Below are 69,540 nucleotides of genomic sequence, written 5' to 3'. Positions count from 1 at the left end.
TCTGGGATGGAATTTCTTGTCCTTCTGGGGGGAAAAAAAAAAAAGGCAGAATTCCCACCTTTTCTGAAGTGTTGGATTGGGAAATGTGTTGAGGAGCTAGTTTTTGGGTCATCTTGCTTTTTAACTTTCACTGCTTAAACATGGCTTTTGGGAGGAGGGATATCTAAATGTGATGTCTTGGACAGACAGCAAAAATTGACTGGAGATAAAAAGGCTGAAAATAAATTAGTTGAGCCTTTTTTTTTTTATGTTTTTTTTTGTGTGTGGTGGTTTTTTTTTATTATTTTAAACTGCACCTCCTGGTCTCATCAGCCACGATGCACTTTGTGTCAGATTAAATAGGTTTGCTGGGGGTTGTTGGAAGAGTGAAACCATGTGGGTTTTTCTGGCTTCTGGCAAACCCAGCTTTAAAATCTTGAGTCATCAAGGAACAAGTTTGGTTTTTGGCATGGTTTTTTTTTTTTACAGTTGCATCATATGCACATCATGGAATGCTTGTGGCAATATGCTTTGCTTCAGCTGTCTCTGTGCATGTCCTCGTTTTAATTACCAGCGTTTTGTGCCAAGTGGCAGAAATAATTAACATTTATTTGTCCTGCTTTATTTTACAGCCCTTCAAGGGATGTTTGGCAGGGGAAGTCAGCTGAGTCTGGCTGTATCTTATAGTTTGTTTTTTTTTTCTTTTTGGCAGAAAGCTGTGACCAAGTGCTTTAATGTAGTTTTGGTTGAGTTTCTTTCTCCAGCAAAAAGCAAGCTGTTTTGGAGAAACGGGGAGTAAACCATAAACTTGCACAAGTTAAAGGTATTGTTTTGGGTTTTTTTCCAAAGGAGATAGTAATGACTTTTTTTTTTTCTCCTTAAACCCTTGGGCCATGTTTAGGTTGTTACTGCTGCACTTCTTTCTTTTTTTTTTTACTGATGCCTTTTTCCACAGTAGCCCTTAATTGTGCATGGAGTAAAGGATACACTCAAATCTAGTTGGATGTGCTTTCACCTTTGCATGCAAGTACAGCAGTAAGGAACTCGCCCTTCCTGCCTCGTTACTGGTGTGAAACCAGTTGTGTGTTTCTGGGGAGGGAGACTCTTTAAGTCCGCTTACGTACAAGTGGCATCGGTAAATCCGCTTCGCGATTTAACACTGACAAGTCGTGTTTCACGCCTTAGAATCACGAAAAGGAGCAAGACAGCACACCAAGACATATGTTTGTGGGATGATGGCATTCCCAGGGCACGGAACGAATCCCTGCTTGGGAAAACAGAGGAGATCCAGGGTGCTGAGAGGGGCTGCGATTGCTCTGTCGAGGTGGGAGCGCAGGTGTCCAGCAGTCAGGCCAAAAGGGGGAGATGAATCAGGATTCGTTCCCCCAAAACCTCACCGGGGTCGCACAGTTGCTCTCCAGGAGGGCAGCACGTAGGAAGGTGCCCTTGGAGCGCGTGATCCTTAACTGCATCGCTTGGCATCTCTTGTGGGGTGCGTGCTGCTGGGGAGGGAGGGGGACAGCAGCGCCTGGCACCCACCCCAGGCTCCTCTGCAGCCTGAAAAGTGTGGCTGGTGTCAGCCCCTCGGCGAGCTTTGGGCAGCTGGGAATTCCCTCGAGGAGATCCGTGTCCTTGTGTCTCCCTTCAACCATGTCTTGGTTTGACACGAGCAGTGCCGTCCTTCTGCTTCTCCTGAAAGGACCAAGAGAGAATGGAAATGTCTTTTTGTGTGTGATCATATCAGAAACGGCCAGTTGAATCCAGTGGCCGTTTGCCCTTCTAAGAGGTTAGAAGAGCACGTGTCTGTCTCTTCTCCGGGGACCCCGGTTGCGTCCGCGGTGTACGACACCCGTGACGCTCTCGTCGGCGTGTGTCAGCACGGAAGTGTACAAATATGAAGGGTTTTTTTTAATTAAGGGAAAACGAAGCTGTGAACAGCGGTAGAAATATTGTATTTGTATGCATTTTTAATATCCTGATTGCCTTAAACTGTAGATGTAGAACTTTTCTTAGCTTGCTGTTTGAAAATAACCCATGTTTGTAACTGAATAACTGTGTAACCTCCATACAGTGTTAATGCAAATGATATGTATGCATCTGTTAGATATTGTCACTTTATTTGATGTTAAAATAATTCCGGTTTTGAATTACAAATGGAATAATAACCTTCATAGCATAAGCTCAGTTATTTCTTTTATATTATTTAGATGCCATATACAAATAGGGCCAACGCTCCAAGAGGGGAGAGGAAATATATTTTTACCCAAACGCTTTGGTCTTGGCGTGGCCTTTGTGACTTGTTTTGCCATTCCCGTTTTGTGCCGGTGCGACAGGAGGGGATGAGGAAACGCCACGTTTCCCCAGAGGGGCTTCTGTGCCTTGGAGATGCTTCTGTAGGTTTGTGGTGGTGGTTGTCAGTCGCTTTTTGTGGTGAGCTTGTTCTCCAAATGGCTCAGTGTCTCCAGGAGGTCCAAGCCTCTCTGGCGTAGGTGGTTTAGATGACACCTCCCCAGTGCACTCTTCCCTTCACGCCTTGCTTTGTTGAAAACATTGTTCTTTCTTTTTTGGTTTCCTCTCTCACTTTCTCATTTCAATTCTGAACCTCTGTTTCTTTTGTTGTCTGTTTTCTCTCTTTTTTTCCTCTAGCTTCTTCTTTATGTAACCGTCATCTTGCCAAAAGCCCCCACACCCTCTCTCCCAGTGGGCAGTAGGGCACTGGAAGAGCCTGCAGCCATGGGCACCCCTGCCAGCAGAAGAGCCATCTCATTCTTCCATCACGTCCACCCTTCTCTCCTTCCCTTTTTGTTTTCCACCCGTGCGTCTGAGGGTGTGCTGTGCTGTCTGTCTCTGCGCGGGATCTGTCTGCTCCCGGCGCGTCTCCAGCAGAATCGCGGCTACCAAAAATGACGGAGGGAACGGCTGGAGGAGAGAGCGTGGCCACAATGGGAGACGCTGCTCTGGGTTAGGTGTGTTGGTTTTCTTCTCCCTCCCCGTTTTCTTTCCTTTTGCCGTAATACGCACGTGTTGCTGATGACACATGGAACGACCGACCGTGGATGAGGGTGAGTGTGCGTAGCTGGAGGACTTCATTTCTGCCTCTAAAGATCAAGCCTGGCTGCTTTGGACACCACAAGGGCATCCTGTGCTCCTCTCATGTGCTGAAAATAAGTCCTCAGACCAAGGTGAAGCTTATTTTGAGAGTGAGGTGCCATGGAGCGGAGATGGCCAACGTTGCATTGATGGAGCTTGTTCTGGATGGTCGAGGTCTCGTCATTTTCCGGCTGATGTGCCTCTGTGTGAGCACAGTAGGTATCTCTTGGACAACCAAGCTGCACTGACTTGTACTTAGATTGAGGGCTTCGTTTTATTCTCCTGAAGCCAAATGAGTGATTATTTTTTTAGCTATCTTGAACGTGGGGTAGTTGTTTAACTTGTTTACTTTGGAATGTAATTCCATCAAAAAGCTGGAAAAAATGCCAAAGTCTTGTTTGAAGGTAAAAAACAAAGCTTGTAAACTTGGTGTGTAGTGACCTCTAGCTGGTTTGGGATGGATGGAAGGAGACAGCCTGATCCTCTTCAGATGTTTCTCATGTGGGGTGATGGCGCTTTCTTTTTTTTTTTAACCGAATACTAGTGATTTATGCTTATCTGTGAAGCTTAATCAAGGAATCCACATCCTTTAACCTGCTGTGGAAAAGGTACTATTCAAAGGTCTAGGTCTAGCCTCTTCCAATCTGTGTGTGAGGTGCCAGCTGCCAACGGTCCCTGCTGGAATCTGCTGGCCTTTTTTCAGAAGCACAGTGTTTTTCAACTCTTTTCCACGACAGGATCACTAGAAGCTCCTTCCAGCCAGGCGACTATTCTTCTGAAGTTGCACAAGAACTCGTTATCCTGGAGACGTTCGCGATGCACTATGAGTGACTCGACAGATAGAATCAGAAAGATGATGGAATATTGGCCGTGTGCGCGTGCTGTCACGATTTACCTGGTTTGGCAATGGAGTTTGTCCCCTTTTTTTTCTGTCATTCCTTAGGCTTTTTTTTCCCCTTTCGTTTAAAAACCGTAGTATGGGATGACCTGGTGGCAAGAGGAGTCTACCCTGTAAGATCCCATTGCTGTGCTCTAGCCTCTCTCTTGAAATAGTTGGTCACTTAGAACATTGACGTCGCTGTTGTGGATGGGCACGGAGCTGTTCTGCTCGGCTCGATGTCATGTCAGGTCACCACGTTGTGCTCGTGACAGTGGCTCAGAACTCAGGCTCAGTCATGGGTGTCTGGGCAAGTAAGAATGAAAAAAAACCAACCAACTAGGAGATGGTGGGGTTTTTGTTTCAGTCCTGGGCCTAAGGAGAGGCTATCAAGTGCTACCAACCCCATCATCTTAGACATATAGCTGTGCCCTGTGACTCTGAGAAATCTTGTGTTGGACAGTAGTGAGTCATGGCCACATCGGGTTGGCAGCACTGAAGAAGTATCCTGATGGCCTCTGTTCTGCTGGGTCAGCCCTGGGCTTTTCAAGCAGCTCTTGAGACCTCTGCTCTTTGGGTGTTTCTTCTGCCCTTCACAAGTGCTGGGCTGTACCGGAGGAGATAGCTGTTGAGCAGCTGGAGGGGCTCGGGGCTAGATGACCCACCAGTAGTGCTCCTGTGTCAAGAAGGTTTGAAAAGCAGCAAAACCCTTCTGTTGGTTGACTTCTAAACTCAAAGTAGAAGTGTTTGAAAAGCTTTACAGAAAGAGCAGCAGATGGGTACAAACCAAATGCCGACCCTCACGTGAACTACCTTTATTTTGCAGCTCTGTAGAGTTTTGCTGTGCTGGTGCCTTGAGCTCGGGACTTCGTGTCTCCAGAAGGATGTAGCGGAGTTAGAGAAGGGCACTAATGATAAATGGGATGGAGCAGCAGCCTGCCAGGTGAGACCACAAAGGCTCGGAAGCCTCAGTTTGGAGAGGGAAAGGCTGACATGAGAGGGTGGATCAGCCCCCACTGCAAGCTGGAGGTTGCAGCAGATGTCCTCTAGAGGTCCCTTCCAGCCTAAATTTATTTGTGATTCTCTTATAAAGTCCACTAAGTTGTGATGGTGGTGGACAGTTACCTAATCGGCACGACTAAAACCAGAGGGGCACTTGGTGAGAAGGACACCAGCTCAAAACACAGAGTGACTTTCTTACAGAGCAGGTAGTGGACTTCTGGAATGTGTTGTCCCAGGTTTTTGAGGCAGATGGTATCAGCAGAACATTTTGTTTGGTTTTTTTTGAAGGATTTTTGGGTTTTTTTGGTCTTTTCAAAGGTCAATTTATGGCGAACAGAGCTATAAGGAATTTTCATGGGGGGAAAAAACCAGAAGGAAACATCTGCCCTCAATAAGAGTTGGCTGTGGATACTGGGGCGGAGGGAGAGGAACAGAGAGCAGAAAGCACGTGGGGACACTGCAAGTGGTGTTTGCAGGGAGATGTGTGTCGGAGAAGGGGATGTGTCAGGGAAGGGGACAGGGGCTGAGCTGCAGGAGCGTTGCTGAGCCTTTCCCACGCCTCGGTGCTGGGGGAAGGGACATGGTGACGTGCCCTTGGGCTCGCTTCCTCCACGGCCTGCAGCTGTTAGGGGAAGAGATGTCGGCGTGGGGAGGGGACAGCAGTGGGAAACCTGTTGCTGGAAAGCCCAGAGAGGTTTTTTTTGTCCCTCAGTGTCACCAAACGTCCCCAGCAGAGCTGTGAAAGCTGCTCCGTCCACAGGAGCGAGTGGTGGCGAAGTTGAAAATGGTCCTTGTGGCCTTAACCCTCCTGTTGCTGCTGGAGACTCAAAATGAACTTCAAGAGGAAATTCCCAAAACGCAGAGCTAGGAACAGCTTCCAGGTTGCATGTGCCCCATGGCAGAAGCAGTGAGGTGCAGGACTGTGCTGCTGTGGGCTGGGTGGCAGCGTGCCTGCCAGAGGGCACGGAGGGATGGAGCTACCAGCTGTGGGAGCAATGAGCATCTCCCCATGTTTGGTACCTGCAGGTCTCGTGTAAGAGACAAATACTTGATGAATGGTTGCCCAGGCTGAGTAGGGTGGAGGAGGTGTATCTGTATCTCTCTGAGGCAGAGGAAATTGCAGAGGGGTTACTGCTATGAACCTTTCTGGGGCGTTAAGGGAAGATGGGGCGTTGAGGAGTTGTGAAGGTGAGCTGGGATTATTGCTAGAAGGCATGGAGTAGCAGTGTTCTGCTCAAACACAACCGGTTTCCCTTCCAGCTGACCCATGTGCTCTGCTGGGCTCCTGCCTTTGCTGTTCGGGGTGCCCGCCAGAGCAGGCAGACCCTGCGCTCAGCATCTTGGGCAGCTCCGTGGCATGGAGACTAAAAATGAACTTGAAGATGAAAATTCCAAAACGCAAAGCTAGGAACAGCCTCCAGGTTGGATGTGCCCCATGGCAGAAGCAGTGAGGTGCACTGCTTCATTTCTAGCAATTGGGATGCTGCGAAGCTTGTGGGAAAGCTCCGTGAATACAAGGAGTCATGGGCATCAGGGGTGGTTCTGCTGTGGGTAACAGGGAGCCCTGGCAGTGCTCCGGGACAGTTCTGGGCTCTGCCAGTGGGAACGGCATAGCGGTCAGCCTGCTAGTGGTGGGCAGTGGCACGGTTAGGGGTCACATTTGTACTGCCTCATCACTTGGGGTTTTTTGTGGGCAAGAAATATGGGAAGTGGGAAATGTTTTTTTTCTCAGGCACTGCTGGTTATTTCCAAATCAGCTGGACCTTGCTCCATGGGGGAGCGCATCTTGGTGGGACGTGCCTCATTGTCTAAGGCAAGCCTGTCTTTGGGCACCGTCTTTTTAGTGGCAAAACACTAAATCTGTGCACCAGCCCAGGCAGCAGTGCAGACCTGTGTTCCCTGGGCTCCTCACTGGCCCCAGCTGGCTGGGACCCAGGTGGCCATGGCATCAGCAGCAGGAGGAGACCTGCAAAGCTGAAGACCACTTTGCGACGTTGCCACAGTCCCCTGTGGAGACCCGTGTGCCAGCGTCAGGCTGACCAGTCTCCAAGGCACAAAGCTTCCACGGCCAAGTCGATGCCAGGCTGCGATGGGTAACCTGGTACACCAGGTCTGGTTATTATGTGGCCCATGGTTTACAGCAGAATTGGGCACCTGCATCTGGGACACGAGTGGGTTTGCAAGTTCATCCTCTGTACCCTGCTGCATCCATCTGCATCCGTGGTGGAACCAGGCTCTTGCGTGGAGCAAAGGTGCCACAGGTAGGACTGGGTGCTGCCTTAGTGGGTGTGCTCCACGCGTCGTGGTGGGTTGCAAAGGTGTGTTGAGAACTGGTGTGTCCACAGCAGAGGTAGAGAGGAAAAAAACAGACAAGTTCAAGAGGCGTTTTTGCAGTTGCAGACGCTGGGTTTTTCTTTCTGCAAAAGGCAACAGGATGCTGCTGGGCAACGCAGCCACAGAGCAGGGCCAGGAGGGCCTGAGGGTTTGCGTGAGGACAGCCCGGCAGTTGGGCTGTGGTGTGGCCAGCTTTGTGTGGCACAGGGAGGGAGGGTTTTTTGGGCAGCAGAGACCCTTCCCAGCGTTGCACTTAATACAGGGAGAGCCCAAAGTCACGCTGTCTTCATGGAGCGCCGTCCTGAAGGCAGTTGATTCGGTAAAGTGAACTCCGTGGTGCTCACAAGCTGCTTCTCACTTGAGAGCTGCCCCCCTGCTGCCAAGAACCAAGTTGTTGCTTTTCCCCAAAGCAACAGCCACCACCAAAGGGGCTCCCCTCTGGTGCACCTGGGGCTGCAGAGCTCTGGGAGCCGGGATGGGCGACGCCTGGTGTTGTGGCAGCGCAGCCCTGGCTCTTGCCCTGTCGCTTTTGAGGAGGACAAGTCTTATCCTCTCGCCAAGTGACTCGATGCAGCACGTCTGGTAGAGAAGAACTGCTCCACCAGCACCTCGGTCTCTCTCCTTCAGCCCAACTTTCCCCTTACCTGTTCCAGCCAGACCCCTGCCCGCTGGCACAAGCCAACACCTTCCTTGTCCCAACCCTGTGCCAACCCCTCTCCTTGTGTGCCTCTGCAAATGGCTTTGGGCCCTGGAGACGTTCAAGGCCAGGTTGGACGAGGCCCTGAGCAACCTGATCTAGTTGGAGATGTCCCTGTTCCTTGCAGGGGGGTTGGACTAGATGACCTTTGAAGGTCCCTTCCAGCCCTAACCATCCTATGATTCTATCCTCACGCGGGGCTGCGTGCTGATGCTGCCCAACGGAAGGAAGGAGTGAAGCCCGAGGAAGGTGAGGCTTAGGTTTAGTGCCTTGGGATGACAACGCCGTGGCACGTCTGTCCCCGTCTTCTCTTCCTCCCCCGGATATTGTCTCATGCCATTAGAAGTCAACTAAATTAAGCTGTAGACCCTCAAAACTCTGTGTATCATTGGGAGAGTTGGAAGAGCCTTGGCTCACTCTTAGGAGTGCGTACGCAGCCGGAGCTCTTCGCAACTGCTCCCTCCAGGATACGCTGGATTATTGGAACTGCTGCTCGCACGCAGCGGGCACAGGCACGCACCAAGACTCCCTTCTGTGCAGAACCCGCCGGTGCCTGGCGTGGCACTCATGGGGTGTGAAAACTACCTGGCTCTCATCTTTCCCGTGCTAATGTCGTTGTATCTGGGGTTGGAACCAGGGCAGTTATTTTGTTTGGAGCTGTTGGGCTGCCTAATTGAACCTGCACAGATGTGAGCGCTGCAGCGGGTTCAAGGAGCGAGCACCAGCATCGCTGAGCCCCGCAGCGACGGGGTTTTGCTACGGGTGTGCGGAGCGATGCCCCGAGACTGCGCTGCAGCCTGGTGGGGGGAGACTCAGCAGAGGGACTGGTGGTGCCGTGAGGATGACGGAAAGGGAAGGAGGGTGCTTGCCCTTCTGAGAAATGCGGCCTTGGGAAGTGGTTTCCAGGAAAAGGGCTGAAAGCCAGAAGTTTGTCACGGTGCACTGGGCACAGCAAAAAGGGTGGCATCTCGGAAGATGTGAGGCAGGAGGGGGTGGCTGCTCCCCAGGTGCAGGAAATGCAAGGCAGCTGGGAAGAAGGCGAGATGACAGAATCTGCCATCTGTGAGCTTCGGGGAAAAAAGCAGAAATTAAGTCTGTACCAACCTTTCCATCATCAGGTGTGGTTTTGAGTGGAAGGGACATCAGGCAGGCAGGAACCTACAGCCAGCCTGGGTGGGGGAACCTTGACTTTTCACCGCGGCGTTCGGAGTATCAAAAGGGAGCTGGTGACAAGACAGGTGAGATGCAGCCGTGTCCCAGCCCTGCACTGAGTGGTCCATCCTCAGCCTGGAAGGGGAACAGCCTGGTGCTGGGGGGAGGGAGCAAGGAGCACCTGGAGCTGGGGCCAAAGCTGGAATCGCCCTAGAGACATTGAGTTTCTGTTGTGTATAACTCCCCTGGCCACCCCTAAAGCCATGTCCTCACAAGTCTGGCACGGAGCAGCTCCCTTCCTGCCTCCAGGCAAAACTGATCCTTGACCCAGGTGAAAAGCAGGAAACAAGACCAGGAATCCAGGACAACTTTCTTTATTGCTACCAGAAGGCTTTCATCAGTACAATGGCTCCAAGTACGATACCTTCCTCAGGGCTGTGGAGAGAGCTTACAATTGGGACAGGTCATTCTGAGAAACAGAGGGGTAACATGGAAGAGACAAGTTTTGAAAGGTTTTGCTCTTGGTTAGAAGTGACATGAAGACAAAACTTAAGGGTTTGGGGTCTTTTGGTTTGGTTTCGTGGCTGGTAATGACGCACCTTTCAAACCTCAGGCGTGCGCAGCCGCCCCAGCAGCTCAGCCAGCAGCGCTGCTCGCATGCTGAGCATCTTAACTGGTGGGGAAATAACAGACTGTGCAGAATGGAAGGTGCCCACCTGAGACAGTCAGACGTTGGGGAAAGTCCACGCTGAGTGCAATGTTTCTTGGTGCAAACAAACAAAAAAAACCCACCGTTTTTTAAGTGATGCAAAACACGTTAACTGCTGTCTGTGTTGGAAAACACCAACTGTTTGAAGTCTCCGTGTGCGGCAGAGAGCACAGTGGCCCCTGCCTCGTGTTCTTCTAGAGTATGTTCATGCTCCTGTGGTGACTACTTAAGTGTGGAGCAGTTTGCAAAGCAGTTTTGGTTTTTTTTTTTCCTGACTAACCTTTTATTTAAATCCAGTTCTTAAATATTCTCACATTTAAACACCAAAGTGCTAACGAAACAAAAAAAAGGTCTTTTTCTTTAGAGAGGAAAAAGGAAGCTGGGGTGAAGGTCAGGTAGGACAGAACATCATGCATGAGACTTGCTGAGAATTAAAAGAAGAGCAAGCAGAAGGAGAGCAAGGAGCAGATGGAAATGGGATCAGAGAGGCAGTTAGTTGGCTGGGAAACCTGGAACAACTCTGCACAACTGGTGCAAGCTTCTCGGATGTGGAGAATGGGTTACAATACACAGGAGCAGAAAAACAGTGGAGCTGACAACACTAGAAAGAAACAATTTTTTTGCTACTTTTTTTTGTTTGGTTTTTGGGTCTTTTTTTTTTAGATTTTTATACTTTTTTTGTGTGTTTTTAAGTGCTTAAGTAGTGGAACTATAATTAGCCGCACAAGAAAAAAATTCAAAAAAGGGTTGGGATTTTTTTTTTTTCTGTTTTTTTTTTTTTTTTGACTCCCTTCAGTTCAGCCTGACAAGGTATGGCCCCTTCTCCCCCCACTGAAACCCGGGATGGTGGGTCCTGCACGGTTTCTGGAGTAGCTGCGGTGGAGCAGGTGGTGTTCGCTCACAGCTACATGACAGACACCGGCTGTAGAGGTGGACAAGGGGAAACGTTGCCCTCTTGCCTCGAGACATCAGCGCCGCAAACAGAGCCCATGTTTTCCAGAGCCACCACCTCTGGAGCAACGTCTTCGTTGTAGAGACGCTTGATACCATCGTAGAAGTCGTCCACTTCCATCTCTTCCACTTTGCGCTTGGCAGAGGCTTGCTTGCAACCGCTGGCAGCTGGCAGACGCTGGTAGAGCGCGGCTGTACCTGTGACGGGCACTTCTGGCCTGCCGTTGTCCTTGGAGAAACCTGGCCCTGGGACAGAGGAGGGCTGGCATTGGAACGCTCCTCTGTTACAGGTCACCAGGGTATGCTGGAGGGGACTGTAGACATATACAGAATTGGGCAGCAGAGAAGGCTGCAGAGTGGAAAGGTGATGCGCCACAAGCTCCCGGCAGTGGATCAGCTGCGAGCTATCCATCTGGAGTGGGAAAACAAGGAATTATCAGTGTTGAGGGGTTGCTGCCATGGAGAGGAGAGGCTGTCAACCTGGGCAGGGCCAGGGCTCCGAACCGTGCCCCGCACTTCACGATGATATGCTGGATGCCGGAGAAACTAGGGATAAAAGGACCAAAAAAAAACCCCAACCAACCCAACACGATGACTTGATAAGATACGGACCTCTGCTCTTTGTCACACTGCATGGGAGTAGTGAGGAGAAAAAACCTTTCCAATATGAAAAGGTCTCGCTGCATCTTTTAATGGCTCGAGTGTTTGTTTTTCCAGTACTTTTTAGATCACCCAGTACACTTGGAATGAACGGCTGAGCAGCTAACTGGGATTTTCTCCCCAGTGTGTTATTTGCTCTCTGGTGCAGAGAGAGCCCGTGTACATCAGGGCACGTAACTCCTCCCTTTTGTCACCTACTGGATGCTGTCAAGATGGAGACTTTGCACAACTGGCCCAACAAGCCATCCCTTCAGGCTGAAGCACAACCATCCTCGCCAAAGCGTAACTGCAGGCAGAGATGAGCAGGTAGGGATCCCAAAGCCCCGGCCGGCTCGGATCACCGGATCCAAGCTGAGGGAGATGCAGCCTTCTGTGGCCCCACGGTCCCTCCCTGCTGCGACTGCCGTGCCAGCACCCCCCTCACCTGTGCCTTCTGGAGCAGCTCGATGATGAGAGCCAGCCAGTCGGGGAGCAGCTTCTCCAGCTCCAGGCTGACGATGGCCAGCGCCAGCATGGAGCCCTTGAACTGCAGCAGCTGGTAACAGGCCATGCAGTGCAGCAGCTGCTTGGTGAGCGCCGCCACGTGCTGAGAGGGGCTCAGCTTGGGCAGGATGGTCAGTAGCTGAGGCCTGTTGGACACGGCAACTGCGTGGAACTGGGAGGGGAAACAAGCACATGAGGCAGCTGGTGTCACTGACGGGCAACCTCACAGGCAAAGCCAGGTCAGACCTCAAGAATGGCATGCGACACGTCTTCGATGCACGAGGATTCTCCAGCTTAACCTTCCAGGCAATTTCCACGCCACAGAAGGAGACCACTGCGTCGAACCCACCGGCACCGTGGTGCAGCCGTGCTGGCAGGGCCTGCCATCACTCACACCGTCTGCCTGCGGACCAGGCTTCTCATGCCTCTGCAATCCCCTTCCACCCTGTGCTCCCAGCACCACAAGTTTGGCAGTTGAGGTGCCCTAGACAAGAATTCCTTCTTGAGCAAGCAGAGAGGATGAAATCCAACACAGAACCCTCAGGGCACTTTTTCCTTCCCTTTGTCTTATCCCATAATCTGGTTCCCTGGCCGTGCCTTTCTGCCTGGCCTTCAGCTTTGAGCAAAAACCACTGGCAGTTACGATTTAGGGGCAAGGTTTTCAGGAGCCGTGAGTCTTAGTGTGTGGTTTAACGTGCCTTAAGGCAGGTCAGATGGCAGGGCCACGTTTTGGAAATTGCACCCAAAGCGTCACAGGTCTCTGAAATTCTCTGGAAAGGCTTTTTCTTACAGAAACTACCTGTACAGAGGAATTACGAACGCATCTTGAGGTCTTCGCTCCCCCACAGGTAGTTTGTTTTGTCTAAGTAACTTATTTACACTGACAGACACCAGAAAGAATGTAAATAGCCCGTTACTTACAATATGGAGGAAATCCAGTGGCGTTGCCATGTGAAGATCCCAGTTCAGTTTATCCAGGATAATCTTCTCCATTCTGCGAATTTCAGCTGGAGAACAACCACAAAAGCTATCCCGAGCCAACACCTTGAGTACTGGAATCCTCTGTCAAAACCACCGCGAAAAAGAAATGAGAGAACCAGTCATTGTAGAAATCCCACAAAATGCTTCATTCCTGTCCTGGCAAGCGTCGGCCACCACGTGCAGGCAACGGCAGGACTGGAAGAGTAGATATTCAGATGATGCTAAGGGAGTAAGAACCAAAGAATTACCTCATCTTCCTCAATGGTCTTTGCAGCAAGGAAGAAGCAGCTGATTGCAATACAGTTCAAGTACTTTGGACGGGCCTAGGGTAGAGAAAAGTCTCCGTGTGAGTGTGATGCAAAAATTCCACAGAATTATTTCTGGTCACACATCCTGAGCCGCAGGGTCTCCGCTGCCCATGCAACTCCCTCCAACCACACCACAGCGGTGGCGAGCGGTGCCAAGCCAAAATCCCTACTCCGTGGCGTAAGGCAGAGCAGGGATCTGCCAGCCCCAGGATGGTAACTGGCACCAGCTGCTGAGCAGCACTGGAGTGGAAAGGGCTTGTGTTCAGGCAGCGCGGTAAAAATAGGAAAGAGAAAACCAGAAGGGCCAGATTGTCCCTTGGCAAAAAACCCAGTGCCACTCCACCTGCTTCAGCGGAGCTCTGTGGTTAGTGCTGCCTGGGGACACCCACGGAATGGGAAGGAGGAGCAGAGAACTTCACAACGCTGTCCTTGTCTAGGGAAGTCTGAGACACCCATAAAAAAATCACCACTCACGTCGTTTCCCACTGCAGTTCTCAAAACTGTGGCCCAGGTGTTATCGAGGGAGAGCTGGGCCTTCTAAGTAAGTGCAATTTAGAGGGGAAAGGGTGATTTTTTTTTTTTTTAATTTATTTTTTCATGTGTATCAGAAACTCTTTTATGGTCCTCAGCTGGTGGGGGGAGGGGGGAGGCAGCCTGCGTGGGCTGTAAGTATTCCGATAGTCCCAGTAAGGGACCAGTCTAAGCCCACACTCAGAATGTGGCATGTCTTCTGGAGTTTTTGCTTCATCTTTGTCCATAGAACCATCTGACAAAGGGCTTCGCTTCCACCATCGGTGTAAAAACCCCAGGATGTGTCCACCTGCCTCCTTAGTGGCTGGGGACTAGGAAACGTGGAGGCACTGCTGCTAAACGGTGTCGCAGCCCAGTAAGCAGACAGCTGTGGAGCTGTGCCCCCACCTCTAGCAGCCTCCTGGCAACTGGTCTTCTCCTGTCCACATCAGGAGAAGCTGAAAGCCAAGGTAAGTGAAAATCCTGCGCGGAATGTGAAAACCTACTTAGAACCTGCACGGTTGCCATGATTTATTCTTGCCCGGTACGTTTTAGCTGATCCATCAGAGTCATGGGGCGATCCAAGGGTGAGATGCTGCACGTTAACACTCATGCAGTGAGCTGTCAAGAAATCCAGAACACTGTTCTCGGGAGGCAACGAGTGAAGAAAACAGGATCCAAATTTAAGATTTTTACCTATGTTCAGCCTCAGTTACTTGAAAAGGACCGTGCTATGCCTAGGGCTTTGGAGTTCTAGTGCCACTGAAATTTCCACTTAAATAAGTGTGGAGAATCCACCCTTGGGGATGGGGGTGTGCGTGCACACGTCTGCTTGGGCATTCAGGTGTCACTGCAAGCGAGGAGAATCAATTCCCTCAGGGCAAGACTGCAACTTGTTCTTGACTATACAGGCAGGTTCAGAGAAAACTGTCAGGTTGCAACAAAGAAAAGGACATTAAAGGACACATTCTGTGTTGTATTCAGAGAAAAGCAGGTGTCTGGAGCAGGGTCCTACCATCAGGGAAGCTTATTCTCCCCACTGTTTTTAATAAGAATAATTTTGTCTCCTCTTTTGCCCACGTCCATCCCCTGTAGAGACTGACCTGGAAGGAACAAGTGTATCTTTTGCCAAAGCATTTGAAAACCCAGTCACCCCTCGTGGTCCCTTACAGGAGCTTCTCCCTGCTGGCATCTCACGCGTGGGCGAGCGCGGCAGAGCTGGGGGCCGTAAGCACCGCTCTGCTGAGGGGTAACGAGCGCCGTGCGACGAGTTCGAGCAGACCACGACTGGGAACAGCCTTAGGGGCTGCCAGTCCAGGCAATTTCAGAGCATGTTCACGGGGAAGGGAAGGGACTGGTTGTCTTAATAATAAAATCCCACACGGTAGTGCCTGGCTAAAAAAAAACAGGAGTTAAGCTGCATCAGAGGAATGATGGCAAACTGGGGGAGGGAGCACCAAGCCCTGAGCTGTTGGAACAATGTTCATGCAGACAAAAGACCTTTCCCCGTTCCTGCTCGCTGCCCTGAGCAGGCAGTGGACTCCTACTCAGATTGTCATCCTTGCTTTGCAGGCTCCTTGCTGCTGCAAATTACTGAAAGAAAAACTGTCCTCCAGGGCATTAGCTGTAGAGGGATTTAAATCGATTTCCCATCTCAGTATTTCATTATATCGGCTACTTTAAGATCTCCTGAAAAATAACAACTTCCATGGCTTGTCATGAAAACATTAACAGTATTTATTAATGCTTCAAGGGTAGGTTAATGGATGGTGTCACTTGCATTCTGCCAAACCCAGTCCCACTACACGGTAAGTGCCAAGGCTGAGGACCTGTTCCTCCGCTTGGCTCTCCGGGAGTTGTATCGCCGTGACGGCGCTGGCGATCCGGTGAGATGGCAGGTTTGCTGGGCACGGAATGTACCCGAGCCAACAAGGTGGGAGACCAGGCTGCCCACAGCCTGACTCCACGGCTCAACGCCAGGGATTTGGCGTTGGCCCACGGCTTGTCCCGTTGTTTGCGCGGGTGCAAATCACGCCTGGCTTGCTGCCACGGCAGACTTAGGGGACAGAAGAGCAGCAGATCCCAGCTGTGTGTAGCCACGTGCTGATTTTTGTCTGGTTTTCTGTGGTTTCTGTGGTCTAACAGCCCTACAACCCAACGGGCACGTATAGTCTTTGCGGGAGCGGCCAGCGTGTCGCTTGGATGGCCTGAGCCCACGCTCACCTCCCGCTCTCTCCTTCACCCCCCTCTGACTTGACATCAGTCTCAAGCTCTTCGTCTGTCAGCGAGGCTACAGACCAGGTTAATAGTGAACTGCTTCCCCCAAAAGCTTTAGTCATTTTTAAAATTGTGCTTTTTTTTTCATTTCCCTGCGCTCGTGCACTTGCCGGGCTCAAACCTGTCCTCAGCATTGATTTGTTTCCTCCAGCTAGTTCACTGCTAGCAGGTGCTCCCAGCAACTGGAGGTGGTACCAGTAAGCTGAAATGCAGTTAAAACACCAGAGACATGAGGACGTGAGCAGGGACTTGCTCTCACTTGTCTATCAGAGGATACTGGGCTTAGGTTTCTAACTGGGGGCTAGCAGGCACTTCCTTTGGCTTTAGGAGTCAATTAAGGTTAAGGCAGAGACTTTTCTCTTTTTATCTAAGGCATAACCCCTGTGCAGCCTCTTTTTCTGGTTGCTTAAGGGAACAGGTACTATGCTGAGGCAAGTTCATCATTCAATCCACATCAAGAGCAAGTGTGGAGTTGAAGAGCACTTCTTTGCTCTAAGGGAAATACACATTTAAACTAATGAGCTGCAGTACGTGAAGGAAATGGGCAAAACAGGGGAAAGAAGGAAAATATTCTTGGCAGGTAAAAGCAACGGGTCAGTTCCCCCAGAGCTCTGTGTTCTCATTAAAGCAGTGGCTACTTGGACCAGCCAAAAAACGACCTTGGAAAGAATCTGCCTCTTAAAGTTGCTGGTGGCAGCACGTGCTGCCAGTTCCACAACTTGGAATGAAGCTCCTAGAGTAGTGCAGGTCCCGTTCTGTATGTGTGTGAGAAGGGAAGAGGGTGGGAGAGCAGAAGGAGGAAGTAAGAGTTTCCGCACGGCCACAGCGCTCGGACTGCACACAGAAATAGCTGAGTGGGTGGCAAAAATCTATTTCAGTTGATGTCTCTGCAAATATTTACCTTAACTGCGGCTAAAAACCTGTCCAAAAGGCTGATGGCCAGGGCGAGCGTTTCTGGATAAAGGTGGAACTGGTATTTGAGCTTGGCCAGCCACTGGATGACCTCATCCCTCTGCTTTGGAGAAATGGCTACATCCTGTTGGAGAGAAAAACAAACTATTCTTACACCCAGGCTGAGCAAGTCAGAAAAGACCAAATGTTTTACCTCTGCGGAGTTATTCACCGTGAAAACAAAACCTCCTCTGGAAAGTGAGGGCCTTGAGCCTGAATCACCACTTTATTCTTGCCATTACTTACCCCAGCCCAAGGAATCTGCCCTGGGAAAGACAACTTGCCTTATAGCAACCCCAGGCATCACTCAGAAATTTCCCTGTGCATTGGGGAGAAGAGAGAGGATGTCTCAGTTTCTCAAGTACTGGTAGGGATTGCTCCAGCTTAGCTCTAAGAGATTTTTTATTTTTTTTTAACCTGCTTGGAACCTTGCAGATAGATGGAAATGCTCAGCTTGAACAAAACCAGACACGCTACAGGAGCCAGGTGGACGCACAGCTCCTGACAGACAGAAGAGGAGAGGGACCGAGCTGGTGTTGGAAGAGGAAAGGTTTATTTTTCCTTGCAATGACTGGGGATATTTTTAGTTCAGTGTATGTTAAAAAAAGAAAATTCCAAGCAGCTTACAAAAGACCTTTAGCAGTACAGTTCACTGTGAGCTGGGGTTAAGAAGGTACGATTTCACCTGAAAAAGTCTGGGTTCTCTTGGTTTGTTGGGCTTTTTTTTAAACTTTTTGGCCCATGTCACCACCATCGAGCTGTTTGGACAATAGCTGAATTTCAGCCATACCTACAGATCACTCACTGACAAAAAATCTTCCTCTCTGGCTTACTGCAGAAATACTTACAGCTTCTCTAAAGCCTTTCCATTAAACCAGGTAAAGGGCTGGTCTCACTTCAACAGGGATTGTTTGGGGTGATGAGCAAGGATGTGTAGAGAAGTGAAATCAGACAGATTTTCTCTGCTATCCTCAGAGTCCTTGTGGTCTTTTGGCTACTGTTGAGATGGTTTAAGAGAAAGAAATGGAATGAAACACTGCCTGAGCAGTTACTGTGGAAAGGAAACCTAAGGGCTTGCACAGACAGCCCTCACTGCTGGGCTGGGTTGCAGCTGTCCTCCCAGCAATACCAGGAGGGGAAAGTAGCAGAATTTTTGAATATAAATACACCAAACATTGATGGAAAGTAAGTACTTTGGGCTACACCTATGGCCAAAGTACCGACCGTGGGCCTCAGAGAGATGGTAACGTGCTTTGTCGCAGGTCTCGGAGCCAAGCACATGGGTGGAAGTGGTCCTCTACAAGGACCCCAGCTTCTCATCTTTCATGGTTGCTCACCGTATGACATCTTTACTCTGTGCTTAAGTTCCTTACTTGTGCTGAGCTCCACCTTCACACTGAGTGGGACATAAGGGGTGGGAAGGTGGCAGGGTTTGAGCCCCCGGGTGCACTTCTGGGCTCGGTGACAGCAGCGGCACGGTCTGTCACTGCTGCTCACAAGCATGTGTCCTGCCAAAACCTGGGCACGCAATTCCATTAGGAAAAGTAAAACAGTAGCACTGCAACTGTAGCAGGGATCTCGTGGAAAGACACAGGGTTGTGCAATCCCAAGCTGCTGCTTCCAGCTGTGCTGGGTAAGCTAATACAGCACTGCTCCCTTTGCCTGCAAAACATGTCTGCAGCGCTCTATCAGGTGCTCCTCTGAGGAGAACAAGGTCCTGCTTGGTTTTCTTTTCTGAAGCCTCAACGGTGCAATGGCATCAGCAGGACTCTGTCTGATCCAGACAGGCCTCTGCTCTCAGCTGGGACCTCTGGATGCCTCTAGCACAGCTTTTTAAAAAGCACCTACTGTTCTTCAGGAGAGGAGAGAAAAACGAGGTTCCTCAATTCCCAGAAAGGATGATTGTTTCTAAAAATTGTTATTGCAATTTAAGGGTGATGAAGTTGCTTATCGCTTTATTCATTGTGCCTGTTGTTAAATGGAAGGAGACAAAGCCCAACAAAAGGTCTTGTAACCACAGCCAGGTCTGCACAATACTCTAAACTTATAAAGTTTCGAGCAGCTTTAAGGATTATTTTGCAAAGGTGGGACGCGGGCGAGTCCAGCAGGTAAGCTCTGTGTGTGCCTGCCAAAAGTCACCCTGAAACCACCCTGTCAAAGAAAATAAACTTGACTTTAAAAACCTGCCTCTGACTCGTAAATCATGGCCCTGGTCCTGTCGCAGCAGCTTTACCAGTGAAGGCAGCAGGAAGGGGCTGGGGCCCTCGGCCGGCGAGCGAGGAGATGCACCGTCAGCGCTGCATCGACAGGTCAGTAGCCTCTGTGTCCCCTCCTGCGATGTAACATCTCCTTTAGAGGAGGGGGATGACGTGGCACCTGTTGCATTCCCTGTTGGGGGGAATTTTCCGCGTCCCCTTCCAGGCAAATCCCATTCCTACTAGGTTCCAGCAGAAACGGGCATCAGCTTCAGCAGCTCCTGTGGTGTGTGTCCTGGCTCTGCGCTGTTTTCCCTGTGCTTGCCAAAGCAAAAGGTATGGTCTTCTCCTAAAAACAGCGTGGGTGGGAAGGGGTAGGATCGTTTTTCCAGGCTGCCTTTCAGTCTTCAGCCCTCCCAAGATCCGTCCTTGTATCTTCTGACCCTTCATGGGCAGCGAGAGGCCAAAAGGCAAAATCTCCGAGTGGGGAGTTTGCCTCACATGGCCACGCCGTGGCATGGGGAATAGCAACTGGGCCATCGGGCGCTGGTAACGACTGTCCTTCCCGTGGGAAAAAGAAATGGCTTGAATCTAAACCACGAAAAATGACAGGGTGTCTAAGGAAGCTACCAAAGTAAAACAAGAAACCAGCCCTCACCCAGAGCACCATCTTCCTTTGAGAGGAAGGAACAACTGCAAAGCCAACTCCCAGCCAGGTCGGTGCCCAGCAGAAGGAAGGCTGCAAAATAACATCTGGCTCCTGAAGAACCATCTGGGGAAGCAAAGGAAGGAGGTGGATCTCCAGCTCTTTTCTGCAGTAACATAGATTCTACCAAAGGTTTGTTTGCTTCGGGTTCTAACTGTGCAAATAAAGGATCACGAGGGCAGCGGGGAGAATTCCCTCACGCAGAAAAAAGACGGATTTAAACCTCCTGTCATCAGCACTAGCAAAGTTGGTTTGAAGAGAGAGGTAGGAGGACTGAGAACTGGTCCCAGCAGGGCGAGGAGCTTCCCACCCAAACAGATCGGTCTCCGTCCCTCTCCCTGGGAGCCTTCCTGTGTCATCCCAGTAACACAAATACAAAATGCTGCGCTGTAAAATTAATTAAGCAGCGAGGTCGCTTCTTCTTAGTTGTATAAAATTAAAAACAAGAACGAGACGCTACGGTGGCTGAAAATAAAAAAGTCCCTTTGGGCTGGAAAGCAGAAGTTCCTCTTTGGTGCTTCCCCATCGCCTTCTGCTGCTCGCCCCGTCTGCGTGTGGCCGGCTGGTCCTTTTGTCGCCACCAATCCGCCGTTGCAGAAGGTGACCGCGGGGTGGAAGAGCACGCTAGCCCGGCACCATGGCTTTAATTAGGGAAAATTAACCCCAGCCCAGCAAGGGCAGGCTCTGTTTTCCCACAGCAGCAGCCGGTTGCTCCGAGACACACTTAACAACCGCCCTTGGGACTGAAGGACAATCCGTCTCCTCCGGCTGCCCCTTTTTCCCTTCTCTCTTTTTTTTTGAGGGGAAGCCAGATCAGAGCAAAGGCCTGACCTGCAGCTCTGGCTGCCCATCTCAGGACCAAAAGGAGCCTTAGAGTCACTTATAAAAACCATCCTGCATGCTCACATCTGCTCTGTCTACCTCGTGCCTGGGACCGACGGCGCCGCGTAACGCAGAGCCTAAGATCAACCGCTGCTCCCTTCCTCCCTTTCCAGCCTGCTTTGTCCTGCTTGCCAGAAACAGGAGAGGTTTCAGCAGCTCTTCTGCTGTCTCCCACCCATGGAGCACACAAACGCCTCCGTCCGGCGGGAGCGACGGACGGAACGACGGACGGAACGGCGCACGTGACGAGCGGCGCCGGTCCCGGCTCCGAACGGCACACCTGAGGAACGCAGCGGTCCCGTGGGACGTGTGAGTCCATCAAAGCTATTCCAAACCCACGGGTGAGCAGCCAGACCTGCACCTTGTATTCCAAGCAAAAGATGTGATGCTAATTTCCACCTTTTCAGAGCACGACAGGGTGGGAAACACCCCCGTTTTAGAATCATAGAATCATAGAATGGTTAGGGCTGGAAGGGACCTTCAAAGGTCATCTAGTCCAACCCCCCTGCAAGGAACAGGGATATCTCCAACTAGATCAGGTTGCTCAGGGCCTCGTCCAACCTGGCCTTGAACATCTCCAGGGATGGAGCAGCCACCACCTCTCTGGGCAACCTGTTCCAGTGTTCTACAACTCTCATGGTAAAAAATTTTTTCCTAATATCCAACCTGAATCTACCTCCCTCTATTTTAAAACCATTACCCCTTGTCCTATCCCAACAGGCCCTCCTGAACAGCCTCTCCCCATCCTTCTTGTAGGCCCCCTTGAGGTACTGTTTCGGCACGAACACAAATAAGCCACATTGCAGGGACTACGGAGCAAACAGAATGTGTTTGGGACACAAAGGGGGGAGCGGAGGGACGTCAACATCTCTCTCTTCCTTGTGTGAAGCAGACAACCCATCGACCTGCTTCTGCCACCACTTGCTTGATTCCCTAACAAGAAACATCCTGTCACTTTATGGACCAACGTGCTGTCAGCCAACAAGAAGCTTCCGTGAAGGATTCCTGGCAGGTATTTGAAATAATGGGACATGAGGCCAGTGCACATGCCAGGATGGCAGGTGCCTGCGGGGGGTAAGGGCAGCGCTGCGCTCCGCTCACCGCGTCCATCATCGCCCCGCTCCAAAGTGAGCGACCGCTGATTCTGCCCAGGGCAGGGAATACAGCGACCCGGACAGGACACACAGACCCCAGGCCTCCAGCATCCGTGAAATGGGTGGATTTAAATTAATTAAAAAAATTAATTAAAAAAAAATAATATTATCTGAGAACTCAAACATGACTCAATTTTATTGCTGCCTCACCTAGGAAAAACACCTTATCTGATAAGGTTTTTTTCTTTCATGTCTGCTGTCCCAGACAGAGATGTTTTGCTCTTTCCCCTATTTGTCTCTGCCTGGTCCTGCTGTGGGCAACTCGAGGAGAAGGCAGGTGACCTTTAGCAGGACTGGGAGGCTTCTGAAAAGAGCAGCTGTGAACCTCGCAGCCAAACCAGATCCATCCTCAGCTCTCAGGATGGCTTGTTTTACAGCAGAGCGACCCCCAACTGATGCCCACCGGGTCGCTTCTCGCTTGTACCAGCTGGGACCCCGAGGTGCTCTCCTGATACTTTTCCAAAGTGGCATTTTGCAGGGTTTGCCTATGGTTTAGTGGCGCAGCAAAGAGCTGGAGCAGCTCAGCCTCTGCCATCTGCACGGGGACGTGCACGAAGGCTGGGGAGAGAGGGAGGAGGAGATCCCAGCTCGGCAAAGCAGAAGGGCTGGATGCGTTAACGTCACAGTGAATTTGACCAAACGGGCAGGTCAGGCTTCCAGTTGCCCGCAGGATACAACAGGCACCAGAAGGTTGAAACACCGACCCAAGGTCATGTGGAGATAGTGGAAAACATAGAAATAATCTGAGGGCTCCAGACTCCTCAAGAGGTACAGAGAGCAAAAGAGAAGACAGAAGGAGCGACTCAAAACAGGCAAGAAAGGAGAAATGGTAGTAGTGACACTGTTTCTGTAAAAAAATAAAATCTAAATGTCTTGGCTTACACACCTCTCTGCTGCCAAGTTACTTAGTAACATGCAAAAACCAACCTTTGACCAGTTTTTACTGCCTCATTTCTCAAGCCTTAATCACATGAAAACTTCTGAATGTCACCTGTGTGTTGTGTAACTCGGGGGGATGGGGAAGAAAAAAAAAAACAAGGGAAAGACCAAATACATGGAGAAGCACTAGGAGGGTTCCAGGCTCAGCCCAACTATTTTTTTCAGTCTGACAGTGCAAATACTCAGAGCCAGTGCCCTACGTTTCAAGGAGGGAAACCCAAAAAAAAATATTCATGCTAGTAGGAAATGAGAGTTTTCAGACCAAAAGTAAAAGCGAAACAGAAAAATCACAGAAATGAAATTTTCAGAACCGAAGTCCACAACAGATTCTGTACCCTGTAATAAAAATGTAAAGTTTTCCTGTGTCTTTTTTTCTTTCAAAGACCTCAACTCTGACACGTTTTTAGGAACTGAATTTGTTGCAGTTTTAAACACTAGAACCAAAAATGTCTCACCCAGAGCCAGAACTGAAAGTCGACTCCTGAGGAACAGTTAGGGTGTTCCTCCAATCTGATCACTGCATTTTTGTAGACGTGCTCACATTTCCTCATTTGCAAAGCAGATGGGTTCATTAAAACCCTTCCTGCAGCCAGCCCACCTTCCAGCAGGGAATGGAAAGTTACGCTGTGGGTGGCCAGATCTGATAGACACGAGGACGCAGATTTCCTGACTGTCATGGGAAATAAACAACAGTTTCATACACGAGAGGTTTTAGGCTGCTGCAGCTGTTTTCAGAAGGCAGCACCAGCCGTTAGGGAATAGGACCTTCTTCCAGATAGGACAGAAAAATAGGATCGTCCACACGGAACGTCCGTGACTGCGATGTTGCGGAATTAAACGCTGCGGAAGTGGAGGAACACGTGACAGTTTGGACAGTCGGGTGTCACGAACTGTAGATCATAGAATCATGGAATGGTTAGGGTTGGAAGGGACCTCAAAGATCAGCTCGTTCCAACCCCCCTGCCATGGGCAGGGACACCCTCCACTACACCAGGTTGCCCAAAGCCTCATCCAACCTGGCCTTGAACACTGCCAGGGATGGGGCAGCCACAGCTTCTCTGGGCAACCTGTTCCAGTGCCTCATCACCCTCAGAGTGAAAAATTTCTTTCTTATATCTAACCTAAATCTCCCCTCTTTCAGTTTAAATCCATTGCCCTTTGTCCTATCACTACACACCCTTGTAAAAAGCCCCTCTCCAGCTTTCCTGTAGGCCCCCTTTAGGTACTGGAAAGCTGCTATAAGATCACCCTGGAGCCTTCTCTTCTCCGAGAGAAGATATGTATGTAGGTACACACAGAGGGAAACACATCACTACAGATCCAGGGTTTTCGGCCGTGCCACGGCATCGCAAGCCAGGGTTTCCCCCCAGCAGGCAGCTGTGGTTACGTTCCCTTTTCAGCCTGACCCTGGCACACTTTACACGTAGAATTTCAATTTAATTTAATGATTATTTACATTTAATAGTACGGCGTGCTAATAGATCAAGTCAACGTCCGAAGGGACATGTAGGAAAACATGAAAAGGTTACAAAGCCAGCAGAGTTTTGGGGGTGGAAATCCCAGGAGCAGAAACCCTCGGGGACAAGCGCAGAGGGCCAGGAAACACTGCCAAGCACAGACCTCGGCGATGTTGTCTAAGTGCAGGGGAGGAGGAGGGGGGAAGAGATCCTTCATCATCATGACATCATTGCACGCTAAAAGGACAAACTTAGTATTTGTCCAGGCCAGACCTGAGGTTCTGCTGTCGAGCACAAGCTTTAGGCTGGTTTTAGCCATCAGGCTGTTCCCTACTCAGATCCTACTCTGACTTTTCACAGCAGGCAGCAGAGCTGCCTCCCCGCTTTCATACGCAGCAGATGGCCAAAAGTCCTGCTGGTTTCCCCTGAGTATTTCCCACCGAGGACACCACTTTGCCAGGTGCTGCAAACCTCACCCCCGGTGACGCTCAGACCCCTCCAACATCCCTGGCAGCAGGACCACCGCTCTTCACCACGGACGGGGCTGAGCTCAGTCCTCCTGCTGCGGCGACAGCTCGGACGTGGCACGGGGGGGAACCTCCCCACCTCCCCTTCGAAGGGTGACAGCACAATCCTGCCAGGGAGGGACGGCGAGGAAGGCTGTCTCATGCAGGTGGTGGCTTCTGAGCCACCAGTCAACTTCACCAAGGCAAAAACGCCGATGCTTTGGCCCTGTGATATCTTCACACAAGAATCTGGTTGGGTTGCACTCTCTGAGTCCCTAACCTATCTTGTTATACTGTCACCTTATCTCCTCGCTAACCCCAGGAACACTGCCAGCGTGGAATAACGGGCTGGTTTACCATAAACCAGGGTCTGAAGTGGTACGTGCCCAAACACAATGTACTCAACACCTCTGCCAACCAGGTCGCTTATTTGGAAACCTAAATGTGGATTAACGACACGGACACCGAGCCCCTCAAAAACCTATTTGTTCCTACAAACCATCAGCAGTTTCCTGTTTGCCAGACAGAAGGAACGAACACGACAGCCATTAGCTTTGACAACAGCTGGCACGCTTGCGGGAAGGTTTTACGTGCATCCAGAGCAGCACGACTGGATCTGAGCCAGTTACTGGGATTATTGCTGCCCAACCCAGTGACAAAGTACCAGAAACTCACGTTTCACGTTTTCTTTTGATAAACCTGGTCTGACCTCCCAGCTGGCCCTGCTGCAGAACTGGAGCAGGAGGCTGGACTATGGACCCCCCTGTGGTCCCCTCCGCCCTGAATTCTCCGCCAGTCCCCTGAGAACATTCCTCAGGGGAACAGCCCAGCTCCCTCGACACGAGCTGGCACCCTGCTCCGTAAATAGTCCTGCTACAGTCAGCGGGGTTCTTCCTGGAGCAGACAGTGCCTCTCCAAGTCAGATCCTCATCTGGCTTCAGCTGACACAGCTACAGCTCACCCTGCAGAACCAGGCGGATTTACACCAGGAAAGAATCTGGCTCAGAAGGGGAAAAGGTGGCAAAGTCAGGCTTTGGCCGTGAACATGCTGTTTCAGGGGGAGGTAACGATTCATGGGAGAAGATGTTGTTCCACATGGAAAGCAACCAGAGTTTCAATGGTGTTATTAGTGAGCTCAGTCCGAGAGAACGAAGCTGCTTTCAAGAACTGTGGCAGAGTCGGTGCCCGCTAGGAATGCGCCTTTATCATCCACCCAACCCGTGAAATGAATTTCTGGAAGGCCATCTGTGTACACACTGCCACAAGCAACAGCAGAGGTCTACCAGTGGATGCTCCACAGTGTGTTCTGTACTCCTGGTGGCAGTCATGTCCCTCAAATCAAAAAGTCATCACTTCTCAGAGGCTCATTTCCCAGGTCTCAAGCAGAAGGTAACTCCTCGTGCAACACCTTCGATTGTCCACGTAAAAACACAGCAGAGGACAGTTTCATGCTTTTACCGAGATAAATGATGTGAAGAAGAGACGTTACCTGATTGGGCTGAATTTTCGGCACATGTGCTTTCCACATTTGAGCTTCCCTAGAGATCGCCGTCTCCAGAAGGAGAGACAACCTCTGGTTCTCCAGGGGTCCTGAAAACTTCATGGTAACCCTTGGATCCACCTGCCACCCAGCTGGATACAGCTACCTGCAAAACCAAACACAGCCTGGTGAAATACTGCGAGAAAGAAAGCACGAAGGTGACTAAAGCAGCAAGAAATGGAACATGCTCATCTGTAACCGACCTGCCCACGGAAACCCAAACCAGTCGGCTCAGATTCAGCTGAAACTGGGCCAAAATCGTCCACAGGTCTCCAACACCTAAGTGGGCTGGAAAGTTCTACCACTCTGAGGTTTTCTGTGACGTAGGCAAGAAGACCAGACCTCTCCCACTTGAGCAGCACTAAAAAGTAGGGGTGTTTCACAAAAACCGCTCAACGGGAGCGAGGAGCTGTATGGCAAATGATTTCATAAGTTGGTTGCCCTGGCCCGAATCTCGCTGAAGTCTACCTGTGACTTCAAGGGAAGTCAAAACTGACATTAAAACACTCTTCCAAAGTCCCAGCCTCGGAGGCTGGCTGGTGCCAGCCGTACCCCAGCGCTCTCGGCAGCAACGGGAAGATCTGGGCGAAACAGAGGAACGCTGGTTGGAGAACTCCAATGATTTACGAGCCAAAACCCCACAAAAAGACCCATGTTTTCCCTCTCCGCCCAGTACGGTTTGCAGCTTCTCACAGAAGCTAAGACCGGTTTCAAGTACAAGGCAAACGTAGCAGGGAGTTCAGGAAGGTTCCTCTCGGCTCTGATCACTCTGGAAACACATTAGATCCACAAAACTTTAGGGCACGTCTCTAATTTTAGGTAGGAAAAGCGTTTTAAGGCAGGAAAAAAGCAGCAAACCCAGTGATGGCCTCTGCAAAGCATGAAATGACCACAAACCACGTCAGTGATGGAGACAATTTCTGCAAGGCCTACAGTATTCACAAACACCTGCTTCCACCAGCAGAAGCAATGATTAAAAGCATGAAATTTAAAAAAAAACACTTTGCTAGACACAGAACAGAAAGCAAGGGATTCTCCTGGCCCTAGTGCAGCCTCACTCAGCAGGAACAACGACAAAACTTGTAAATTTGAAACACGAAACAAACCCAAGGGAAGATTTTTATTTTTTTTTCTTTTTAAACACAGCAGATTCCACCACCTGCTTTCAGACGGAGAAGATGGTCTGATTGAAAAGGTCACTCCAATCGTTTTAATACTTCTACCCTTACTCTGGCCACAAATCTCTTGGCAGTATTAAATCCCTCAGGGAAAAACAATTCAGCCCTGAAGGGTAAATCCATGGGAAAGTTATTTAAACTTTCAGTTCCTTCTGTGAGCTCTTGTGAAACCCACAACAGGTGGATATTGGCCAAAGGGAACGGGGCTGTTTGATAAAGACCAGTTTGTTAATACAACAGCTTATGCTGTATTTACAGGGAAAAAAGCAACACCTGGAATCGGAGAAAATAAACAAAATTCACAGCACGAACAGTTTATTGTAAATAATAACAACAGCAGCTCTGAGCACAAGAAGATTCAGAGTGCTTTCACCAAGTTCAGGGAAACCGTAGAAGAAATATTTTTCCCCATCAACAGGAGTTTTTTAATGGGCAGGATTCACACGGAACGTGCACGAGGCATAAAACCACACTCCAGTCCCACTCGTAGCCAAGTGGCAAATACACGGCGAGCCTCTCGGTCCTGCACAGCAACCTCTTTTATAGGAGATTTTTATCAAACAAATGCTTCTCCATGAACAAAGGAGAGGCTGTACTGGCTTGGCACACCCCTGCCCACGGTTGCCAGCCCGTGGCCGTAATGACCCAAGGTGACTGGGGACACATCCAGATTTTCCAGCTGGGGGGAACACCTCGGAGGCAGGATTCCTGAGCAGGCTCAAAACTGCTGTGTTTCTCCAAATCTCTTCCCATCACCCCAAAATGGCTCACTGAGTATCGCTGTGGATGGAAAAATCCCTAATCCTAATCCCTAATAAAGGCTCCTGACTCAATAGGAGGGTGAACCTAAGTTCCTCTCAAGAGAACGATGCCTTGAACCGCAGCTTATTTACGTGCATTTACTCATTTTTGTGCATTTACTCATTTTTGTGCATTTACTCATTTAATGTGCATTTACTCATTTCTGCCTGTCTTTTTGAAACCTCGGGGTGATCCTAAGGACATTGGTACCCCTGTCAACGGGGCCGCTGGGGAAGCCGAAGGGGAAACAAGAGATCCACATTCACCACCTCCCCGCCCATAGCTCATTTCCCCGGTGGCCTCATTAGCATCTCATTATCCTCTCATCAGACACTACAGATTTCCCTGTGGGATGGGCTGGTTCCCAAAGGCCGGTTCCCCCACCATCTCCCGAGCCGTCAGCGCTTCCAAAGGAGGGGTAAAGCCCTGGGAAAGGAGGAACAGCAGCGACGGGGGCTGCACCGCCGCTCCGATGGAAAAAAGCAGGTGCAGGTGAAATATTTTGTCCCCTCAGGCATGGTGGGGGGGAGGATCCAGCAGACAGGGGCTGAGCTGGGGGACCCCACATTGGAGAACGTCGCCTTCCCACCTTGCAACTCAAAAGCCCCAAAAAGAGGTTTCTGCAGGCCTTTGCAGAGCAAAAGATGGGTGATTTTATTTTTTTTAAAAAATTATTTATTATTTAATTTAGCCTGTAGACAGTCAGTTGCTACGTACCAGGTGATGCTTACCAGGTTAACAGCCCAGAGGATACCAGCTATGGTCTCTCAGAGAGCTCTGGGACATCCCTGGAGCATCCTTCAACACCAGTGGCCCTGCGAGGGACGTTTTTAGCCACTCGACTCGCTGCCAAGGGGAAAAAGAGAGGGAAAAATAACCTTTCCTTTCTAACCTAGGGAGGTAATTCAATGAGGGCTGAGGCACAATAACCTTTATAAGGAAAAAAAAAAAGAAGAGGAACGCCGAGCTTGAAAGTTTCCCTGGGAGCAACAGTGGTGCGCAGACTTTTCCAGCACGGAGAGCGTGCCAGGCAACTGGCCAAGCACCCGGAGGGCTGAACCGAGTTTGCATCTAGATTTACATAGCTCTTCATCAGATAAAGCCAAGCCATTTGGAAAAAAAAAAAACAAAACTCTGCCAGCGTGCTCTACACGTACGCAGCGCTTCACAGAACACAAGGGAGCCGCTGCGGAGCGAGCGTTGGGAGAGGACGAGGAACGGGGCGGCCGGCGCAGCTTCCCGAAATCCAGCGTGTGGAAGTTGGGTGAAGACTGCAGGAGGATCAAACTCTCTTCTTCTGCTCAGGTCAGGAAGGTAAAAGCCTGAACATCGCAGAAAAGCTCCTATCAAGGCTCCCATCAGCAAAGATACTTGTCAGTGCCCCGACAGCAAAGATTTGCTCCAGCCAAAAACTTGCACGTGTTTTTCTGCGACTGAGAGTTGTAGAACACTGGAACGGGTTGCCCAGAGAGGTGGTGGCTGCTCCATCCCTGGAGACGTTCAAGGCCAGGTTGGACGAGGCCCTGAGCAACCTGATCTAGTTGGAGATATCCCTGTTCCTTGCAGGGGGGGTGGACTAGATGACCTTTGAAGGTCCCTTCCAGCCCTGACCATTCTATGATTCTATGATTCTATGAGCCCAAGAGATCCATGGCTGGAGAACTGCCAAAGCTGTGACAGTCACCATCAACTCACCCGAGCTTTCTGCTTCTGTTTCACTGATTTAAACTTTAGCTCCAGGGTGGTGGGTTTGGTTTTTTTTTCCCCTGTGGGCACTTTGGGAGTTTTTAAACCGCTGTTCAAGCAGTTCTTCAAGTTTCTTAATCTTCACTGGAAAGTCAACACTGAAACTTCTCAAAGAACAGCTGGAAAGTTAGTAAAGGAGAAGTGAGCCAAGTCAACCCATCGGCTTTGTTTGGACCTCTCCTGTGAGCAAGGTCACAAGCTGCAGGTTGAATCTCGCTCTGGAATTAGCCAAAATTTTGGTGTGAGGTTTTCCCTTGTGAGAAGCGTTAAAAATGACTTGCTTCTGCATTAAAAAACACCCCGACCTGGTCCATAAAACGTAACCCATCTCAGACAGACCTCTCTTTTCAATCCAAGTATTAGGAAAAAATTTTTTACCATGAGAGTTGTAGAACACTGGAACAGGTTGCCCAGAGAGGTGGTGGCTGCTCCATCCCTGGAGACGTTCAAGGCCAGGTTGGACGAGGCCCTGAGCAACCTGATCTAGTTGGAGATGTCCCTGTTCCTTGCAGGGGGGTTGGACTAGATGACCTTTGAAGGTCCCTTCCAGCCCTAACCCTTCTATGATTCTGTGATTCACTTAACGAGGTACTTTCGGTTTCCCTAGAGAAGTTTTAGGCTGCAAAGTGCTGCAGGCGACGGTTTTCAAAAGCAGTTTTGCATTTGCAGCGATCGGGGCAGACACCTACGGTGCCAGAAACGCTGTCTGGCTCGGCGGAGAGGGGTGAGCGTTTGAGCATTGATGCAAAATAGTCCATTTTTTAATTATTTCTCTTAGGCTTTGTCATCACTCGCGCTGAGAACGAGAAGTGCCTCCTGCAGACAAAAGATGCGGATTCAGGAGCGCGTCGCCCACTGGTAACGCGGCTCCTGATTTTCCCCTGCCTCCAGCTGCAATTCCGCCACTGCACCCTGAATCCGATCCCCGAAATCATTCAGGGAGATAATAAAAACCCCTTTTGTTTTGGTCGTGGGGTGGGTTTTTTGTTTTGTTTTTTCTTTTGTTTGTTTGTTTTTTAAATATAGATCATTTCATAAATAATTAACAGGATTTCTAGCACTACAGACAGCCTAAAACCCACTATTTTTATTTTCCAGATGGATATTCCGGACAAGACGGGTAATTCCAACAGAGCTCAACCACCACATGCATTTCTGCAACCCTTGTATTTTCAGCGACCAGCAGCCAAATCTGCTCCAGTTTTAGCAAGCAATGCTACAATCTTCCAGATGACCTGAAAACAGACTTTTTTTCTGGGTGGGGGAGGAAGGCGAAGCAGACGGAAGAGAAGAAGAAGAATTCCTCCGAGCTCCAGCCAGCCATCTGTGATTCCAAACGACCAAAACACGGTTTGCACTGCTAGAAGAGAATGGTCTGACTGCAAGTTGTGATTAGAAATCTCAAAGCTGTGGGCGGGGGGGAGTGGGATGAATGTTAATTTTAGTAGCTGGGGCTTTCTCTTGGCTTAACTCTTTCCTCACTCCACGTCAGCAAAGCAGTGTGGAAATTTATGCCGGACAGAGGTAAATGCCTACAGTGTTGGGTCCATCTGAGAAGAAAAAAGCAGCAGGCTAAGCTTCCTTTAGAATTTGACATCACTTCTGTGCCACGGAACAGTTTTAAGAGGACAATGGTTCTGTGGTTTAGAGAGTAAAATGGTCCAGGAACGCCTCGCTACTGGAAATGGATGCCTAGCTTTGTGTCTTTTCGACTCGCCCAAGCACAACCTGATGGAAGAGCGATAAGCGGAGGGCTGGTATGGGTTAAAATCAACGGGGTTGAGTTGTAGAAGGTAACTCGTGTCACAGCTACAGAGATAGCTTGACAGAGTCGTGAAACCATAGATGGGCTTTTTCAAGCTAAAGAACTGGGAAAAAGACGTTTGGGAATACAGTTTCAAATTTCAGCATCTAAATAAGTCAGTGTATTTGTGGCAACGGACTGACTCCCGTGGGATGAACACTAACATCCCTTAAAAGAAGGAGAAACGTGTTGGTACCACACACGAGCACGCCACGGGTACACTACGACATCGCACCTTTAACCAGCAGCGGATTTGACTTGCCAACGGACCTAAATTTGGGAAGAGGGGATTTTATTCGGGCTGGGAAGCGCAGCGGGCCCTCGCCGTGTGCGTGACTCACCCCGAGCTGACTCCCCCCAACCTGCCACAAAGGCGACTCTGTGAGAGATTTTGGCAGCATCCTTCGGGCAGGCTCATGTGCATCACACGCTCGCCACTTCTTTTCCTCCAACCAGATTTGTCCCGGGAGTGTAAATAAAGTTGACCTCATTACAGCGCCGTTTTTCCGAACCGAAGAATTTTTCCAACCGTTTTAACGAAACCTGCCAGTTAAAAACACGGGGCCGCCACTGCAAAAAGGGAACGCGGAGCAGTGTTTGGATGGGAGGGAAGGGAAGCGTTTTTAGGTCTGTTTTGAAACAGAGAAACCCCAGGGCCTATTTAGCAGCTACGGAGAAGGAGCAGGATCGTGCTCGGCAGCAGCACGCCCTCCTCACCACCATCTTCCGTTTCTGTCCTGTTGCAAACGGAGAGCTCGGATGGAATTTGTCACAGCCCTATAAACACTGTTAGATTTGTAAAGGAGCGCGGTAGAAAACACAAACATCTCCGGTTCTTCATGCTATTCCCTAAGAGTAGCAAAAAAAAAAAATCGTCCAGAAAACGGGGAGAAAGATTCAGGGGAAAAAAAAAAATGCTTGGATGAGGGCATTTTTTATATGCCACCGAGGCACCGGTGCCGGCGGTGGAATAAAGCCGCTGCCCGATGGTTGTCACCCAGGGGGTTTCTGCAGGTACAAGCCTGAGCCCTTCACCCTTTTCTTATGGCTCTGTAAAATCTACGCCTGCTGCCCAGTTTTTTCCTTCCTGCACCCAGGGACCATCAACCAGACTAGTTCCAAGGAATCTCTGCTCTACTTCATTCCCCAAGCCCCACGATTGACACCAGGGGTTTGCTATTCCAGGGAGGCTTCAGTGTTATTTTCCAAAGTGGGCGCTTCTAAAAAAACAAGGTGGAAGATGAACTCCTGACCAAACTTCCAGACAACGTCGCCGTTCTTCCCTCCTGGAGAGCCAGGTGAGCTTCCAGGCCCATGCCTGCCCTACCCCTGTCCTAAGGGCTCCGGCTGGAAACGCCAGAGGAGGTTTGTGTTTCCTTTTCAAGACAAGTCGGTCCAAGTGGCGTTTGCCCAGAATGGCCTTTGGTCAGCAACGGCTTAAATGTTCCGAGCGATGCGAAGGAGCCGTTTCAATCCCAGCTCCGTACCCTTGGGAAGCGGCGCGTGGCAACGTACCAAGGAAACTGTGGATAAAAGGTGAGCTCGGAACGCAGTCCGAGGAGACCAGCTCCAGCTGCATAACGTCTGCGTTTGATGCAAAGAGGAGATGAAACTCAATATGCTTTAATGAGTTCTGCTTGGAGATTTTGGGTTGTTTGAACCTAAAAATCAAAGGAGAAGTTCTTAACCGATGGAGGCTGTTTGCTTGCGTGGATTAAATTAAGCAAAACCAAAACCCTTGCAAACCAAAACCCTTTTATGCCCTTTTATGAGCACTTGCAGAAAAAATGCTTGAGTTTTATACTCTTTCAACACCCTGGGCTCACATTCCGGATCTGCTGTCATTAGGCACGTGGATCTGAACGTTCGGAAAGGGATGTGGTGCCCGGGCAGGAGCGCGAGCCTTTCCTGCAAGTTGCTGAGTTCTGCTTTGGGACCTTCTGGATCTTTTGGTGATCCAGGATCATTGGGGAACACCTGGGAACCCTCTGAGAAACTTGTGGGTGTTGCTGTTGCTAGGCAAGGACGAGACAAGGGGAGCCACCACGCCACCACGCCATGGAGCTCTAGCAGCTTCTAACGAGCATCATCAGCTGCCCTTGACCCAGGGTGCAGCTGCCCCCTAATTAGGGAGGGTCAAGCACCCTTTTAGCCAGTGATTGGGTGAGGTCTATATAAGAACCAGGCTCAAGACACCATTAATTAGTGTAGAAGTTCATGTAAAAGGCTGCTATGAAGAGGAGTCAGCTAGATTTGTTCCATTGTAAACCCACATGGTGTGGTGGCCCACCATGGAGGGGGTAGCTTCCCCCAGCAGATGTTGGGGCAGCTGCCCCTGCAGGGGTAGGGGTTTTGATGCAGGTAGAGCTTTAGATGGTGGGTGCAGCCCTCCAAGCCCCAAGCTGCAAGGAGTTCCTGGGGCCTTTCTTGGAGGCTGAGGTGGCCTTCTGTTCTGCAGGAGGTTTGTTGTCTTGGAGGAGCTGTGGTATCAATTCAAAGAGTTATAGGAGGAAGGGAGCAGGCTGTGCAACATCAGCGGAGTCTGATGGGACATGGGCAGGATCTTCCCTGGGACTCACAGGTTTGAAGAGCCTCAGCCCCCATCTGCAATAGAGAAGCAAGCAGTGCCTACCTCCACTGTCAAGGTAAGTGAAACCTTTGGAGAAAGGTGGAAGCTCATGACTTCTGGCACTGAAGGGAAGGCTTCTGTTCACCCAAGGGCTTGCAACTACGAAATAGGTTTACCACTTTAAAAGCTTAAGAGGAGCCAGATATGCTTTTAAGCCAAAGATATGGCCCTCCTGACCCTAAATCATGAGAGACCTCTAGGAAGAAGGGGTGAGTGATTGCCATGGGTGATTCCTTGGGTCATCTGGGACGAATACAGAAAGGCTGAGCAGCTGGTGATGAAGTTAGGAAAGTCAAAGGCCAGCTGGAACTGTGTCTGGCAAGGGATGTCCAAGACAAGAGGGACTTTTATAAGCACATAGGTGACAACAGGAAGACTAGGCAAAGTCAGGGCAGACTAGTGAAAGCTGGGGCTGGATGAGCAGGCAGTGAGCTGGATTGAAAACTTGCTGAATGACTGTCTGGACAGTGGTGATCAGTGGCACAAAGTCCAGCTGCTGGTGGTAACTAGTGGTGTACCCCAGTGGTTGACACGGGGTCTAGTCCTGATTAATGTCTTCATTAGCGATGTGGGAGATGGGCTGGAGTGTACCCTCAGCAAGTGTGCAGGTGACAGCAGACAGGGAGGAGAGGCTGATAGGCCAGAGGGTGGTGCTACCATCCAGAGGGACCTCAAGGTGGTGGAGAAAGGGGCTGACAGGAACTTTGTGAAGGGTAACTGCCAAGTCCTGCACCTGTGGAGGCACAAGCCCAGGCACCAGGATGTGCTGGGGGGATGTCTGGCTGGAAAGCAGCTTTGCAGAAAAGGCCCTGGGGGTCCTGGTGAACACCAAGCTGACCCTGAGCCAGCAGTGTGCCCATGTGGCACAGAAATCTAATGGTATCCAGGGTTGTGTTAGGAGGACTTGCCAGCAGATGGAGGGAGGTGGCCTCTACTCAGCACTGGTGAGGCCACACCTGAGTGCTGGGCCCAGTTCAGGGCTCCCCAGAACAAGAGACACATGAGAGTACAAGGACAGAGTCCAGTAAAGAACTACTAATATGATGAAGGGAGTAGAACATCTCTCCCATGAGGCAAGGCTGAGAGCTGGGACGGTTCATCCTCAAGAAGGGAAGACTCGGGGGCAAATCTTGATCTTATACATAAATATCTGAAGGCAGAGTGCAGAGATGATGGGCCCAGGCTCTTTGCAGTGGTGCCCAGTGACAAAGCCAGAGGCAAGGGGCACCAACTGAAACATAGGAGGCTTCCTCTCAAGGTCAGGACAGCCTCTTTATTGTGAGGGTGACAGAACATTGGCAGAAGCTGCCCAGGGAGTTTGTGGAGTGTCAATTCTTGGGGGATACTGAAAAAGCATCCAGATGTGGGACAGGGTGTCCTGGTTTCAGCTGGGACAGAGTCAGCTCTTCTTTTTAACAGCTGGAAGAGCTCTGTGGTTTGGTTTTAGTCTGAGACTTGCTCTGAGAAGAATGTTGATGGTGTGCTGATGTGTCTATTTGGCACTGAGGTCTCAAGGACTTTTCAGCTGCTGTGTTCTTGCCAGTGTGCAGGAGCACAACAGGATAAGGGGGAGCATGTCTGTAACGGGGGGTCCACAACTCTCCTTATGATTTGTACTTAAGAGTTAGGATGGAGGGCCAAACTGCCCAATGGAGTATTTGGAATATTCCATATCATGCCCAGTATAAAAATGAGGGTCAGCTGAAAAGAAGGGCCTTTGCTCTTCCAGGGCTCTCACTCTTGGACTCTATCTCTTGCTCCCAATTTTGGGGCCTCACACTCATTCGGGTTTGTGGTGTTGGGACTGATCTGTTTTGGGATGGTTAGTCCGGGATGAGTCGGGCCATGGTCAAGGGGTGGTGAGCAATGACAGTGTGCATCACTTGTCTGTATATTTCTAGTTGTACATAGCTGTACATGTTTATGTTTATTAGTAGCAGTATTAAATTGTTCTTATCTCAACCCATGGGTCTCTTTGCCTTTTCTCCTTTAATTCCCTTCCCCATCCCCAGGGGGGAGGGTGGGGGAGCAGCTGTGTGGAGTTTAGTTGCCTGAGTGGCCTAAACCCTGATACAGGGCAATAGATTTCAGGTGGCCCTGGTTGAGCTGGGAAGGGGGTGGTTGGGACAAGATCATCTCCCGAGGTCCCTTCCAGCTTCAACCACTCAGTGATCCTAAGGGTGTGAGGCTCAAAGGAGCACAGCTGGAAGGGCTCAGTTGTATGCCCAGAGCAGCTCATGGCTTCTTCAGGCAGCAAAAGCTCAAAGTAGAGCAAGAAGGTTTGGTTTTTTTTTTTTAAAACAAAAACAGGCAAACCAAGCCTGGCATTATGTAATGTCTCACTGCTTGCCTCCTAACAGCAACACAAGCAGAGCATGATTCACTTCTCCCATCACCGATGTAACCTGTTTTAAATCAACAGGAACATAAAAGAAGTCACTCTGAGGAAAACCAAGCTCAAGAAGTCTTGAGAGTGAGCAGTGATTTCATAAAATAGGGCTAGAGGCTTTCAAGCTCATAAAAGCTGGCTCTTGACGGGCGAGGGCCAACAGGCATTCAGCATCTCAAGCATCACACACCAATACAATCCCCTGAAACCAAAGAAATACAAAGCCTCTACGGGCAAAAACACAGAAACAGGATTCAGCAGTAGTTCTTTTTGTCTTTTGGCAGTAGTCAGTCATTAATATAAATGAACAGCAACAAAACCAAGCAAGCTTATACCCAGGTCAACACCCACATCCAAAAAAAAAATGTGTAACTAGAATGGCTTGATTCCTCTTGACAACAACAAAAGAGAATTGTATCTGAAAGAGTAAATGCTCAACAAGGCCAATATTTCCCTTTGCAGATTCTGATTGGCTCCAGGGCAAATTACCAGTGATTACAGCTAATATCAGGATACAATGTGAGGCACTAAAAAGAGATAATTACGAGGAAATGAGGCATTATGTGCTGTTGAAACAATAGATCAATTATGAGGTACAGCACAGTAGCTGCAGAGCAGCATTCTTGAGCTCTGAGGGTATTGTCTCCTCTGCCTCCTCAACCCAAGAGAACCCACAGTTATGGAGCTTAATTAATCTCCAGGAGCTTGAGCATGCTGACTAATTAGCCTCTTGTTGAGACAATACAGGAAAGGACCTAACGCCAATTGTTGGCAAAATAGGATGGCACAGCCGCGGTGCTGGCGCTTCCTTAAGTACTCATCTCTCCTGCCCATCCAGCAGGACTATCACAGCCTTGATATCCTCAATTCTGGAGAGCCTGAAACCAACAGTGTCCAAGGAAGGAAGCTTTGGGAGGTGGGGGTATTGATGAAGAGAACAGACTAGTTGTGAGACAGTATGTAAAGGTGGAGTCCTCCTTCTGCTGCTTCCACACAACATGGGTGCTATCAGTGTGAGTATAGACACATCTGCAGTGCCTTCATAAGTGGAGACCAGGTAGCAGTTGCATCCTTAAAGGAAGCAGGCTTTTCAGCTGCAAGGCAGCCTTCTTGAGCACTTAAACCCCAAGATTTACAGTGCAAATGGTTAGCAAGGTAAAGGTTGAAGTTTTTGAGTGCCAAGTCCTTGTCTAGCAGACCACTGTAGTCAGAAGCTACCCCAGCTAAGACACAGCATTTCCAAAAAGGTGCAAAAGCCTCTGGCAAATGGGTTCATCCAGTACCTCCCATCGTGCTGGTGAAGAATATGTTTGATGTGTTGGCTGATGAGCAAAATGGAGTATCTGCAGTAACATGTTATTCATGAGTGAGCTCTTAGATGAGTTTATTGCATAGCCAGTGCAAATACTCCTTTTGGTTAATTAATAAGTGTAGGTAATGTTTGCACTCAGCAAACACACAGGAATGGAAAATTTCAGACCATGTCTGCTTCATACTGAGATGGCAGCCACCTGAGATTTTTCCTCCCAACTGAATAACTTCAACTTGCCTTTTTGGCTTTTGAAAATAGCTGGTTTTGTGCTGAATTCTCAAAGAAACTACTCTGTCTTCTCAGTGAACCAGAATCCCCCTTGAAATCCACCTCCTTGCTGGCCAGCCTGGATTTCCCGCTGCTTAGTCAGCATGTCCTGATGACCAGTACCTGGTTGTGTACCTTCTCTAGCTCCACTAAGTCACTGGAGCAGAGGAAAACTGCCACCATTGCCTCCTGTGCAAGTTAGCTCTAGACACTCATTCTCCATCTTGCAGAGGTGGACCTTCAGATCCCACAAACATGTTTCAGTCCATCTGGAGATAGATTTTGCTGCCTGCTGGGGCAACAGAGTCTGAAGGGTTATTGTTTGCTAGTCAAAATAGGATTTCCAGTTTTCCTGAAACGGCTGGTCCTGCCCAGGCTTTTAAAAATCTCTCTCTGGCAAGCTGCGGAGCAGTGTGAAATAAATTGCAGATTGTGTGTCTATCTGTTCTATCACCCAGTTTAGAGGGATAATTTACATCAGCATCCCAGCTGCACCAAATCTTACTGGCTAATAAGTGTCACAAAAGAACACAAAGATGAAACCCATGAATACACATGCTCCCAAAAAGCCAGTTCAGTGTGAGGTCAAGATTAATTAGGGGTTTAACCAGCGCTTTATTGCAGGTGTGTGAAGGAAAGCAGCTTTCCTGTGGGGCCTGGGGGAAGGCTCCACCACCCCAACACCACTAACCTTCTTGCTTCTATGACTACCCGAGGCATGCTAAGAAGCAGCTGAGAGCAGAAAAGTTGAGCAGAGAAAAAGGACAAGATGGTAATTACAGGGGAGATGCTCTAAGCTGTATAAGGCTAAACATGTGGGTCCACCTATGGACTTGAAAAGATTGTCCCGGGGCAATGATGCAAGGGAAGGTGGTGGCATGGAACAGTCTCATGCTTGGACTGAAGTCTATTTAAATTGATAAATGTCTTTAAATCTAAATAGAACAAATAATCTGAAAATAGGGAAATAGCACATTTTAGAACAGTGTTAGTATAAGGTGGCAGACAGACAGCTCTGGATATTGCACTGCCCTGGAAAACATAGGTCCCAACACAGGACTTGTCCGTTCCCTCAGACAAAGTCATCCCAAGACCACTAGGACATAGGGATATGGATCACTGGGCTAGGACTGTGTCCCTCAAACTCTACCTGGACCTTCCCAAACTCTACTCCCCACCTCACGATGCAGAAGAGTCCGGAAAGGAACGCGGCCAGCCCAAACGAGCCCCAGAGCTGCTCCCAGACCATGCTCTTGGCCAAAGCCAGGGCCAACAATGGGGCCTCTTCACCCTGCGGGGCCAAGGCTGCTTTCCCCAGGTAGCCCGTGCCCAGCAAACCTCAGGCTGTGCTGAGGCACGTCCGTGCCCTCAACCGCATCCAGGAACGGCCGCTGTGGGTGAGAGGAGAGCAGAGAAACCCTGCAGGAGCGCGGCTCCGCTCGCCGCCGGCTGCAGCACCACGACAGCCCGAAAGTGAAACGGGGAAAGCCCAGCCTCACCAGGCATCCACCCAGCAGGACCTTGGGTGGAGAGGGGCCTCATCCAGCCAAAGCTCTTCTGCAACAGTAGGAGCAATCTGAGAGGATTTTTAAATCCGGGCCCGGAGCAAACCAAGCACAGGAGTCGGTAAGAATGCAGGACAAACACAGCAAAAGGAGTGTTTTAGAGCACTTCTGCCGTGTCAAACTACACGCAAGCTCTCAACAGGGGTGAAGGCTAAGAGGAAATATATATATACACCATGTGAAAGTTCAATTCCTGCTGGGGAGAAGCCAAAAGATCCGCTTCCCGCATCCCACGCCAAGGTCTGTGCAGCACAGAGGAGAGCGAGGCGTCCCCCAGCTGTAGGAGCCAGCCGAACAACTTGGCAAAAGCAAAACCAGACGGCTTGCAAGGATCCAAAATCGAACCCTGGAGACACGGGAAAGACGCTGCCATTCCCTTTTGGAGAGACAAGCTCCTACCCAGCCTCACCTTGCAAAACCTGGGCTCCACACGCATCCCCCAGCTTTAAATCCGGAGTGGGGTTTAAAAGGAAAGAGGTGAGACAGGCTCTGGAAAACGGAGCTTCACAATCACACGGGTTCTGCTCAGGTTAAATATTTAGTTAAATAAAAAAATCTCATCCTTCTGTCTTTGCGAGGGGCTGCACCGTGGACAGGCTGTTGCAGCACACCACGGAAACGGATTTAAATTAATTAATTAGGGGCAATGGATTTAAACTGAAAGAGGGCAGATTTAGGTTAGATATAAGAAAGAAATTTTTCACTCTGAGAGTGGTGAGGCACTGGCACAGGTTGCCCAGAGAAGTTGTGGCTGCCCCATCCCTGGCAGTGTTCAAGGCCAGGTTGGATGAGGCTTTGGGCAACCTGGTGTAGTGGAGGGTGTCCCTGCCCATGGCAGGGGGGTTGGAACTGGATGATCTTTAAGGTCCCTTCCAACCCAAACCATTCTGTGATTCGATGAAATACGGTTTAGGGAGCACAGGAACCCTGATGCTGAAAAGCACCTTCGCATTCCAAGGCTTTTGCTTTCCAACATCCTGATTTTGAAGAGAAGGAAAACGCGGGATTGATTGTTCCTTTTGCCCTCCTTCCCAGGGTCAAAAGGGGAGGATAAGGGAACAGGTTTTCCTGCTTCCAACGGACGAGTTTTCAGGTGGATTTTTCGCAAGTCTGCTTTCTACCACCGGCGTGAAACAACCCGGGGTAACCTCGCTCCTTCAGTTCACCCCTTTGGAGAGAGATTTCTGGGACGCAAGGGCACTCTTTTTGCAAGGAAACGTCTTGCATCACGGGCGGCAGGGCGAAGGAAGGAGGGAGGGAGGGAGGGGAGCGCGACCCACCTCTGCCAACCAAGGAGATGGACAGGAAAGTAAAAGCAAAGGATGCAGCACCAGGAGCCACCCGGCCCCGCGCCGGGTCACACGAAGTCACACGGATGCGCTCCCGGTCGGGGAGGGGGAAAGGGACAGGGGCCAGCGGGGCACGGGCACGGGCACCGGCGGGACAGGGGGGCAGAGGAGGGCACGGCCCGCATCGCACGTTGCACCCCCGCGTGTGCAACAGGCGTTGCACACGCGCACACACGCACCGCGCTGTGCGAGCCCGGAGCGCCGGGCGCGAGCACAGACGCGCCGCGCGCGCGCTCGCGCTCTGCCTGCGCGGTTTGCACGCGCTCGCGGGCGCGCGCTCGCGGCGGGCGCGCGCCGCACGGCCAGCGGGGGCACACGCGTGCACCGCACGGCCCCCCCCCGGTGCCTTGCACACACACCCCCGGTGCCCTGCACACCCCTCCGGTGCCCTGCACACACACCCCGGTGCCTTGCACACACACACTCCGGTGCCCTGCACATTCCCACGGTGCCTTGCACACCCCCCCGCTGCCTTGCACACACCCCCCCGGTGCCCTGCACATTCCCCCGATGCCTTGCACACACACACCCCGGTGCCTTGCACACCCCCCCCCGATGCCCTGCACATTCCCACGGTGCCTTGCACACCCCCCCGCTACCCTGCACATTCCCCCGGTGCCTTGCACACCCCCCGGTGCCTTGCACACACACCCCCGGTGCCCTGCACCTTCCCCCGGTGCCCTGCACACCTCCCCGGTGCCTTGCACACACACCCCCGGTGCCCTGCACACTCTCCCGGTGCCCTGCACACCCCCCGGTGCCTTGCACACACACCCCCGATGCCCTGCACACCCCTCCGGTGCCTTGCACGCACACCCCCGGTCCCCTGCACACCCCCCCGGTGCCTTGCACACCCGATCCCGCAGCGGGGACCCCGCTCTCGCCCCCTCCGTTCCCGCCGCACGGCTCACCTCCCCTGCGCGGCGGCGGGGTGCCCGGCGGGGCCCGGCCATCAGCACCCCATGGCGGGGCGACGGCGGCGGGGCTCCTCCGCGGCGCTTCAGCACCGTGCGGGCCCCATGTCCGGGGCGGCGGCGGCGGTGGCGGCGGCAGCCGGCGGGCTCATGTCGCCATGGCGGGGCCGGTGCGGGGGCCACGGCGACGGGGGAGCGGGGAGGGAAGGCGGGCCGCCGCCGCCGCCGCCTCGCGGAGGGGTTGGGGGGGTTGGGGGGGGGGGGAATTAAAATAAAATAAAATAAAAATTAAAAAGGGGAAAAGGGAGGGGGAGGGGAGGGGAAGCGAGAGGCAGCCCGCAGCCAGCCGCTTCCCGGGGGGAGCAGGGGAGGGAAAGAAGGGCCGGCGGGGCGGGCGGCCTTCCCGCAGCCCATCCCCGCCTCCCGCGCGGGCGGGGCGGCGCGCGCGGCCGTTGGCGTTCAGCACCACCGGGGGGGGGGACAACGCCGCCGCGCGGGGGGGCGGCGGCGGGGGGGCGGCCGTTGGAGGCGGCGCCGCCTCTGTCTTCCTTCTCCAACCCCCCCGTCCTCCATACACCACCCCACGGGAACGCGGTCCGCCGCTCTCCGCCCGCGCCTCGGTGCGGGAGGCGGCGCGGGGAGGCGGCGGGAGTCGGGGGGGGACGGACTCTTTTCCGTCGGGCAGGCCGGCGGAAGGATCGCGCGGAGGGAGCGCGAAAATCAGCCGCTTCGCTGCGCCGGCGGCTCTTTTGGGCGCCTGCGCGGCGGTGGTGGGGCTGGCATGGTGGTCCGGTGCTGTCGCCTTCCCCGTGCTGGTGTTCGGGGGCTTCCGCTGACCCCGGGGGTGATGGAGCCCCGCGGGGGGCGAGTCCCTTCCCCGCCGGCAGGGGAAGGCGGCCGTGGGGGCGGTCCGCGGTCCCCGCCGCGCTCCGCGCATCGCTGCGGGCGCCTGCCGGCTCCTTCCGGCAGCACCGCAACCAACGGAGGTGCCAGCTCGCCCCTCGCCGTGGCCTTTTGGCGGCGGGCAGGGCCAGGTTTTGACGTTTCTTTTAAAGCAGACACAGCTGTGCGGGGACCCTCAGCAACAGCGGCGCGTTCTCGCCGCCGTTATGCCGGTACGGCGGCTCCCGGTCTGCGCCGGCTGGGACGGAGCGCCTGACCCGCTGCAACGGCCTTACCTACTGCCGTGCGAGATGTAAGCAGCAATTGACCCTTTCCTCGCCGCATTTACGGAGGGATTCACTCCGCTTCTCCTTCTCGTTCCCAGGAGGCCGGCAGAAGATGGAGATGCCCGGAGCGCCAGGGAAGCCGAGGTGTTTTCTCGCAGCTCCGTTTATTCCTTTTGCCCGCTCGACCTCAGAACCGGACGGCTAAACTTGTGAGTCATCAATTTTTATTTTTTTGTTGTAACATAAGTTTATTTTTTTTCTTTTCGGAGAGGGCGGGTACAGTTAAAGACCGGGAATAGAGTAAATCCTTTGCATGAAAATCTTGGCACCGTGAAGATGAGCGGGAAAACCTTGCTGTGCCACGAGAGGTTCAAATGAAGGGATAAAAGCAAGAAGTTCACAAAAAAGGGAACTAATTTTCTTTCAGCTCCTTCCAGTATCTGTAGTTATTAGCTGCTCAGATGGCACACAAGGGTGGATTTCCTTTAGAGATAAATAAATAAATCGGTGACATAAATCAAGCGTCGAGAGAGTATAGGATTTTTTTTTCTATTTATTTCCTGACAAATTGACTCTGAAGCAGTTTGCTAAAAATTCATCTGCCATCAGCTTTTTTAACTCTTTCTCTAGTAACTCTCGAGCCACACTCACAAGACTGAAATGAAAGGCTGTATTTGCTACTGCAACCAGGCTCTTCCATGCGTAGGGTGAACCACTCCTCAGATCCCAGTTTGCTGGGTGCTGCTCCCTTCCATTTTTCTTTCTATCTCCAAATAGGATATGCATTTTAGAACTAAGAAGGTGCTGAGAAGGGCAGGTCCCACTGGAATTCTACCTTGTTTTCTCAATTTCGTTCTGTTTCTTCTGGATCTCATTGTTTTAGGGCCTGTGTTTAAGAAGTCTGTAAAGCCGTTAAAGTTTTCTAAAATGACTTGGTCCACTGGTAGCTTGTGGAGGTGACCAAGAGAAGATAATTGAGCTGATTCTCCTAGCTGGGAAATTGTTGCTGGAGCAGTTGCAGCAGTTGGTGCATATTCTTGGTATTTGCTGAAGGGATTTCCATCAGGGCCCCCCCCTCCCAGAACGTTTTGCATGTCAGGGCTGGGAGCCCGAGGCGGTGTGGCACATCCTCAGACCAGCAGATTGTGGAACTGATGGTTTGGCAGGAACCTCCAGCGCTAGCATACTGCAACAGAGTTCTTCTTATCCGTCTTGTGCTGATTATGTCCTCAGCTGGATATGTATCATTGCAGTCCTTTGTCCTCTGAAACAGTAGGAAGGGACAGTTGAGGTGGCACCCACCTGAGTTCAAAGTAGCACAACAAACTGGTCAGTTACTGGATAGATAACTCCTTCCGAAGGACATCCCAGAGGCTGAGGAGTGAGTCATATGGCGCAGGTTGTCCTAGCAGGGTGGTCAGTTGAACGTGAGGTCTCCCAGGATCAGTTCCAGCCCTTGTAGGAGGTCACCTAGGTCTGGGCTCAACTGCCCAGGGGTCAAAATAGCAGCACAGTTGTACATGCTCCAGGAAGAAGGAGCAGCTGAGGGTTATGGTGAGCAGGCTGCCAGCAGTAAGTGGCAGCCAAGGCTAAGGGATTTAGAGAGACCACTGAGAAAGAGACGGAGGCAACCAGTAAGAACTGTGGTTGTGGCTTAGGGAGAAAGTGAAAAGAGTCAATATTAAACCTAGGAAAAACAATTTGCATGGTGAATGTAATTGTGGTTTAACCCCAGCCAGCAACTCAGTACCACCCAGCAGCTCATTCACTCCACCCCAGTGGGATAGGGGAGAGAATCTCAGAAGGGTAAAAGTGAGAAAACTCATGGATTGAGATAAAGACAGTTTAATAGGTACAGCAAAAGCTGGAATTCATTCACTACTTCCTATCGGCAGGCGGGTGATGAGCCATTTGCAGGAAAGCAGCGCTCCGTCACGTGGAACTTGGGAAGACAAACGCCATCACTCCCAACGTGTATATTTTGAAGAGACTTGACAGGACAAGTGCGTTGTTGGAGGCAGCAGGTATGGTGGGCTTGCTGTCCGTGCGTGCCGGGGGCTTACAGGGGTACAAATTGCTCTGGTCCCAGCACAACATAGCGTGTCCCAGCCTGGCTCCCACGGCAAGGTGTGCGTGCAAGTGTAACTACACAGGGGCCACTGCCTTAACGGAGCCTGGGGGCTAGGGAGGTGATAAACCAGTAAATGTTAGACCCCAGTGAGAGATCCATGTTAGTGGAAATGATAAAATCCCACACATAAGGCCTTTTTAGTACCTGCCTTTCAGCTTAGGCAGTGCCTGATTTTTGTACTGCTGAGCGGAGGGAGAGAAGAGGTGCTACAGGATTCACAGCTGAATATGTGGAAAACATGAGGAACATGGTTTAGGGACCCTGACAGTGCAGGGTGAATGGTTGGACTCGATCTTGATGGTCTCTTCCAGCCAGATGCATCTATGATTCTATGAAAAGGGAAGGACATGTGTTTTTGCAGCAGATATTTCCATCTGCTCTGTTTGAACACCCTTCAGAGGGAAAAACAGATGGCCTTGTGGTTTGGCTCTGTGTTCTGCTTTGGAGGCACAAACACTAGTCACTGCCTGACTTTTGACCTGTCAGTTAAACCCACAGATGCCAAAATGAATACTCATTTTCATATCCTCCCAACTTAGGTGCACGCCAAGTCCGGGACAGGCAAGCAAGCGCGACGGGTTCAAATAACGTATGTGGCCGGCAACTTCAGAACAAGGACGAATTTACCCTCATGTCAGGTTGGTTGTGAGGCTAAATTAAAATATTTTGTAAAGCATTTGACTATCCCAAGGGACTAGAGACATGAGAACTCGTAATAATAATTGCTGCTTGGATTTAGCTGGCTGAGTGCAGTGTAGTATCCAGAATAAGTGGAGTTGTTCTTGTGTTTGGGCTTTCACTCCAACCATTGTTGAACTTTTTTATCTTTATTGCTAACCTGAGATCTTAAAAACAGCAGGCAAGTTTTGATAAGCCTAGAGAAGGCAATATTTATGTTGGTTTAAAGACCAAAACACACAAAACCTTCAAAAAAAAATACTGAAAAAGTCCTATTGTTCTTTTCCAAACGGATCTCAGACATAAAATTTGGTGAGCAGCAGGGTTCCCGTTGGAAGTCACATTGATCACGAAAGAGGAAGGGCCTGGAGCATCTCTGCTGTCTGCCTGTAGGTAGAGGAAACCCTCACGGAGGCATCTGAGTGCTCATAGAAGCAATCAGGAGAGATATGGGTGCTGACAGCCCTCAAGAAATACCATACTGAGGCTTACTCAGGGCTCAAAAAGGCTTTTTTCTTGGAGGCAACTCCTTTTTTTGAAGACTGGAATGAAAGACTCTCAGGAAGGGATTTTTTCCAAAAGCTGCACTCTATTTTCTTTGGCTAGAGGCACAGTTTGCAAAACAATGTTGTGGAACGTCAGGAGAAGTGACAGAAGGATGTGAGGAAGATCCTAAAAAATAGTTGATGGTGAAAGTATTTGCCAAGATGGGAATAAGTGCTGGTAAAATAAAAATCATCAGCACATAGGAACTCTCAAAGAGGGAATGAGATGGGTTTGAGCACTGAACTGTCCTTGACCTCTGTGAAGACTGAACGATCCGAAATCACTAGTTATTTCTGCAAATCTTATCCTTTCTGTGCAATGAACGAATCAATGGAATGCTGATTTTTGAACTAAGTAGTGTGGAACCCTGTACATGCAAATGATAAGAGTGGTTTAAGCTTGAAGTACATTTACTATGCTTATTCTCGCAGGCAACAGTGAATTGTCCTTGGAAAAAAAGTAGTATTCCTGCAGTATGTGGCAAAGGAAAAAAAGAAACCAGATGCAGGCTCCTTCATTTATTTCAGCTTGAAATGTAGATTTCCACTGCAGCTGGACAGGCAAACCCTAGCTTCAGTTTCACAGGCAGAATTCAGCTGTTGTGTGCATAAAACCTAAGATAAATCGTTGTCCTGGCATGGAACAGGAAGAAGCATCTGGTCTGTAAGAGAGACCAGCAACAAGCAAGCCCCCTTTCCACAGTTCTCTAGTTGGTTTACTTTTTTCAAAACAGATGAGAACAAAAGGATTTGTATATACCCTGTCCAAATACTTGCAAATTTAGAGGAAAAAACGTTTAACAGAAAAAATAAGATAGCTTCCATACTAAGGGTCTCAGATAGCTAAATCCATTTTTTTTTCATCGAGATATCAAAAAGAGCCAGCATGGCTCTGCGTGTAGCATGCACAGTCAACAAACTGTGCCATCTCTTCTGGCCCTTTTCCATCAACTGTCGGGTTTAGTGCTCTCCCTTATCAGCAGCTCTCACCTGTCATGCAGGGAGAGGCAATCTCTGTTGGTTTTGATTCTAAGTGTGCAGAATTCCGTGTTAGAAGAGGTCTGTTGACGTTAAAAAATGATCATAAGCTGAATGACAGGAGGGCCAGATGGAGTGTAACATCTCCACGGCCTCTTAGGACTTGATAGCTGTTAGCACACTGCCACTTCTTCCTAACAGCAGGAATATAAATTATTTACTAGGGAAACAAATGCTGCTATTGGAGCTGATCAAGATTCCCTTACTACCTGTTCCCACCACAGAGCTTTTGACAACACGGAGACGCACTTCTGCTTTCTTCCAGAACAGTGAAATCCATGCTTGCCTTTATCAAATCAAGTCCCTCTTTCACATTCAGTGATGAATTCGGAGACGAGAACCGCAGGTACTAAATTAACTTTTTTACCTTGTTTATTTTCACAAAATAAAGGGCCCTGTGTGTCATTTTCTCAACCAGTACAGGTGTTTTCTGCGGTTTGCTTTCCTATCTGGAAAATATTCTAATCCATACCAAATCTATTCAATTTAACTTGGTAATAGTAAAACCTTCAGACTGTGGGTCTCACCCTAGGGAGCACACCTGTAAATCAGTTGTTCTTCCTAGGAAGTAGATGACTAGTCGGAAATGCACATAGCAACACGCAGGAACACCTACAGTACGTAGGAATGAATCTCCTCCTCTGGAGCATTTCCAGTTTTACCCTTTTAGTACTGGGTAGACTGGAAACCATGAATGACTTAAGTGGAACAGGTACCTGGTAGTAATATTGCATGCACGCTTCTTCTTAATTTTGTTTCCTACATACGATCGACGTGCCTGAATCCAAATTACTATGGGGGGGGGGAAAATCCTTCTCAGTTTACTCTTCAAACCTTTTTGACCTGCCTTTGTAAAGGATAAAATGGTGCCTGATTTTCAAAAAACTCTTTTCAAATAGTTGTCATCTGCCATGAAGTTGAATTCTTGTCTAAATTGGTTTTCCTGAATGGCTTTCTAAACTACAACGTGATTTGTTATGGCCTTTCTTAAAAGTTATGGAAGCAGAACAGAGTGGTAGTAGGGCAGTACAGGAGAAGCAGGAAATCCCCTAATTTCCCAGTCTGAGATCCATAAGTAAATGGGCATGATAAACGCAAAGGTGTTAGGTGCAATAAATAGTCATAAAATCAAGGAGTAACTGAGGTTGGAAGGGACCTCTGGAGGGTTTGTAGGCCAGGCTTCTGCTCAGAGCAAGGCTAATGGCAAAGTGAAAATGAGGATTAGAGTCCCCAACATGAGAAGGACATGGAGCTGCTGGAGCGGGTCCAAAGGAGGCCACAAAGATGGTCCGAGGGCCGGAGCACCTCTGCTATGGAGACAGGCTGAGAGAGTTGGGGCTGTTCAGCCTGGAGAAGAGAAGGCTCCGGGAAGACCTTCCAGCAGCCTTCCAGTACCTAAAGGGGCTACAGGAAAGCTGGGGAGGGACTTTGGACAAGGATGTGTAGTGACAGGACACGGGGAAATGGCTTTAAACTGAAAGAGGGGAGGTTTAGATTGGATATAAGGAAGATATTTTTTACGTTGAGGGTGGTGAGGCAGTGGAACAGGTTGCCCAGAGAAGTTGTGGCTGCCCCATCCCTGGCAGTGTTCCAGGCCAGGTTGGATGAGGCTTTGAGCAACCTGGTGTAGCGGAGGGTGTCCCTGCCCATGGCAGGGGGGTTGGAACGGGATGATCTTTGAGGTCCCTTCCAACCCAAACCGTTCTATCATTCTAGGATGGTTTGCCACACTGCATGTAACAAAGCCGATGGGTACAAGTGCATGGGAGCGGATGTCAAGGCAACAACATCTGCGTGCTCTTGAGCGTACCGACTCCAAACGAGCCTTCAGCTAGGGCAGATGTATCACGGTCTTCAGGGAGAAAATGTAAGTAACAGTACCTTAAACATCCATTCTCTCTGGCTCATTTAGTACAGGTTTTCTCACATCATTCCCCTGCAGAACATAAAAATTCACTATTTTTCTCCATATGGCTACTGGAAGGCAGTTCCTGTTAATCACCTGACTGGTTATACTTCACTGGAAACGACATCCTCATCTCTAATTGGCTATTTTAAGTCCTGGAGAGTTCATAGCAGCGTTGTAGGAGTTAATAAACTTGCCAAATGTGCAGTATTTTTGTGACACTTGTAGACGTGCCTTTTTAAATGGATAATTTGCTGCCCAGTAACACAGTGACTTCCACTTTGCAGTGTGGCTCGGGATCATAGTCACTGGCACTCTTTGAGTAGAAGAAAGATTGCAGATTTTTCCAAAAGCAAAAATATGTGAGATGTGATCCGAAATACGAGGTTAGGCAGTTTGAACTCCGGAGTTAGATCCAGATATTTCCAGGCAGACAGAGCTACCTACTGACTGTGCATCTGAGAAAGTGCATCTGAATTCTTTTTTCTGGCAAGTATCGAGAGTGTGTTAGTGAAATGTGCCTGGATATGGCAGCTTAAGATAGAACTATGCTGGAAATGTTCCTGCAGCTGTTACTTGGGCAACATCTGTGGCACTGAGCATGGAAATTCGTGCATCTCTGCTCACGCTAGCACAGAGCAATTAATCTTGTGAAAGAAAGTATAAATTATTATTGGGAAATGTGAGAAGGACGTTATGCACCAGTGGGCTTGAAATGACTAAAGGTAGTTATCATTTGGAAAGAAAGGAAAATAATGGAATATTCCATTTCTGGCACAGAAGATGGAGTAAGATTGGCAGACTCCGCCAGACTTCCAGAAGTCCAGCTGCTAGTTGTTTGAGTAGGAATACCCAATCCACTAGACTTGAGGGGTGAAATTTTTTGCATTTAGAGTAGGATAAAAACCTTTTGTCTGTGGTAATTTGTGACAGTCCATGTTTGTATTTAGAATACACAGGTTGACATGGTTTCTTATTTACAGGGAATGGTTATCCTCTACGCAAAGTATAGAAGACATTGCCCCGAAAAACTCAGTTTTAGCAGAAGACATACAAGAAGGTAATCTTGATGAATCCTGGGAAGGGACAATGAGTTCTACTTTGTTCACAACACACTGGATAATTAAGGGATTTTTCATCTCTTGAGGCTTTCAGATGAAGGTGTGCTGACTGAAGTGTAGTGGCTTGTTGTATGCCAGAACTCAGAGTGGATAATCTGAAGAGCAAGGGTACAAGGAATTGGGAACGTCTTGGCTAACACGGCAGAGCGCGGCACGATGAGAAACGAGGGTGGTGTCTGACTGGTGGCCAGAAATTGGTCACTGACTCCTACTCAGGGAAGGTTTCTGCTAAAAGCTGTGAGGCCTCAGTTGCAATGTGTGACCTGTCATGTCATCTCCCAGTAGCCACCAGTGACCTCTGCAGTACAGAACCTCTACGCTTTGCTGGTTTCCCTCTTTTCTCTCATGACTCTTGCGTTATGTGATTGAAAACCAGAAATCAAGATGGAAGTATCTTCCTGTTGTTTACTGGACGCTTTGTGCAAAGGGTCTTTCGGCCTCTTAGTGTTTAATCCAAATTATATAAAATGGATTTGCAGCATATTAAATCGGAAAATCAATTGAAAACATCCATTCCCAGTCCTCGTGACTGGATGCCTCCTAGCAAATCCATTTACTCAATAGCTGCCTGGTTCTACAGACAGAAAGGTGACTGCTTTTTTTTTTTTATTGGTTTAACTTTTAATGACTAATTTAAATTCCATTTATGCAGAATCCCTATGATTTTGCAAATGCCTTCTGAAATTATGCACAACTGCCTTGCTAAAAAAATACTTAAAAAAGCCACGAGTACAACCTTGCCTAGAATTATCTTGTCAATTAAACAAAAGAACCCACTTGAAATAAGTGACAAAAATATATAGGGACTGAAACACACCTTCCAGTAACAAATGGTTATTACAAGAGACCTTGAAGCAAACTGCTAGTTATGTGGTCATGCTTAGACAAGCACAAGGTTATTGAAACACACAGCTTCCTTTCAGACAATTTAACTTGCACTGAAGGCAAATGATTGCCATAAAAGCACTGGAGCGCATTGCTCGGGCGTTTGGAGTAAGACTGTTGGCTTCTAAAAGATTACCCTGGCTGCACAAGCATGTCAGTGGAATCAGAAGCGGGTCTGCGTCGTCAGCCCCCCTTCGAAATGCTGCCTGTAATGTCTTCCTGCCCAAAACTGATACATGCATCTGATAATATTATCTGAAAAGGCAGGAAGCAATATTTTCAGGGACTTGAAGATGCAATGTAGATTTCTGATGGTAGCTGGAATGGAAATGGGGGAGACTGAGCGGGCTCACAAAGTTGCTGCGAGGGGATTACTCCAAAGGGCACCTAAACCCACCCTGCGCCGAAATCTGGAGTAAGAATTGTCTTCACTGGGTAAGTTATCACAGATTTGGAGTCTTTCCTGCTTCCTTCCTTTTTGTCAGCACACAGAGAGTGGAACTGGAACAAGGTGGGGCAACAACAACGTGTGAGCAGCAAACCAGCAGATATTCTTGCCGTGGCACCGGTGACGTCGTCCACGAGCGCCTTCCCCTTCTCACCCTCTTTACGTGAGGGTTTGCACGGGTGTGAGGCATCTAGTTCTCCCTTCCTCTTCTCATGCTGGAGCTATTTTCAGGGCTTCCAAAATGAGATTCGACCATGTTACGAAAGCAGGTTGCGTTGGACGCCGTGCTTACAAGCCTGGAAGTTGGTTCCCTACCACCACTGTGGATCTTTTCAGCTCTGTGTAGAGAAGAGGTCTTCATGGAAACCCAGGCAGAGGACCAGGCTCACCGAGGAATGCTCCTCATTCTCCAGCCATTTCTTCACGCTCTGTCAGTATCAAGGATCGTGGATTTCTGTGGTTACCAGCATTCCGTCCATGAGCTTGCTCAGAGCCGTGAAATAATAGGCAGGAGCCTGCCTATCCACGGTGTTATTCCTGGAACAAAATCCTTTGGCACCAGTGAAAATCGTCGATGAAGATTCGGAATTTTTGTCCTGAATCAAGATTTTAGTGCTACAAGCAATTCAGTTTTTAGCTGTGGTTTATGAGTTTTATGCCAACTCCTGTACAGGGAATAAGAACATTTTCTAGGAAAAATTGTTTTCCCAATAGACTTTTTGATCTCTCTTTTCAAGTAGCCTCGTCTTGGGAGTCACAAGTTAGATTTCTGTCTTGTTAGAGGGGATTCAGAAATGCCTCCTGAGACAGTTTAATGTCAAAAGTACCTCTGATGGAAACCAGATGGAATGGGTGGGAAGGAGAACACTGCATTAAAACACCATAAATTGGATTAAACCAGACCAAATGGTAACCAGAGCAGTGAAAATGGACGTCTGAAGTAGTCCCATTGAGCGCTTCCCATGGACATTTCATCTCCTCTACAAGTCTGATGCTGCTCCCTCGGTGCTTCGCTGTAGTTTGGCCACCTTTACGCTCGGAAGTTTTGCAACTGAAGTTATATAGACGCGCTTCCTCTTCTTCCAGGGCTTTGTTGCAGCTGTGCTGATGGACAGAATGGTATAAATAGGGTAGCTTTTTTTTTTCAGTATGTGGTATCAGTACACGGCAGCTTTACACCAGCTGAAATGCACACAGAATTCCATAAATATCTATAATATGTACAAGAATGATAGAAGCTTCCTCTAAATACACACTGGAGTTCTAGGGTATATGTGACGATCTCTGTCTGCAACCAGGGTTCTCTGCATCTGGCCCATCCCAGAAATGCAAGCTGCTTGGCTGAAGGTGCCCAGTCAGGGGAATAAAAGGACTAATAAAAGATCGCAGTGAATGAAGAGCCCTTCCAGGCTCACTCTCTGGAAAGTGTTTCTGGATGCCAATCAAAAAAACCACCTCTGTTTTGCCTTTGCAAAAAGAAGAAATGCACCTAAACAGCACAGCTGTGCTGGTACTGATTTTCTCGAGTAGTTGAACTCGCGTTTCCTTTCACGGGGAGCTTCCTCTTGTGATGGAAATTCCTTTCGCCCAGCCTTTAACACTGTCAGATGCTATTTCTGCACTGGTTTGCCATATGTTACAGCAGCAAGGCAAAAAAAAAATCACCATCTCTCCCAGCTTACAGCCTGTCCTATACTGATTAAGTTTCCATTGATTTTTGTTTGGGTCTGGTGGGCTCAAGAATATTTTCTGCTAAGTATAGCTCCCTCCTCCTGAGCAAACAAGCTGGGTTCCTTTTTTCTGTACTCTTGCTCCCTGATTTCAACAGCTAGTTTGAAGTCGAGGTGTGATCCCCAAGACACGTACAGGCATTGTCACTGCTTGTCTCTAGATTTCTTCGTGGTGCCACGAACCTTATCCCCAGCGCCGACCTCGTATTGACACTCATCCTTGATCGGCAAGCTTTGCTCTCCTTCCATCTTTCAGGAATCCCATAATAAACGACCAGGTGCTGGTCCTGCTGCTTCTCAACGGAGCAGAATCTGCAGCATCTTTCTCAGATACGTTCCCATATATATGGGTGTACATATATGTATGTATGTAGTCTTTATGTGTGTTTTTTCATATGTCTATTTCTGTGTAAAAATAAAATGTACTCACTGAGGTTATTTTATTTGCTTAAAGAACCAACTTTCACTCCTCTCAGTTAAACAGAAAACACCCAACTGTCAAATCATCCCATTTCATTAAAACAGATTATTTTTTTTTTCATATGATGCCTCTTAAGGAGTTATGAAAGAATAAGCAGCTCTCAAATAGGGAAAGGATTCAAGCGCTAATCTCATTTGACTGAGGCTGTCTTGATGTTTGATACTTTAGCCAGAGTCTCAAACAAGCTGGAATTGCAAGAATTCCAAGCTGCAATTGGAAGAAATTGCTAATTTGCGCATGAGCTGTTGTCTCTTCCATCATTGCAGAAAATAAGAATGTTGGCCAAACTAGACATGTTGTTTTTTTCCCCCAGAATTAGGTGCTCTAATCATCATACACCAGCAGTTTGGTCTTACGGGAAGAGAATTCACAACTCTGTGAGTTCCGCCTTCCAGTTTTCAGCACGGCTGCTTTCCTGGTGCTGCTGTCCTCCATACCAGTATGATGGGATAGCAGTGGGGCACTTAGATTAATTAGTGGCTGAAAAGCATGTGGAGCTTGCTGGTTAAGTGGTTCAACAGCAACTATTGTTCTAAGTGACCCCCGTTTTTCTTACCTGGGTGTCCAGCTGCGAGGCAGACTGCTTGTGTCTAGAGTGTTAATTACCGCCTGTCCCTTCATCAGGAAAGTTTGTAATCCTATTTCAGTTTGGAAATCCATGTGCCACAAGGCCCAATTAACATCTCTGATATCATCACCTGCTAGTCAACACACAGCTGTTAACCATCCATACCTATTGCCGATTAATTGCTGCGCAGACGGGCCAGGACAAGTTTTGCCAAGCCGTAGCGGAAGGTGGTTTAGCAAGGCTAGTTAAAACAACACCTATTTAATTTGTTGAAGTCTGGAGAAAAGGAAAAGAAAAGAGAAAAAGAAACAAGCGTTGAAATGTCTCCCATCACGACAAATACACACCAAATAGTCTTTGCTGTTTAGCTGAAAATTTGGTTTACTGAAGTTAAGGCTTCACTGTAAATCTTTGCTTTTCTTAGGATCCCAAAAGACTTCAGATGGGTTTTCTGCCAGTTTTAATTCGTCTTTTTTTTTGCTTTGTGTTAATTTCACACCAGCCTTCCAGTTCAGCATAACCCAAGAATTCCCCTCTCAAAGGCTGTGGTCACCGATCCTAAATAATAAGTGCGATAGCATCTGTAGCTAAAGAATTTATAACTTTCTTTTCACTTTACTGCATCTTTGGGTTCTCAAAAGAAGGTCAGGAAGGAATTGCTATTCTGTAAAGCACAGCGTGGTACGGAATAGATAAATTCTGTTTTCTCATAATACCACAAGCCCTTCTCATTTCTCTCCCCACATACACACTTCCCTTAATCATAAATAAATGCCATATTGAAAGAAACTTCTTCCTTGCATGAGGAAAAAAAAAAAAGTTTTATTTCTAGACTTTACCACGACTCTTCCTTTGCCCACAATGCTTAATTGTTCTGCTGGGTCCAGACAGCGCAGGGAGCAGACTCATTTTCCCCTGTTCATAATCCCAAAGCTGATGAGTGCATCTAGTTAAAGATCCTTTGGGTTTGGGTGGTTTGTTTTTTGTTTTTTTTTTTTCTTAATCCTACTCAGCTCTTTGCAACAGATCAGTGAATTGCAGAGGAACAAAGATGGGGCAGGGATCCTTCTTTCCTAATGTAGAAAGCGAGCTGCAAGGCTGCAGAGAACGTGCTGTTGAGGCATATTCTTAGAACAGATTTTTTTCCCCCCTCAGATTATGTGATATATGAATGATAATTGTGCAGAGTGTTCTAGTAGGTTTAAATTAGTAAAGGGAAAGCGATGGATGTGTTCAAGTAGGTGTGAGAATTAACGTTTTTGGAATTGTCACGCCATTTGTGTACCAAATGAACCTTTTTTTCCTGTTTAGGTAAACTATGTGGCTTAATACGGCAGTTGGAGGAGGAAGAATATCCATACTCCAGCTCTGTGATGGTGAGCTACACTTCAGAACGTGGGGAAAAAAAAAGCAGTGACTGCCAAGGGCATTTAGATAACAGAGACTGGAGCAAACATCACCTAGATGACGCCACTGCAAGGAGTCGGTTTGAAGTCAACTCCATTAACAGTAATCATTGCTGTTCAACCTGGAACAGATCCACAACTCAACTTCAGAGCCTAAAACTCCTTTTATCCCTTGGAATACTGGCTTCACTCGCAAAAAAAAAAAAAAATATCAGTTGCCATGCCAGTTCATTCAGCTTGCAGGGATGCTGTGTTTAAGAGTGCTTACATATATATCTGATGGTACCTACAAGAGCACTGGCCTGTGTCAGGAATATCCCGAGGAAAAGTTGTGCATGTTTATGGGAATCTAAGAGGACTTGTCATCAAAATAAACTTGAAGAAACTGTTGGCCGTCATCACTGGCATAACAGAGAGGAACTGTGCCTAGAAACAGAGATTGGCATAGCAACATCGCCGACTGTTTTGTAGAGGAGGCGGCTTATTTTTCCAGACTGCGACATTTAATAAACATTTTCTGTTTGTTGAAACCGCGGAACCTCACTAGATCAAACTGAATGCTAATCTGCTCGAGTCGCCACCGCAGACTTTTGTCTCCAGCGTGTACACATCGCGAGTCACTGTGGTTTCGTCGGTTTTGTCCTATGACATTGGTTCCTTTGTGTTTGGAACGCGTTGAAACAGCCCCACAAATCCTCCAGACGACGATTTTATTTTGCGAGTTCCTGTTTTATCTTGTCGTTAGGGCTCCGTTAAGCCGAAGGCTGATGCCAGCTCTGCCTAGCGATCTGCCGGGGGGGTCAGTTGGCACCGACGCAGTCGCCAGCTGCTCATGGATTAGCCGTCTCCTACCTGGAACATCGCACCTCGGGAAAGAGCCTGCGATGACGCAGAGAAGCTCGGAAGCGCACATCCCAAAAGCTCGGGAACACCAGACTATCAATAAACCTGACTGTTGGCTTGAAGCTTTGAACTGAAGCTTTGAAATGAGGCTGTGAAACCCAAACGGCTGTGTGGAACCCTCGAGAAACAGCGTAGAATTACAGAACGTTCGGATTGCAAGGGCCTGAGGAGAAAGGTCCCACACAGACACCCGGGAGCGAGGCCCGCGGGAGCTGAGCTACCTCCGGCCGCCCCCTCGGGGCACCGTTTGGCTTTATTACACCCACGGGGGGCGGGAGGTGTTTGCCGGCGGCTCCGCCGGCCCGAGGTGCGCCCCGGGGGCCCGGCACAGCCGCCGCTACGGATCCGACCGGCGGTTGCGCGCCCGCTCGGCGGCGGCGCGCACGGCCCTGTCACGGTCGCTAAGGCGCGCAGCTGTGGGCGGGGCAGAGGCAGAGTTCGTCCGGCCAATCGGGACGCAGCCACCCTCCGTCGGCGGCCAATCGCTGCCGGTAAACAACACGCCCTCGCGGGGGTGGGGAAGGGGAGGGGGCAAGGAGCCCCGCTGGCCAATCAGCGGTTGGGGAGCGCGGGCCAATCAGGACGGGGGAGGGTTTGGGCGGACTTTTTAAAACAGGGCAGCGGCCGCAGAGGCGCCGCTCTGGGGTCCCTTTAAAGGAGTGATGAGGCTCGTCTGTGTCTCCTTCCGCCGCAGCCTAGAAATCCCTCTGGAGAAGCGCTGTTCCGCCCCGCTTTCCTTGGAGCAGGAGTGCCGAGGGACGGTTGCGTCGCTCCCTGTCCTCCGGGCTCTTTCCGGGGCACCGCTAGGGCGCGCAAGTGGAAGCGGACTATTTTACTTCGCCGCGGCGCCTCACCGGCCGGGCCTAGACGAGAGCGCTCCGCCCGGGGCCATCTGCGGGCCGCCAGAACAAAAACACGGGGGCGGGGCCGCGCCGCCTCCATTTTGATGCGGGGCTGAGGCGGCGGCCGAGCGCCGGGGATGGTGCTGGTGCCTCGGGCAGCGCCGTGACTGCAGCGAGCGGTGCCCGCCGCGGGCGGGGGCGCAGGCGGCCCTGCCTGGATGCGGGGCCAACGGCGGAAGCGACCCGCGTCCGTGCGGTGAGGGGAGCCGGGCTCGTCTCCCCCTCCGGGCCGCGGAGGAGCCGAGCGGTGAGGGCCGCGGGGGGAGCCCGGTGCCCCCTCAGCACCCCCCGGGTGAGTGTGCTGGCAGAACCGTGCTGCCTTCGCCGTGAGGCGCCTTCTTTGTTCGCCTCCGCGGGGCTGTGAGAGCTTCCCCTCCCTGAGGGGGGGGGGCGGGGGCCGCCCGGCTCCTTTGTTTGGGGGGGGAGGGTGGGGGGGGGCTGCCGGCTGTTGACGCCGACTGTCTGCCGTGAAGGTGAAGGATCCGGAGGCCGGGGACAAGATGAGCAGCGAGGCGCTGTGGCTTTTCAAGCAGCTGAATCTCCACCTGGAGCTGGAGGGGCGGTTTCAGCCCCGCGAGAAGGGGCTCAGCCTCATCGAGTGCACCGCCGAGGTGAGGGGGGGCCGGGGCTGGGCTGGGGGAGGCAGGAGGCAGCCTCCTCGGGGCAGGAAATACTTGTGTTTTATAAAAAAATACCCATTTGGGAGGGAGATGTGCTTTAACTTCGAAAAGTTAACTCTTTCTTCTGTAAACGCCACTTGGCTCTTGTTTTAACTCTCAATCTCTAGGTGTCAACATAGATTACATTATTAGAGAATTATGACCTACAGTCCAAGTGAAAGGTTTCGCCGTTTCATCTTTATGGTTTAAACTTCCGAGTGAACACAGAACCGAGAGGAGTGTATTATTTTCCTCTCAGGAGCTTGGTGCCACTGTGTTGTACTGCTGCTGGAAAGCTTGCATTTAACAAATGGGGAAACGATCAGCTTTCTGTGAGCAAGGTCTAGGAAGATGAACCTAGAAACACTCAGGGCTTAACAGCAAAAAAAAAACCCGAAAACAAAGGGTAAACATTTCCATGTTAATGACGAGAGTTTAGGGCAGGCTTACACGCCTTCCGAGGCTTGATTTTTTTGGAGAGACCCTTAATGTTTAACAAAAAAAAAAAAGTCTCTGAAATCAGTCTACTTGTTTGTTTTGAAAGTAGAGCTTTTGTCGCTGCAATATTGACATGCAGGCAGAGATGAGAATAAGCTGGGTTGGGTCATCTGTTTCCGTGAAGTCAGGAGTCACTGTGTGTGTACGTACTTGGTAACTATTGTCTTAAAGTAACAAGTGTGCACTCGGAAATGTGGTTGTGCTGGGTATTGCACCAGTGAGACTCAGGATCTGCCTGTAATCTGTGTACCTTGGGTGTGTTTGGAGTTTCAAGTATTGAATTGTTATTTTTGAGTTAAGAGAAATGAAGTATTTCAAGCAAAAAAAAAAAAAAATGTTGCTCTGTGATCAAGGTAAAAGATGACTTAGGGAGTGAGTGATGGCAGTCATCACTGCTGCCACTGAATAATTCTGCTGTTGCTTCTTTTGCCATAGAACGAAAATACTCTGTGTCCGAGACAAAGGAATGCCAAGGTGGAAGATCTCTGGAGTCTGACCAACTTTTTCGGTTTTGCGACTGAAACGTTTGTTTTGGCTGTGAATATTCTGGACCGATTCTTGGCTCTTATGAAGGTATTTTGGGGGGAGAGGACCTGCTATAGTGTTAGCTGGGAATTATGCTTGTTACTTGTCAACTGTGCTGACAGAAAGGGCAAGATTTTGGTGTAGGATGTAACTGTGGCTATCTACTTTGTGCTAGCAAAGTTTCTACAGTCCTCATTTGTGAAGCTGAAGTTGAACACAGCTCTCTTACCTCTCAAGGCAAGTAGCAGCATGGCTTGTTTCCTCCAAGAAGTCTGTAGCTTTCAGCAGGTAGAAGACTAAGAAAGGATGAATTAAAAAGGAACAAAACACGGTGTGTTATGGACTATTTCTAGGTGCTGTGTTAAGGCTTAGCTTAGTGCTGGAACTAATGCCATACGATCGCTTCCTGTCTGTCTTTCTTGATGTTTGTGCTGCTTTATAGCAGACAATTTGAATCTTAACCAGTTCCCGGTTAGTAAGTTAGCAGAAAAACTAAAGTTACAGCAGTTGGCTGGTCTGACTGTCCTTGAGTTTGCACACAATGTTAGGCTGGTACGTGGGAGAGAAGAGCAGAGGTGGGGACAAGTTGTGGAGGGGCAGGACTGCCTGGAACAGGCTCAGGCTGGATTTGTGTTGGCTTGAAACGAGGGGGAGTGAGCACTCTCGCTTGGCGAAGAGGGGTATTACACTCACTGCCGTTTACTTGTTGTTTAAGTGATGTGGAACGATTTCAATAGAGGGTGCTCAGCTGTTCAACCTCACTTCCTCTGACTTAGCTGTGACAGATGGATACTGCTCTGCCAGCTGTGTTTTGCTGAAACTGAGGTGATGAAACTGGTTGTGACTAGGTGAGGTGTATGAGCTGAGTGATGTCAGGTAGAGTTGAGATGAGCAAATCTGTCTTTCCTGTTGAACTGTGTCTATTCAAAAGAGCTCACCTCAACTGGGTGAGCTGTTGGTGTTGCTGTTTGGTAAGTGTTTGTAGAGCAGGAAGTACTGAGAGTACTTTGTGTTATTTTTAGGTGAAACCGAAGCATTTGTCTTGCATTGGAGTTTGTTGTTTCCAACTGGCTGCCCGAGTAGTCGAAGAAGAATGCAATATTCCATCTGCTCATGACATCATCCGGATCAGCCAATGTAAATGCACTGCGTCCGACCTGAAACGGATGGAAAAGATAATTTCAGAAAAGTTGCACTTTGAATTTAAAGCTACTACTGCCTTAACCTTCTTGCACTTGTACCATACTATTGTACTCTGTCATACCTCAGAAAGGTGAGCCGAGTTACGTGTCGGTGGTGGTCTCTGTGCTTGCGAAGCCCTTCAGCTTTTGAGTTGCTTCTTAAATGACTATGGCATTGGCTGTAGAGGAGGTAGCTCCTTAGTTTTGACTTCGTGACAAGTGAATGCCTGTTGATACAAATGCTTGATCTCAAATGTGTCTTTCAGGAAAGAAGTATTGAATCTCGACAAACTGGAAGCACAGCTAAAAGCTTGCAACTGTCGCCTAGTCTTTTCTAAAGCAAGAGTAAGTAGAAGTATCTTTGATTTCTAAGGACTTAAGTTCTGATTCCTGTCATGTTGAGCGGTGTTATTTGTCCTTTCAGCCATCTGTCTTGGCCTTGTGCCTTCTCACTCTAGAAGTTCAGACTTTGAAATCCGTTGAGCTGTTTGAGATCCTTCTGCGTGTTCAGAAGCATTCTAAGGTAAATAGTTTCTGTGGGTTTTGTTGGCAGTTGTTGGGAGTGTTGCAGTTAATGATGTACAGCGTTACGTTTAAGGGACCCCTGCTGTCAGTGTTCAGTCTTTGCAGGTACTGTTGGGCATCAGCTGAGAGAAGCAATGAAATGGCTCTCTAAGCATCTGTGCAGGTAGTGGAACTAACAGGATTTCATAGGTAGAATGCCAACTGCAAAAAAACTGCTGCTTAGAGGATGAGGTCAGGTAGTCATTTTGCACTGGCACATCTTGGCAGCTGCCTGGCAAGCAAGAAGTTTAATAAACTAGCTTAAATATATAAAATCAGAAGATGTGCTGACTTAATACCTGGACAAGACATACTTGAACAAGCAGCTGATTTAACTTGCACAGTTCTAGCTGTATGTTCTAGAGAAGCTTGCAGTTGGTTTGTAGGACTACAGTCACAGCTGGGGTGGTTATTCTTTTTGCCCAAATAACTAAAGTAGCATTTATAGCTTCTAGCTGCGTACTGTGGTGGTTGATAGTCAAAACCGAGCTTTTTACTCTTAGAGGCAAATTGCACTAAACGGGTTTTTTGAGGGTTGGAAGTAATTCCATCAAGTATGTGATAATTCCATTCTGAAATTGAGTTATCTTGGTTTCATTTTTTCTTTGGAAGCAATCATGGGAAATGTTAATGGCAAACTGATAGTTTGTTCACTCAAACTTGACATTTCTAGGTGGTGTCTAGGAGTTCACCTTCAAAAGCATCCCGGATTTGACAAACTTATCACAGTTTTGACTCAAATCTTGACTGATATTTTTGAAGTCTTTGCTGCAAAGTTAAAATAGAGGGAGGGGTTATGAAATCATAGAATCACAGAATGGTTTGGGTTGGAAGGGACCTCCAAGATCATCCCGTTCCAACCCCCCTGCCATGGGCAGGGACACCCTCCACTACACCAGGTTGCCCAAAGCCCCATCCAACCTGGCCTTGAACTCTTCCAGGGATGGGGCAGCCACAGCTTCCTGTTGTGTAATGCGCTAAATGGGCTCTTTTTGCCCTTTACAGATAAGTGATAGTGACCTGCTTTACTGGAGAGAACTGGTCTCGAAATGCCTAGCCGATTATTCTTCTCCTGAATGTTGCAAGCCTGATCATAAAAAGCTAGTTTGGATTGTTTCGAGACGTACAGCCCAGAATCTACAAAACAGTTACTACAGTGTTCCTGAGTTGCCAACGATACCGGAGGGTGGATGTTTCAATGGAAGTGGGAGGTAGGTAAAACTTAGACCAGATGATGAGTTTGGGAATTGTCTTTTTCTGGAAATGTTAATGGCAACTTTGTTGAACTAGGCTTGTTCAGTACTACTTGGGGAAAAAATTGCTAGCTTGGAAAAGAGTGGCAGACATGAAAATATATTCTAAAAAGAAGAGGGGAGAAAAATTGAGGAGCTGTCGTTGTGGTGTTGAAAAAGTACAAGTGCTTGGGGTGGGGGGTACCTTCCTGTTTTCTAAGGCAGGGAGGCTGAGAAAGCCTTTAAGTCTTCCGAAGTCATTTGTTGACTTATCTTGAACACTGACTTGTTGGTTGGTAGATTTTTGGTGTTAGGAGGAAGGGAATTGTACTTGGTTACCATTTGAGGCTTAGTTTTGAAAAGTGTTTATATCTGGGATGTTAAGGAACGGAACAGCTTGCAATAAAACACAGGATTGGGGACTGCTTTGCCACTTTGAAGGGACTGTGCTTTGTTTAAATGACTTTTCCTACTGTTCCTTCTAGTGAGGACTCCTGCGAAGATATGAGCAGCGGAGAAGAAAGCCTTAGCAGTTCTCCTCCGAGTGATCTGGAAGGCACCTTCTTCTTTGAACTCAAACCTAAAACCAAGTGGCAAACTCTGAGCTGTCAGTCCTAGCGTGACATCTCAGTTGTATTAGATGGAGGTTTTGAATGCACCTTTTGGCAATAATTAACGAGGTGGTTATCTGTGAACTGTATTAAGGCAAGAACCGCCGTGGTAGATCAGTGCTTGGAATGCCTGCCTTGTGATTTTTTTTTTTGTTGTAATTTTAAGGAAGAAAAAACAAAAAATCTCATTCAGGTCTCCAGTTAGGCAAAAAAAAGTTCATTTACGGTTCTGTTGTTAACAAGCAGCAATGTCATCCTGTACCCAGTGGTAGGAAATCCTGAGGAACTCAACACAGGAGCAGTGTGCCCTGGCAGCAATGAAGCCTGACGGCATCCTGGGCTGTGTTAACAGAAGCATAGCGAAGGGATTGAGTGAAGTAGGGTTTTTTTTTTTCCCCTCCCTTTATTTGGCATTCACTCTCACAGTGGCTGGTTTGAGGCTCAAGATGTTGGTCAACTTGAGAGAGTCCAACAGGAAGCTGCCAAGATGCTTATGTCATGTGAGGCACAGGACTTGTGAGGTGAGGCTAATGGAAGTGAGCTCATTCAGACCGGCAGCGTGGCCTTTGTGGGGGGGGGAAATGGGATTGAGCAGCAGCCTTCTGGTATCTAAAAGGCAACTGCTGAGGAGATGATTTCAGGGTCTTCAGTGAGAGGCATGGAGCTAGAATTGAGAGGCTTGAGTTAAATTGAAATGTCAACTTCGCAGTTAATGGTAGAAATATGCTCTGTGGGGTCAGTGAAGCACGGGAGTGGACCAAGAGGGGCTGTGCAGTCTTGGTCCTGGGAAGTTCTAAGGATTCCATGTGACAAAACCCCAGACTTGCTGTGAGTTGAGGGTTGACTCTGCTCTGAGCAGGAGATGAGACTAGAGTCCTCTTGAGGGCACCTCCACCCTTTCATATTTTGGGACTAGATGAAATTGGCTGAGCAGGTTATGTGTAACGATGTGTACACATAGTACCAGGCTGAAATGATTTCCTGTCAAATGGGCCAAATACTGAAACGGCTTTAACACTCAAAGTGCTGTGCTCCTTTTCAGCAGCATCTTCAGTTGCGTACTCCACGTAGATATTTTTTTTTTTAAAGCTAGGTTTTTAGAAACTTCAGGAATCCCTATTTCACAACAGGAGTGTGCATGGCAAGAAGGATGTTTATAGTTAGCCCTAGTTTTCACTAAAGGAGAGTATAGATTGTGTGACAGGGAGTAATTCCATTTTTTCTTAAGTACAGATATTGTTACACTGAAGTTGACATGGTATATTTCAGTGTGTTTAAAATCTTAACTGTTAACATGTCAGTCCATGCTATTAGCTTAGACTTCTAAAGGTGGTAAATCTTGCTAAGTCTACATTCCTTCTAATATTTAACCCTTGTAGTTGTTTTTTCAGTATATTCATGTTATCAATTGAGTCATAATCAGACTTGTTTGCATGCTTATGTAAAGAAGTTAGTGCAGGAAAAGTTGGTATTATGCAGTAATATCAGGTAAATGTGATGTTGATGAAGTAGTTAATGTCAAGGTTTTTTTCTGAACTTTTTTATTGAAGCACAAATTGAAGTATGATTGTGTTCCTCCATGTTCAGAACCTGGCTAGGTAGCAAGAGGACTAATTAGCTCAGAATAATGGTGTGAAGTGTGTTGGTGCCAAAGTAGAAATGAAGGAACAAAGAAGCTGAAGGCTGTTCCGTAGACGCAAGCGTTGTTTTAGAACGGTAAGAGCGGTGCTGTAAGTTCCCAACTGTTTTGTGATTTCACTTTGATAAAAATACAAAAAGTTTACAAAAAATGTATATAAAAATGTAAATGAAAAAAAAAAATGTACAGAAAAAATTTAAAACAAAAAACGAGCAGAAAATACGGTATTTTTTTACCTTGTATGTAACTTTTTGTAGGTATGTTGCATGTAGATAGTAATTTATTGTGTACTCTGTATGGTATAAATACTGTACATCTGAAGACTTCTTACTGGAAACCACTGCGCCTGGAAGCTCACTGGTGAGATGGGAGTTCTTGGGTTGCAGGTAACAAACCTACTGAGTCTTGTTTCAGTTGAGAAAACAAATAAACCAAGCGCTGTTTGTTACCTGGTGTGACTTCTGGTTGGTTACTTCAAGCTTTTTTGGCTTGTTGGTTTGCATTGTGTTTTTTTTTTCTGTATTGCTCTTGTGGTACCACAGCCAGGTTCCAAGTCCTCCAGAAGTTCCAGTAAGCAGTTTGTAAAGAAAAATAAGATTTGTGTGGCTTGCTACTGGGTGTGAATCTCTCCTCAGCTTTGATCATATGAGTATTAGAAGGTGGAGGTATGGTTTGCTCATCACCTGCTGCATCTGGGCTCTGTTGTGCTGGGATGAGTGTTGTGAATCTTGCAAGTGGGAGCTCCTGATGGTGGTTAAGGGCCCTTACAGGCAGAGCGCTGTGGGTTTCACTGGATTTGTGGTTGCTGCTGTTCACAGTCTTCTGAGTGAAACCTGGTGTTGGGTTATGGCTGAGTGTTGGTCGTTGGAAACAACTACAGTAGCTCATCAAAGGCGAACCTGAGCGTGTTTACTCTTTGTCTTGTTACTCCTGCCCGTCTTACCAAAGTATTTCTGAGTTGTGCCTATGTTGGAAAAATGAGGGAACAAGGGACTGTCAAGGGTTCTTGCTGGAAAGATGCTCCCAGCCTTAGAAAGACAGGAAGTGGGAGCTGGGACCTGCTCTGAGCTACCTGCTGAGAAGGCTGTAGGCATCACACTAGACGTATTGCACAGATCTTCTCTCTTTCAGTCCTTTTTCTTTCTTGAGCAATTGCTGAAGTGAGCGAAAGCTCCAAGGTGCTTCCTCTGCCAGGGCAGCCTGTCTTCTAGCTCCAGCTACTGGTGCTGCAAAGGCAAGTACTGCCTCGGATGTCCCAACACTGGGATGGTGTGTGTAGGCTGGGAATCAGTAGACTGCTGGGAGGGTGGCCATGAGTGCTGTTGCTCACAGACAGGGAGACTATGTGGGAAGAATAGGGCCATGGCTACTGTTAAAATAATCCTCTTGTTTTTTCTTGATGGCTTTCATAGCTGCTTTTTTAATCCAGGAGTGTGCTGCAAGGCTTCTCACTTCCCACAAAAAACAGATTGAGAGATGGTCACTTGATACTCCAAAATTCTGTATGAAATAACCTCCAATTCATGTGTTCCACTACAAGTCAGTTAAATAATGGAATTGTTGGGCTTGGAAACACACCTTGTAACATTTTAGGAGCGACGGCTTCCTTGCTGTCTGTTGTGACTGCTGGGAAGAGGAAAGCTACTCCAGCCAAGATGTTCAGCATCTACTTCAAAGGTGCCCACTTAGGTCGCTTGAGTACAGCAACCGCCTCGCTTGGGAGGTGGCAGGTAACGTGTGTGCGGGCTGTTAGGAAGGTTGGAAGCCATGGGTGATGGCCCTGGGTTTACTGACAGCTTGGGAGATGAGTATGTTGAGTAAAGCTTGAGGTACCCTTCAGGCCCTTTCTAGTTTGATGCAGAGTAAGAAGAGATGGTGCTTGTGAGAAGGTTGTCAGATGAACTTGTGTGGTTTGCTGATTTAGGCTCAGCTGTGGTTCTACGGGGTCGGATGGCTGTGTGTCCTTCAGAGGAGGTTTGCCTGGCATGGTTCAAAGAAGGGGAGTTGTGGTGGTTGGCTTGGTTTTGATAGTGGTGCATGGTTTTTAGGAGCTGTTTTGGGCTTTCTCGTACCATGAGATAAAACTTGGAACACTTGCAGTCTCAGGAGTTGAAATAAGTGCTCATTTTCATAGCTGCCTTGACAGTAAGACTGGTTTGGTTGGGGATGAGGGAGCTGAAAGGGAGTGTGTCTGGGGAAGACATCCTCTGGGATAGCTACTAGCTGGACGATTTCTGCATGAACTCTGGGATGTTAGTCCCTGTGCCTTCGTGGGATAGCGTGTTGCTCAACTTCCAAGTGTAGGGCTGAAGGTTCACATGGACATAGACAAGCTCTGGTTTCTCAGATGATCTTGAGATGTTGTCATGCTGCTCAGTTGCTCTCCTCTGGCTCAGTTGGGCTGCAAGGCATCAGTAGTGGAACCTCTTCTGGTCTAGTGAGCTGTTGTTCCATAGTTAAATAAGGGTAATCGGCTTCTAAACAGGAAACTTAAGTTATTTATCACTTGATTACACAAGAAGTGACACAGAGCAATAAAATCTTCCAGCATAATTGCTGTGTTCAGACCCTGGTCTTCAACAGCTCCCTATTTTTTCCTGGTGGAATAACAAACATGTTTGTGTTGGTCAGCACTTCGAGCAGGCTCTGTGCTTGATGGCAGCGTGAAAGGCTGAACCATACTGTAAAGGAAAAGGTTGACCTAAAAGTCCATGTTGCCTCATAATCTCACACCTTTTATTTGCTTGTGAAGGGGCTGGACTGGTAGGTGAATGCCTTACTTTGGTGGTACCAGTTAGCTGCCAGGACTTCGAAGGTCAGTGAAAGGTGGATCAGTGGATGCTGGGGCCGGACCAGAAACCAGCTTCTGCAGTTTCCCATTTAAGGTACGTTGTGTAGCACCTTAAACAAAAGAGAAAGTTTGTCTTTCTGGTTCTGAACAAGGTCTAACTCACAGCTGCTGTCTCAAGCTCCCTAAAAACTGGATGTGCAAGACAGATGGCTCAAAAGAGATTATAAGGATGAATTCCAGGGACCTGAAAAAGGTGCCTTGCTCGCGTATGTGCTTGGAGAGCAAGTTCCGTTCGCTGCGCACAAGTGAGCACAGTATCCACGAGCAGCAGTTCCACCAGCACTGGGGAGACATGGGGCAGGAGAGAAACGGGTGGTTGTGTAAATATAACTGAGCAAAGGCAGTGCTGGGTGTTCTTGCTGAACTCAACTGCACACCACCTGACTGGCAAAAGGCACGATTTGGACTTCAGGTCTTGACTGTTGGGTTTTGAGTTTTTGCTCTGAATTCCTGTTGTCTAAAAGCTTTTGTGGCAAAAGAGTAAGAATATGGATGAGATGATGTCTAACATAGGTGCTGACAAAACCACCATTACTAATGAGCTGCTTGACAAAATGGCCACTGTTTTTTGGCACAAGCAGAGGGCCAAGTAGTGTTAAAGGAGAGCAGTTAGTGGAGGAGATGAGCGTGGAAGTGGTCAGCTGGGACAGCTGAGAGCAACTGTAGAGTTTATCAGGGTATAATGATCAAGGATTAGCCTAAAGTGTTACACAGCCTTAACTATGGCCTCGCTCTACTGTGTATCATATGAGCAGATGATCAGTTTTATTAAGATATATGTTGCAACTGTGATGTCACACAGCCTTGCTTTATGGCTTAAGCGTCTTAGTCTAGTGCAGTGTACATACTGAAAGGAGAAAGTTGCCATAACAACTGAATGAAATCAATTAGAGTAATAAGCAATTAAAATCTCATCCTCAGTGTTGGATAAACATAGCTTTTCGCTCATGAATTATTAGTAATCTTGCCTCTAGACCTGTACGTTCTGTTCCTGATTTGCAATCTCCATGATTTTTGAGTTAACGAAGCATTGCATTCCTCCTTCAAAGACTGCTGGTGGGTTTTGTTGGTTTTGGCTACGGCGAGTATGCCTTGATCAGGGAGATGTAAACAGTCTTAAAACAAGGAAATGAAGGAAGCATTCATGATGGGATTTCCAGAGTGCTCGGCGCTGGCTTCGTTCCCACCCAGTGGAGCCGATGGGACGACTAGCCTACGGTGAGAAATTCCTTCCTGGCCCTAGGAAGGTGAATTCAAGCTTCCTCCTTGACCTCCTGTGTGTTTGGGTCTCGGCGAGTTGTGCAAGTTACGCAACGGTAGGAACTCAACTTCTCCGTTGACTTTGCAAGGGCCTGCCTGCTTGTTCTCTGAGGATTTGGTGTAGCTGTGGGTAACACGTTTCAAAGGTTAGAGGTAAATTTGTAACCCCGAGTCTCCAAGGAACTTGGGAAAACATCACTGTGGTCTAAGTAGCAGTCTTCTCATGTACAGTGATGGAGCCAGGGATCTGGGAAGACTTTTTCATCCAGAGCTAAGTTATTAACTATGTTGGGGAGGAAAAGGACTTGAGGTGGT

General features: G+C 49.0%; 2 protein-coding genes and 1 long non-coding RNA gene across 4 annotated transcripts; 2 read left to right on the top strand and 1 right to left on the bottom strand.

The window, feature by feature from the left end:
- Positions 1–9,491: 9,491 nt before the first annotated feature.
- Positions 9,492–42,329, bottom strand: CCNI (cyclin I). Of its 2 annotated transcripts, XM_086611614.1 has the most exons (7): positions 42,292–42,329; positions 26,290–26,446; positions 16,912–17,046; positions 13,164–13,238; positions 12,856–12,996; positions 11,876–12,106; positions 9,492–11,203 (listed from the first exon to the last, which is right to left on the bottom strand). In XM_086611614.1, exons 2-7 carry the CDS (start codon positions 26,401–26,403, stop codon positions 10,745–10,747), a joined length of 1,155 nt encoding a protein of 384 aa, XP_086467740.1. In that variant the 5' UTR covers positions 26,404–26,446; positions 42,292–42,329; the 3' UTR covers positions 9,492–10,744. The 2 variants fall into 2 exon arrangements, with proteins under 2 accessions (XP_086467740.1, XP_086467741.1); XM_086611615.1 differs by lacking the exon at positions 13,164–13,238.
- A 1,234-nt stretch (positions 42,330–43,563) lies between these two features.
- LOC147528666 (uncharacterized) lies at positions 43,564–46,216 on the top strand. The gene is made up of 3 exons (XR_015222184.1): positions 43,564–43,672; positions 45,359–45,487; positions 46,134–46,216. It is a non-coding gene; the product is annotated as an uncharacterized LOC147528666 (long non-coding RNA).
- Positions 46,217–58,470: 12,254 nt separating this feature from the next.
- Positions 58,471–65,545, top strand: CCNG2 (cyclin G2). The gene is made up of 8 exons (XM_086611625.1): positions 58,471–58,497; positions 58,679–58,816; positions 59,798–59,935; positions 60,910–61,160; positions 61,335–61,413; positions 61,493–61,591; positions 62,638–62,843; positions 63,350–65,545. The coding sequence occupies exons 2-8, from the start codon at positions 58,706–58,708 to the stop codon at positions 63,480–63,482; spliced, it is 1,017 nt and encodes a 338-aa protein (XP_086467751.1). The 5' UTR covers positions 58,471–58,497; positions 58,679–58,705; the 3' UTR covers positions 63,483–65,545.
- Positions 65,546–69,540: the final 3,995 nt, after the last annotated feature.

The sequence above is a fragment of the Tauraco erythrolophus genome, chromosome 5 (assembly GCF_009769465.1).
Source record: "Tauraco erythrolophus isolate bTauEry1 chromosome 5, bTauEry1.pri, whole genome shotgun sequence".
In the NCBI taxonomy this organism is placed as follows: Eukaryota; Metazoa; Chordata; class Aves; order Musophagiformes; family Musophagidae; genus Tauraco; species Tauraco erythrolophus.
Note: the sequence above shows the minus strand (reverse complement) of the source record. Positions and strands in the feature narration are given on the sequence as shown.

What these genes read in the sequence shown, in the direction of transcription:
- CCNG2 (XM_086611625.1), top strand. Translation starts at nt 58,706, where the DNA reads ATGAGCAGCGAGGCGCTGTGGCTTTTCAAGCAGCTGAATCTCCACCTG. An exon ending in GATTCTTGGCTCTTATGAAG is followed by an intron (nt 59,936 to 60,909) that starts GTATTTTGGGGG and finishes TGTTATTTTTAG; the next exon opens with GTGAAACCGAAGCATTTGTC. An exon ending in TGTTTCAATGGAAGTGGGAG is followed by an intron (nt 62,844 to 63,349) that starts GTAGGTAAAACT and finishes TGTTCCTTCTAG; the next exon opens with TGAGGACTCCTGCGAAGATA.
- CCNI (XM_086611614.1), bottom strand. Translation starts at nt 26,403, where the DNA reads ATGAAGTTTTCAGGACCCCTGGAGAACCAGAGGTTGTCTCTCCTTCTG. An exon ending in GGTTTTTAGCCGCAGTTAAG is followed by an intron (nt 13,239 to 16,911) that starts GTAAATATTTGC and finishes TCTCTACCCTAG; the next exon opens with GCCCGTCCAAAGTACTTGAA. An exon ending in AGACCATTGAGGAAGATGAG is followed by an intron (nt 12,997 to 13,163) that starts GTAATTCTTTGG and finishes TGGTTTTGACAG; the next exon opens with AGGATTCCAGTACTCAAGGT.